Source organism: Rattus norvegicus, chromosome Y (assembly GCF_036323735.1).
Source record: "Rattus norvegicus strain BN/NHsdMcwi chromosome Y, GRCr8, whole genome shotgun sequence".
Taxonomy (NCBI): domain Eukaryota; kingdom Metazoa; phylum Chordata; class Mammalia; order Rodentia; family Muridae; genus Rattus; species Rattus norvegicus.
Window position 1 is genome coordinate 28,314,763 of NC_086040.1, and position 72,089 is coordinate 28,386,851.

At 38.2% G+C, this 72,089-nt stretch overlaps 1 long non-coding RNA gene across 3 annotated transcripts; it reads right to left on the minus strand.

Annotated features, from left to right (window-relative positions):
- Positions 1 to 4,321: 4,321 nt before the first annotated feature.
- On the minus strand, positions 4,322 to 25,598 carry LOC134484521 (uncharacterized). 3 transcript variants are annotated; one of them, XR_010061970.1, is made up of 3 exons: positions 25,434 to 25,598; positions 12,907 to 13,119; positions 4,322 to 4,426 (listed from the first exon to the last, which is right to left on the minus strand). It is a non-coding gene; the product is annotated as an uncharacterized LOC134484521 (long non-coding RNA). The 3 variants fall into 3 exon arrangements; XR_010061968.1 differs by lacking the exon at positions 12,907 to 13,119 and adding an exon at positions 16,913 to 17,026 and having other exon boundaries at positions 25,434 to 25,595; XR_010061969.1 differs by lacking the exon at positions 25,434 to 25,598 and adding an exon at positions 13,239 to 13,408.
- Between the last annotated feature and the right edge of the window lie 46,491 nt (positions 25,599 to 72,089).

Here is a 72,089-nt window from a genome sequence, read left to right on the forward strand (position 1 = left end):
GACACACAGAAGGGCTATTGGCCATACCCTGTGGTAAAACTACCCATTGTAGTCGTTGATCAAGTTCTTCATGATTGCATGATGGAACAGTAAAAGCAAATCTTTCACTATCTCTTGGACAAAGAGGTATGGAGAAAAAGCAATCTTTTATATCAATCACTACAACAGGCCAACAGTCTGGCAGAGAGGATAAAAGAGGAAGCCCGAGTTGCACTGGGGCCCATGATTTGCATCTGTTCATTAATAACTTGTAAATCATGCAACAGTCTCCATTTCCCTGACTTCTTTTTAAACACAAAAATTGGGGTATTCCAAGGTAATACTGATGGTTTTATAAGCTTGGCACCCAGCTTTAGTTGTAGCAAACTTCTCAGAAGAAAGCAGCCACTGAGGAACCCAAACCGGCTCCTCTGTTTTCCAGGTAATGGGAACCCTTCTTCAGTGGCCCCATGGAAAAACCCAGGACCTGATTCCTTTCCCTCTGTTGGGCAGTTATAGGGTTAGTCGTACCCTGCAGGTGTTTCCCTATTCCAATACCAGGAAAATAGCCAATATGTTTCATAATCTTTAGTGAAGTTTCAGAATACTCAGTGGTCAATTTGAAACCCATATCTTTCAGCAAATATCTCCCCCAAAGGGAAATGGGCAAATCCAACCCATAGGGTTGCATAACTCCTGAATGCCCTTCCTGATCTTTCCAACTCAGTTGTCTTGCCCTCATATCAGGAGCTTTTGTCTAATGGAGACCTTGTAATGTTTGAGATGAGGCCTGTACTGGTCTTCCAGAGGGCCAATCTTTCTTAGCTATTATACTTCTATCGGCCCCTTTATCCAACACTCCTAGGATCCTTTTACCATCTACCCTTAGCTCCATTACTGGGCGTTGGTTTAAACCCAAGGCTAAAAATGTAAGGTCGGGGACTGTGGAATGGAAACCATTCTCTCCTCTCCCTCTAGAGTGGGCTACAAATCTTTCATGAAGTCTAGGCAAAAGTAATATTTGGGGTATTCTGTCCCCAGGGGAAATGGTACCAATACCTTTCAGTGATTCTACCATGATCTTGACTACCCCAGTTTAATCTGGGTAAATAACTCCTGGATGGACATGTAGTCCTTTTAAATATGTAGATGATCTCCCTATAAGTAACCCTACTGGCCCAGGTTCAAGGGGTCCTTTAAAATCAGATTCTATCAACTAGACCCCCATTCAAGGCGTTAGTACAGGTCTGCTGGTGGAGCAGAGGTCCAGTCCTGTGGAGCACTTAGTGGCTCACCTTGTCCTCTCGGATGGCGAAGGGACGGCCATATCTCGTGACTCTGTTATACATCCTGATTCTCCACTGGCCCATATATTTGTAGGTCCTGGTGTCCTGGAACCGGCTGTCCATTTTTTGGACCTGCTCCACCAAAACCCGAGCTAAGAGGCTGCCCATTGATGTCTTTTACCGAGTGGCACTCATGAGCCCAATGGTTCCCCTTTTTGGACTTGTGGCACAGACCTTGTTGCCTTGGGCGTTGGCCAATTCCTGTACTGAATAGACTTCTCCTTTCTCAACATTGCCTTTTTAGGTGCACCTGTTGATCACACTTAACACACACTCCTGAACTTCCTCCTTTTCTCTGTGTCTTCTGCATAACAGCATCCACAAGTCCAGCATTAGACAAGGTCACCCTATTTCTCTACAGACCTTCATCCAAGCTTCAAGTCCCTTATTCTTGTAAGGAATGATAGCAGCTCGACATTCCTTTGTGCACTGTTCATAGGCCAACTGTTTAATCAACGCCATAGCCGTATCGGGGTCGCCAAAGACTCTCCCCGCTGCTTCCACTAATCAGGCTACAAAGTCAGAGAATGGCTCCATAGGTCGTTGAAGGATCTTGATTAGGTTTCCACTCACTTCTCCCTTATTAGGTAAGGATTTCCATGCCTTTGTTGTAACTTCTTAATCTGCTGGTAAACCTGTCCTGGATACCCTGTCTGAGCATTGGCAAAGCGTCCCTGACCCAGCAGCATATCTCTATCCCAGACAGACTGGCTGCCCCTCGCCCTGCTGCCAAGTTAGAGTCAGCATGTTCATTGGGAAACTCAATAAGACAAGTTCTCCAATACAAATACTGTCCCAGTCTAAGACAGGCCCTAGTAAGTTTAATCCAATCACTAGGAGTCATGCAAAATCTGTGTCAGACCTCAACCTAAGCTATGGTAAATGAGGCCATAATGCCATAAGTGTTACTGATTCCTTCAGGGACTTGATCACCTTAAAGTCTAAAGGCTCATGATACCTTTGTTGATTAGCATCCACATAAACAGGATAGGCCAGATTCACTTCTGTGCGGACTGGCTCCCACACTTCTGGACAGAATGGACTACCTGGTTGTTGCATGCCCAATGTCTCGCAAGAAGAAGCCGTGGCAACAGGATTCCTCTGCGAACAAGCCTTTATTGTACAGCTCTCTTGAACAGGGACAGTGGGACCTCAAGCAGCAAGAGTGCTCACCTTATATAGACAGCAGCAGAGGCTATGCTAATTGTCCTTCAGGGATTGGTGGAGCATGAATTACCTCATTAGCATTGTGCTGCTCCCTCATTAGCATATTACTAGCCAATTGATGCCGGGTGAAAACCCTGCACATGTACAGTGCCGTTTTTAACCACAGGAGGACCCCCTGCACCTGAAACTTTATTTTCTCCCTCTACAACTTTGCAGGGAGGAGGAGCTAAGGGGACCCTCCTACGGAGTTCGTCCACCATTTTAGACTTTTTCCTTTTTTTCTTCTTAATCTGTTTCATCTGTTTCTTCCTCTATATCTGTCTTTTCTGAGTCTGTCTCCTTTGTACTTCCCTGGTTTTCTGTACTTTCCTCTTGAAGCATTTCATGGGCAGCTTTCCCCTTCTCTATAGTTGCCTGACAACATTTTTGATCCTCAGGACAACTATGCAGTAAATGCCACACTGGATGGACCCCAGGTCTTAGAGTCCCCTGTTCCAATGCAAAATCAAGGTCTTTCCCTATTTTTTCCCAACTTGCCACAGTAAGGTTACCAGAGTCTGAGAACCAGGGAGCAAAGACATGGCATTCACACAAAAATCTCTCTATGGTGCTCCTTTTTATTTTTAGTTCCTTATGTTCAAACAGCTCTTGAAGAGCCAGAAAAATTGGATGAGACTGTGAGGTCCTCAGGATCAAAACTTTCTAGGCTGCTGTGACTTCTTAAGCATCTTCCTAATTTCAGTTTGTTTCTACCGAGAACTTACTTTTTAACTACCCTGAGAATTTATAACCACTTATTTCCCACGGTCCTTATGGTCCCACCTTACCTTGGGAAATTTCCAGCGATGCCCCGACTGCAAGAAGTTCTGATATCAGGAGGTCCCTTTACGGGTCACCACTTGCCGTGTCCACCCTCGACCAGCATGGAAGACACGAATAGTGAAGATCTTCTTCGACGAGTTTTACTCAGGAACGTTGATACAATTTTCTGACCACAGGGAACCCCCAAACCAAACTTAAATAGATAGTGCTGGCCAATCCTAGCAAGCCAAATGGGTCATGCAGATAGGCTTTCAAAATGCAGAATCTGGCAGGCCAGGTGGCATAGCCAAATAAGGAATAGTTTACTAAAAGGAGAGCTCACCATTGGGAGGGTGGAAGGCAGAAACTAGCACCAACTTAGAGTCCTGGCACGTCGCAGCTGCCTACAGTTGCTTTTCAAGGAATTTACAATAAGAAATTCAAATACAATATTCATTCAATAAAAGGTCTGTAGGGAAAATACTAGACTTTGGGAAACAGAGAAAACCTAGAAAATTGAACTGTATGTCACAGGAAAAAATCTGTGACATACAGAATAATAATATTCTCTAGAAGAATCTCCAACACTCCATGTTCCTACATCTTTATTACCCATGCCAAGCCCCTGAACAAGTTTCTCCATTCAGAACATGAAACCACTAGTGAAGCAGAGAGAAATCTCTAGAATTAGACAGATGGAGTACATAAAGTTTTCCACTGTGTCACAGGAGACATACTTTGAAAGTGGTTACTGTTTGACATGTAATTCAGAGAAATTGGGGAGTGATAATAAAGAGGATGAAGAGATAGGAAATGGGTAGAAGGATGCTGGCCTTCTATCTTGGTATAAAAAAACAAGGAAGAAATATGTGGTCCTTTGTAAAACTCAGAGAGCCCTTGGTAGGGGTTGAGTGGGATGGCTGAAGAGATAGCCTTGATCTGAGCTTCTATATAAGGGAATAAGGAACTGTGAGGCTCTTAGAAGCTTGTAGACTTCCCTGTTCTTATGGTTCCTGGAAGTCAAAGGGTTTATATCATTTATTTCTTTATTCCAAAAGCCAAGTGTTGTGAAGGGCACAGTTGTTTTCCTGAGAACTCATGACCTTTACACTTTTTCGCAAGAAGAAAAGGTCCTAAGGAAGAAGGGAAAAACAAGTATTGTGTCACTAACTAAAGGTAAACACATACATGCTTTGTATACCTATCATGCACTTTGTGTCTGACACTGATATTTGGGAGAGAGAAGTGCTTCTAGTTGGGACTTCAATAACTCAGTCATTCCACTAGTATTACTCTACCACTTCAGATTTCTGAGTCAATATTTGTGATGGCTTTGCAGCTTTCTTTTCTTTTATATCATTCATTTTTTTATATTTAAACAAAATTTATTGCTTTTTAATTAGATGTTTCTATATATACATTTAAAATATTATTTCCTTTCCCAGTTTCCTGTGCATAAGGTCCCTACCTGTTCCATATCCATCTTCTCTAACCAAACTTTCTGCGCATGACATTGCCTTGAACAGGGAGACAAATTAGAGGGGACAAGGGCTTCTCTTTTCAATGTTGCCCAAAAAGGCCATCCTCTGCAGCATATGCATTTGTAGCTATAGACTACTCCATGTACTTTCTCTGATTATTGGTCTAGTTATAAAAATCTCTGGTTCATTGGCATCATTGTTCTTATGTGGTTTAAAGCACGTTCAGTTCTTCTAATCCTTTTTTTTTTTTTTAAATTTAACCACATGTCTGTTTTCAGTTCACTGGTTTGCTACTAGCATTCACTTCTGTATTTGACATGCTGTATCTGTGTCTCCAGTAAATATCTATATCCAGTTCCTTGCAGAATGCACTTCCTACCTTCATCAATCTTATCTAGTTTTTTTTTTTTTTTTTTTGGTCTGATGTATACATATATACTTTTGGTGGCTCTTACACCTATGAAGTTAATTGGAAAGTTAACATGGATTCTGACCAACTAGGTCAAGAATATAGAATTCAAAAATGACAATTTCAAAGAGACTCCCCCTGTTTTTATGAACCTATTGAAGTAGACTTTATTTTTTCTCTTTTATTCAGAGCTGGGGAAGGAACCGAGGGTCTTGCGCTTGCTAGGCAAGCGCTCTCCATTGAGGTAAATCCCAAACCTGAAGTAGACGTTTAACTGGTCCTCAGGTCATTCTTTTCCCTGCACATCATCCAGTATCTTACGTTTGGCCTGAAGAAAGAATCATGGTAAATCATCCTAAACCCTCAATTCTGGCCATGGGAACACTGGACGCTAGAGAGCGTAGTACTGATATCAAATGGGACAAGAAACAGAATTCAATAGTCAATGTTTTCTTTGTTCTCCTGATGTCTGGTAATTTTTTGATAAAATAAGAATTTGGGAGATTACATTTGAAGTAGGTACACAGAATTTACACTATTATACTTACTCTATATCAGGGCCCCATATGTGACAATATCATTGCAGAAAATGGTACTTGAAAACAGAATTTTTGAGATCAATTTCTGAGAAAAATTTATAAAGTCACCTAACAAGGAATTTACAATAAGAAATTGAAATACAATATTCGTTCAATTATACATCTGTAGGGAAAATACTGGTCATTGTGATACAGAGAAAACCTAGAAAATTTAACTGTGTGTCACAGGAATGAACCGGGGATAAAAATATTATCTAGGAACATCTCCTACACTCCATGTTCCTAAATCGTTTTCACCCATGCCAAGCCCCACAGCATGTAACCACTAGTCAAGCACAGAGAATTCTCTAGCTTTAGAGAGAAGGTGTATATAAAGGTTTCCACTGTGTCATAGGAGACATACCTATAAAGTGCAAACTTGAATCTGGTCAATGTAAGGTAAGGTGTTCATCAGGTAGGCCATGACAGTTTTCAGTGACATCATTGTTAGGCATTCCCTGAAAACTCTCTTCTAACCTGGAGAGCACTAGATTCTTCTGTGATGTCACAAGTGTTGTTGTGACTGCAACTTCCTCTGAGATATTCTTTCAGTACTTCTAGGGTTTACTAATAGGCCTCTACTTCAGAGCACATTTGGGAGTGATAACAAAGACGATGAAGAGAATAGAAGTAGGGAGAAAAAAGCTGATCTTCTTTCCTGGTATAAAAAACAAGGAAGAAATATGTGGTCCTTTGGAAAGTTCAGTGAGTCCTTTGTAGGGTTTGAGTGATATCGCTGAAGAGATAGCATTGATCTGAGTCTTCCACATAAGGGAATCAGGAGCTGGGAGACTCTCAGAAGCATTTGCACGTCTCTGTTCTTATCTGGACTTCTCTGTTCTTATGGTTCCTTGAAATAAGAGAGTTTATATCATTAATTTCTTTATACCAAAAGCCAAGTGTTGTGAAGGGCACAGTTGTTTTCCTGAGAACTCATGACCCTTACTCTTTTTTTCAAGAAGAAAAGGTCCTAAGGAAGAAGGGAAAAACAAGTATTGTATCCCTAGTTCTGAATTAACTCCTCCACACTTTGGATACCTATAGTACAGTTTGTCTCTCACACTGATATCTGGGGTAGAGAAGTATTTGTAGTTGAGACTTCATCATCTCAGTCTTTCCACTAGTATTACTCTGAATAACACTTCAGATTTCTGTGTCAAGATGTCTTTTTACTTGGCAGCTTTCTTTCTTTCATATCATTCTTTTTTTTATTTTTTACCAAAATTTATTGTTTTATAACTGGATGTTTCTATATTTACTTTTAAAATATTATTTCCTTTCCCAGTTTCCTGCCCATAAGGTTCCTACCCGTTCCATTTCCTTCTTTTCAAACCAGCCTTTCTGCCGCAATGCATTCCCTTGAACTGGGAGACAAAGTAGGGAATACAAGAGCTTCTCTTTCCAATGTTGCCCAAAAAGGCCATTTTCTGCCACATATGCATTTGGAGCCATAGGTTAGTCCATGTACTTTCTTTGTAAATCTGTCTATTATAAGAAAGCGCTGGTCACTGGCATTGTTATTCTTCTCGGGTTGAAAGCACCTTCAGCTCTTTGAATCCTTTTTCAAAATTTACCAACAAGAGGTCTGTTTTCAGTTAACTGGTATGTCCCAGCATTCACTTTTGTATTTGACAGGCTGTATCTGTATCTCTCAGTAAATATTTATACCTGGTTCCTTGCAGAATGAACTTCTTACCTTCATCAATCTTATCTAGTTTGGTTGGCTGATGAGTACAAATATAATTTTGGTGGCTCTTACACCTATTTTGTCAAGTGGAATGTTTACATGGATTTTGCTGAACTATGTGAAGAATGTAGAATTAAGGAATGACAATGCAAATAGATTCAGTCCTGTTTTTATGAACCTATTGAAGTAGACGTATAACTGGTCCGCAAGCCATTCTTCTTCCTGCCCATCATCTGGTATCTTACATTTGGTTTTAAGAAAGAATCTTGGTAAAACATCCTAAACCCTCAGTTCTGGCTATGAGAAAACTGGAAGCTAGATAGTGTAGTACTGATATCAAATGGGATTAGATAACCAAATACAATAGTCCATGTTGTTTTTGATTTCCTGATGTCTGGTAATTTTTTTGTTAAAATAAGTATTTGTGAGTTTATCATTTGAAGTAGTTTTACAGTATTTATGCTGTTATACTCACTATATAGCTGGGCCCACTTTGTGACAAAAATCATTGCAGAAAATGGAATTAGAAAACAGAATTATTGAGTACACATTAAGGAAAATTTACAAAACCCCCTATCAAGGAATTAACCATAAGGAATTGAAATACAATATTCATTAAATTAAAGGTCTGTAGGGAAAATACTGGCCTTTGGGAAACAGAGAAAACACAGAAAATTGAACTTTATATCAACGGAATGAAACTGGGAATAAAAATATTATCTAGAGGGGCTGAGGATTTAGCTCAGTGGTAGAGCGCTTACCTAGGAAGCGCAAGGCCCTGGGTTCGATCCCCAGCTCCGAAAAAAAGAACCAAAAAAAAATATTATCTAGAATTATCTCCTACACTCCATGTTCCTAAATCTTTTCTACCCTGTCTAATTTTCTCCATTCAGAGCATGTAACCACTTGTGAAGCAGAGAGAAGTCTCTAGCTTTAGAGAGATGTGTTAGGTATAGGTTTCAACTGTGTAACGGGAGACATACTTGGAAAGTGAAAATTCGAATCTAGTCAATGTAAGTAAAGGTGTTCAGCAGGTAGTCCACAGCAGTTCTCAGTGCCATAATCATTAGGACCTCCCTGAAAACTCTCTTGTAACCTTGAGCGTCCTAGCTTCTGTGATGTCACAACTATTGTCGTGACTGCAACTGCCTCTCAGTTATTCCTTCACCAATAGGTTTTACTAATATTCTCTAATTCAGAGCAAATTGTGGTGTGGTAACAAAGAAGAAGAAGTGTTTGGAAATGGGGAGAAGGAAGCGGGCCTTCTGTCTTGGTATAAAAAATAAGGAAGAAAAATGTGGTCCTTTGGAAAGTTCAGTGAGTCCTTTGTAGGGCTTGAGTGATATCGCTGAAAAGATAGCCTTAATCTGAGCCTTATAAATAAGGGAATCATGAGCTTGGAGACTCTCAGAAACAACAGGACTTTCCTGTTCTTATGGTTCCTGAGGGATTATATCGTTCATTTCTTTATTCCAAAAACCAAGTGTTGTGAAAGGCACAGTTGTTTTAATGAGAGCTAAGGACCTTTACTCTTTTTGTCAAGAAGAAAAGGTCCTAAGGAGAAGGGAAAAACAAATATTCTGTCCCTAACTCAAGTTAATCATCTCCTCTGTGCTTTGGACACCTATAGTGCAGTTTGTGTCTGACACTGATTATTGGGAGAGAATATTCTTCTAGTTGAGACTTCATCATCTCAGTCTTTCCACTAGTATTACAATGACTATGACTTTAAATTTCTGAGCCAATAATTGTTATGACTTTGCACATTTATTTTCTTTTATATCATTCATTTTTTTTATATTTTAGCAAAATTAATTCCTTTTAACTAGATTTTTAAGTAGATATAAACATTTAAAATACTATTTCAATTTCCAGTTTCCTGATCATATGTTCCCTACGCATTCCATTTCCTTCTTCTTTTTTTTTTTTGTTCTTTTTTTCTGAGCTGGGGACCGAACCCAGGGCCTTGCGCTTCCTAGGCAAGCGCTCTACCATTGAGCTAAATCCCCAACCCCTTCCTTCTTCTCTAAACAGCCTTTCTGGCTCGTGACATTCCCTTGAATTGGAAGAAAAACTAGGAAGGACAAGTGCCTCTCTTTTCAATGTTGCCCAAAAATGACATCCTCAGCCACTTATTCATGTGGAGCCATAGGTCAGTACATGTACTTTCTTTTTATATTTGTCTAGTACAATAAAGCTCTGTATCATTGGCATAGTTGTTCTTATGGTGTTGAAAGCACCCTCAACTCTTCTAATCCTTTTTTAAGATTTAGCAACAATATGTCCGTTTTCAGTGCACTGGTTTACTACCACAATTCACTTCTGTATTTGACATGCTGTATCTGTGCCTCTCAGTAAATATCTATATCTGGTGCCTGGCAGAAAGCACTTCTTACCTTCATCAATCTTACCTAGTTTTGTTGGCTGATGTATACATATATACTTTTGGTGGCTCCTACACCTAAATGTTTAAGTGGAAAATTATCATGGATTCTGGCCAAATATGTCAATAGTGTAAAATTCACAAATGACAATTTCAAATAGACTCTCTCCTGTTTTTATTAACCTATTGAAGAATATGTTTAACTGGTCCTCAAGACATTTTTCTCCCTGTCCTTAGTCCAGTATCTTACTTTTGGCCTTAAGAAAGAATGATGATAAATCATCCTACCCTTATGTCTGGGCATGCAAACACTGGAAACTAGATAGAGTATACAGGAATGACCTGTGAATAAAAATATTGTCTATAAGAACTTCCTACACTCTGGACTTTTCTGTTCTTATGGTTCCTGGAAGACAGTGGGTTTATATCATTCATTTCTTTATTCCAAAAGCCAAGTGTTTGAAGGGCATATTTGTTTTCCTGATAAGTCATGACCTTTATACTTTGTCAAGAAGAAAAGGTCCTAAGGAAGAAGGGAAAAACAAGTATCGTATGCTTAGCTCCAAGTAAACTCATGCTTTGGATATTTATAGAGCACTTTGTGTCTGACACTGATATTTGGGAGAGAGAAGTGCTTCTAGTTTAGACTTGATCATCTCAGTCTGTCCACTAGTATTACTCAGACTACCACTTCAATTTCCTAGGAAATACATGTGATTACTTGGCATATTTCTTTTCTTTTATGTCATTCATATTTTTTAAAGAATTTTATTGCTTTTTTTAAACTGGTTGTTTTCTATATTTACATTTAAAATATTAATTCCTTTCCCAGTTTATTCCCTTAAGATCCCTACATGTTCCCTTTTCTTACTTCTATAACCAGACTTTCTGTCCATTGACACTCCCTTGAACTGGGAGACAAATTAGGGAGGACCAAGGGCATCATCACCATTTTTGCCCAAAAAGGCCATCCTCTGCCACATATGAATTTGGAGCCATAGATCAGTCCATGTACGTTCTTTGTTTATTGGTCTGGTATCCGAAGGCTCTGGTTTATTGGCATTGTTGTTCTTATGGGGTTGAAATCACCTTCAGCTCTTCTAACCTTTTTCAATATTTACCTACAAGAGTTCTGTTTTCAGTTCACTGGTTTGCTACTAGCATTCACTTCTGTATTTGACATGCTGTATCTGTGTCTCTCAGTAAATATCTTTATCCAGTTCCTGGAAGAATGCACTTATTAGCTTTATCAATCTTATCTAGTTTTGGTGGCTGATGTATATAAATAATTTTGGAGGCTTCTACACTTACGTTGTTAGGCGGAATGTTAACAAGGATTCTCCCCAACTATGTCAAGAATGTAGAATTCACAGATGACAATGTAAATAGACTCCCTCCTGTTTTTATGAACCTATTGAAGTAGACATTTAACTGGTCCTCAAGCCATTCTTCTCCCCTGCCCATCATCTGGTAGATTACATTTGGCCTTAAGAAAGAATCATGGTAAAACATCCTAAACACTCAAGTCTGGCCATGGGAACACTAGAAGATAGATAGGGTAGTACTGATATCAAATGGGAGTAGAGAACCGAATTAAAAAATCCATGTTATACTTTGCTTTCCTGATGTCTGGTAATTTTTTTGGTAAAAAAAAAAGGATTTGGGAATTCATCATTTGAAATAGGTACACAGTAGTTACAGTGTTGTACTCATTCTATAGCTGGGCCCCCTTTGTGACCAAAATCATTGCAGAAAATTTAATTGGAAAACAGAATTTTTGATTACACAATGAGGAACATTTACAAAGTCCCCTATCAAGGAATTTACAGTAAGAAATTGAAATACAATATTCATTCAATTAAAGGTTGTAGAGAAAATACTGGCATTTGGGAAAGAAAGAAAACACAGAAAATTGAACTTTATGTCACAGGAATGAACCTGGGAATAAAAATATTATCTAGAAGTATTTCCTACACTCCATGTTCCTAAATCGTTTCTACCCATGCTAAGCCCCTGGCTAACTTTCTACATTCAGAGCATGTAACGACTAGAGAAGCAGAAAGAAGTCTCTACTTTAGAGTGATGTAGTACATACAGGTTTCCACTGTGTTTCCTGCGACATACCTGGGAAAGGCACTCTTGAATCTGGTCAATGTAAGGAAGTGTTCAGCATGTAGATCACGGTAGTGCTCAGTGACATTATCATTAGAACCTGCCTGAAAACTCTCTTATAATCTGGTGACCCCTAGCTCCTTCTGTTGTCATGACTGCAACTGCCTCTCAGATTTTCCATCAATACCTCTAAGGTTTACTATTTGGCCTAATTCAGAGACAATTTGGAAGTGAGAAAAAAGAGGATGAAGGATATGAAATGGAGAGAAGGAAGCTGGCCTTCTGTCTTGGTATAAAAAAACAGGGAAAATTATGTGGTGCTTGGGAAAGTTTAGTATGTCCTTGTTAGGTGTTGAGGGGTAACTCTGAAGAGATAGCCTTTATCTTCGCCTTCCACATAAGGGAATTAGGAGCCGGGAGCCTCTCAGAAGCATCTGGACTTCCCTTTTCTTTTGCTTTCTGGAAGTCAGAGAGTTTATATCATTCATTCCTTTATTCCAAAGTCAAGTGTTGTGAATGGCACAGTTGTATCCCTGACAGGTCATGGACTTTATACTTTTTCTCAAAAAGAGAAAGTTACTTAGGAAGATGGGAAGGACAAGCATTATGTCCGCAGCTCAGAGTAAACTCTTCAATGTCTTGGATACCTATAGTGCAGTTTCTGTCTGATACTTCTATCTGGGAGAGAGAAGTGCTCTAGTTCAGATATCATCATCTTAGTCTTACCACTTGTATTACTCTGACTATCATTGTAGATTTCCAAGTCAACAGGTATAATTAGTTGGCAGTTTACTTTTATTTTATGTCTTTCATTTTTTAGCAAATTTTATTGCTTTTTTTAACTGGATGTTTCTATATTTTCATTTAAAATGTTATTTCCTTTCCCAGTTTCCTGCCTAAAAGATCATTTACTCGTTACCCTGCCCTTCTGCTATAACCCTCCTTATTACCCCTTGACATTACCTTGAACTTGGAGTCAAACCTAGGGAGGACCAAGGACTTCTCCTTCCATTGGTGCCCACCAAGTCTATTCTCTTCCACATATGCAGTTGGAGCCATAGCTCTGTCCATGTACATTCTTTGAATATTGTTCTAGTATCAGAAAGCTCTGGTTCATTGGCATTGTTGTTCTTGTAGTGTTAAAGCCCTTCAGCTCTTGTAATCTTTTTTTAAAATCTAAAAACAAGAAGTCCATTTCCAGTTTACTGGTATGCCACTAGCATTCACTTCTGTATTTGTATAATCTAGCTGTGTCTCTCAGGAAATATCTATATCTGACAGAATGCATTTCTTACCTCCATCAATCTTGTGTAGTTTCGGTGGCTGATGTATATATATGTACTTTTGTTGGCTCCTACAGCTATAATTTTAGCTGGAATTTTAACATGAATTCTGCGCATCTAGGTCAAGACTGTAGAATCAACAAATGGCAACACCAATTAGACTCCATCCTGTTCTTTTGAAACTACTTATATTGAGGCTTCACTGGTCCTCAAGTCATTCCTTTCGCTTTCCATCCTCCTATATCTTATGTTTGACTTTAATAATGAATCATGGTAAAATATCCAAAACCCTCAAGTATGGCAATGAAACACAGGAAGGTAGATATTGCGGAACTGATATCAAGTGGGACTAGAGAAACGAATTAAATAGTCCATGTGGTACTTTCCTTTATTGATGTCTGGTAATTTTTGGATAAAATAAGGATTTGGGAGTGTGTCATTGAAGTATGTATACAGTATTTACACTGTTATGCTCATTCTATAATTGGGCCACCTCTGTTGCCAAAAATCATTGCAGAAATGGAATTGGAAAAAAGAATTTTTGAGTACACATTCAGGAATATTATAAAGTCCCCTATCATGGAATGTACAATAAGAAAATATAATATAATATTCATTCCATTACAGGACTATAGGGAAAATCCTAGTGTTTGGGAAACAGATAAATCTGAGAAAATTGAACTAGACCTGGGAATAAAATTATTATCCACATTCATTTCCTCCACTCTAGGTTCCTAAATCTTTTCTACCCATGCCAAGTCCCTAGCTATCTTTCACCATTCAGAGCATGTAATCATTAAGGAAGCCAAGAGAATTCCCTAGCTTTAGAGATCAAGTATGTAAAGTTTTCCACTGTGTCACAGGAGACACTCCTGTGAAGTGCACCCTTGAATCTACTCAATGTTAGTAAAGCAGTTCAGCAGGTAGTCCATGGCAATTCTCAGTGATATCATCATTAGGCCCTCCCTGAAAAATCTCTTACATCCTGGAGAGCCCTAGCTTCTTCTGTGATGTCACAAGTATTGTCGTGTCTTCAACTGCACCTCAGAAATTCCTTCAGTACCTCTAGGATTTAGCAATTAGCCTTCTGTTCAGAGTAAACAGCCATTTGGGAGGGAGAACAAAGAGGATGAAGATATCAGAGATGGGGAGAAGGAAGCTGGCCTTCTGTCTTGGTATAAAAGTAAAGAAGAAATATGTGGATCTTGGGAAAACCCCCTGGGAAGATGGTTTAATTCTTTTGTTCTATGGGTTCACCAAGCTCATGGAGAAGATGCTGAACATCCTAAAGACCTTTTGCCAGATGGCAAAGTTTCTAGATACCCCTTATTAGATTTTGATGGTCCTGGGGATTGTATGGCTGATGGTAAATGTTTACCAGAATGAGTGCTAGAGCCAGATTGATGTTAAGATGCTTTAGAAGACATGGAAATTTTTTTATATACTTGGGCTAATGGCACAAGGTCTACATTATTTTTTTTCGATGTGGACTGCCCTTCAGACCTTTGTAAATATAAAAAAAAAGGTTTTGTATCTTTGAAGTCTAATTTGCACAGTGACAAATCACTTTGAGCATGGAGAACAATTTCTGGAGCACTAGAGAGGGGTGAAGAAATTCCCTGAAACCTAGGGCAGATGGTGAACATGCCTTTTCAGTTGAAGGAAGAGTTACTGGAGCATCTTGGGACAATATGGAATGTCCGTCATGCCCTTGTAAGGATTGGCAACTTTCCACAATTCTTTAGTCTTTTTTGAAAATTCCATGTCCCTTTGGGCAGATGGAGAAGGTGTGAGACGCACCTGAGTAGTAGTTCTAGCTTTTGGTGTCTCTTCGGCAGCAGAAGATGGCACAAGATCCCTTTTGGCAGAAGGGGGAAGGTTGAAACTGTCTCCCTTAGAGGAGAAATTTCTAAAGACTCCATCAAAAGGATAAAATCTTAACCCTTTGTTTCTAGAAACTCGATGCCTGTGGTCCAATTTGGTATACGGAGAATGTCAAGTATTTCTCCACAGAGTGGACATGTGAAATAAATCTAATTGGGTAGATGGGGATAGTTGTAAAGCATGCTGTTCAGATGCAGTAGATCCTACGACATCCTTCTCACATGAGGAAGGTCTTAATGTATCCTGTATATATGTGGAAATCCTGACTGTGATGTCAGAATGGGGGGAATGTATTAGAGCTACCTCTGAGATGTGACCTCTCCTACAGAAACAGGGGCATATGTGAGAGGTCTGAGACTCTCATGAGCAGATAAAGAGGTTCTAGACATCGTTGTGTAACTGTGTAAGTTCCAAGAAAAATTCCCTCTGCAGGAAAAATGGAAAGAGACTTTCATATTGAAGTATTGAAGTGTCAGGTTCCCTACCCTGCTTGATAGGCAAAACAGGTTCCAAGGCCCCTTCAGGAGATAAGGTAAAATTGAAAGGCTTTTAGGTATTTGGCAGGTGTTCTGGGTCAGTTTGTGGGTATAAAGAAGGACTGGAAACCCTTTGTGCATATTTGGAAGAGTGTGTAGCATCTTCTGTAGTTGGGGAAGATGGCTGATCTTGAGGAGATTAAGAAGTTCCTATAGTCATCTGTGAAGTTTGCGGAGGTCATATCCATTCTTTCCACAAATGGAATCCAAGGAATCCCTTTCCTCAGATTTCAAGGATGCTACAGACACTGGTGTTTGCATATCATGTTCCCCTACTGCTCGTTCATATATGGTTGGATCCATAACCTTCTCTACATATGCAATGTGTCCTAGAAAATCTTTTGTACACGTGTTGCGTCCACAAGCCATTTCTAAATATGTGGCTGTGGGTAGAACTCCTTTTGTAGATGTTTCTTGTCCTGCAGTCTCTTTTTGAGATAGAGTACTACTCAGAGAATCATGCTCAGTTTTGGGAAATTCTAGCATCTCTGATGTACATGTGGAAAATTTTGGAGCCCCTCTTTTCAGGACAGAATGACATAGAGTCCCCTGAGGAGGAAGGGTATGTTTTATCTTCTCTGTACATTGTATCAATATGGAGTCTGCATGACTCATTGACAATGTGTTATGATAAACTTGTCTTTTTTGGTCCTGATGACAAGTCAGGAGGGTCCTTTTTGGTGGTAGAGGATATTTGAATATTTCTCTGTTTTATAGGGACATTGGAAGTACTGGGGGTGATGGTGAGGGTGCTAGATCATATTTTTTATGTGAAGAAGGCACAAGAGTTCCTTAGGTGGACTCACCATTTTCTAACATATCTTGTGTGGGTGTGGAACTCTCAAGAGCCCCTTCAAAAACTGGCAGTCATTCTTGATCTAATGGTGTACATGCAGAAAGTTTTGTCACTCCTCTTCTGTTGTGTGTGTTATGAGGTTGGCTTGAGAATTTGTGACTGTATTTTGCCCCCCTTGGATCATAAGTGATGATTTAAGTCCTTTTTTAATAGTAGAGGTCTTTGAAGTTCCTCTTGGATTAATAGTGACTTCAGAAATCCCCGTTGTCAGCAGAATCAATTTTCAACTCACTTTACCCGAAGCAGATTGCATAAGGCACTTTGGTGGAGATGGGGGACATCTTTGAGTGTCTTTGTGAGTGGACAAAGCTCTCTGCCAAGTTTTGGCAGTTGGCGAAGGTATTAAAGTCTCATGCAGAGAGTGGGCAGGACTTAATCCATTTGTGGAATATGGAAATCATTGAGATTACCTTTAAGAGAAGAAGATGTGCAGACCATTTTGTTTGATGGGGCTTGTTGTACCTCCCCTCGACCAGAGGGGTCTTCTCCAACACATTTGGAGGAGAATTGGAAAGACTGGAGACCTGCAGGATAGGGAATGAACATTTGAAACTCCTTTGGAAACTCTGTGAGACAGAAGAGTGGACAATACTGAGATCTCAGGGAAGGAGAGACTGCCACCTCCGCCCACTTGTTCCCACAGGCCTAGCCCAAGAGGAAAGTGCATAGTGCATCTGGACACATGTATATAGGAGCAGTCAAGCTGCAGGAGCCCTGCAGTCCAAACTGCAACTGGATCTGAACTGGTCCTAACAGCATCCTACTCCCAAATCTCGTGTGGTGTGGTCAGACTGAGACCATCAGAGGGACTGAAACCCCTGAGAATTCTGCTCACATTCCTGACTTAAAAAAAAAATCACCCAGCTCCATCTGGGCCTCCTGTGCATAGGGACATAGGAGCAGTAGGGGCTGGACGTTTCTTCGTGCCTCTCATAAAGAACTGAAAGTCAGCCTGATTGATTCAGATTGGCTGTAAGCAAATAATTTTCTGTGCCTTGGAAAGGGTTTAAAATATCTTCATTAACTTTTGATATGAAATTAGTTAGGACTTTGAGAAAAGGGGGCAGAGAGGCCCTAGAACGTATGTATTTAATTTTTTTTTTTTTTTTTTGCTTTCTAGAGTCTAACTTCTTAAGTTGTTTGTACATTTTGAATATTACCCACTATCAGATAAAGGATTGGTAAAAATATTTTCCCAATCTGTTGGTTACAGCTTTGCCCAAATGATGGTGTCTTTTACCTTACAGAAGCTTTCGTGTTTTATTAGGTCCTATTTGTCAATTTGTGATCTTAGAGCCTACATCATTGGTGTTTTGTTCAGGAAACTTTCCCTGTGCCCATGTGTTCAAGACTCATCCCAACCTTTTCTTCTATTAGTTTGAATGATTCTGGTTTGATGTGTAGGTCCTTGATTCACTTGTACTGAAGCTTTGTACATGGTCATAAAAATGGTATAATTTGCATTCTTTTACAAGCTGACTTTTAGTTGAACCAGCACTAATTGGAAAATGCTATGTATCTTCCTTTGGAAGGTTCTATCTCCTTTGCCAAATATCAAATTATAGGTGTGTGGGTTCATTTCTGGGTCTTCAATTCTATTCCACTAGTCCATCCATCTGTCTCTTTACAAATACCAAGCAGTTTTTATCACTATTGCTCTGTAAAACTGCTTGAGTTAAGGAGTGATGATTCCTCCAGAAATTCTTTTATTGTTGAGGATAGTTATAGCTGTCCTGGCATTTTCTTATTCCAAATGAATTTGCAAATTGCTATTTCTATCTTTATTAAAGAATTCAGTTGGATTTTTGATGGATATTGCATTGCATTGAATGTGTACATTGCTATTGGGAAAATAGTCATCTTCCCTATATTAATCGTGTCAATCCATGAGCAAGGAAGCTCTTTCTATCTTCTGAGATCTTTCTCAATTTCTTTCTTCAGATACTTTAACTTCTTGTCATACAGATAATTCACCTGCTTGGTTAATCTCACACCAAGATATTTTACATTATTTGGGACTATTGTGAAGTGTGTGGTTTCATTATTTTCTTTCTTAGCCTGTTTATCCATTGAGGAGAGGAAGGGTCCTGGTATGTTTGGGTTAATTTTATACCCTGATACATTATTGAAGTTGTTTATCAGGTTAAGAAGTTCTCTGGTTAAACTTTTGGGGTCAATAAGTGTATACACCTCATCTGGCAAGGAAGACACAACATTGTCGGATTCTTCTCTACAGCCTTTATGGCAATACCACCTCTTTGGTGATACAGGGACCTCTAACGGCAAAAGCACTTGCCTTCTATACACAACAGGCTGTGGCTATGCTAATTGTCCTTCAGGATTGGCGGAGAATGAATCACCCCACTATCACCCCTGCTACTTTTCCTTCAGATATTGGCGGCGCATGAATTCCTCATTAGCTTATTACCATCCCGTCAAACTGATGCCAGGGGCAAAACCCGCACATGTGCAGTATCTTTGGTCACAAGAGGAGGGCGCCGGATCACCTAATTACCCTACAGCCACCCTGGCAAGGAGACAAGCCTGTGCATATGCAATAAATCGTTTACTTCCAGACGGGACTGGATTTCGGCACCATTTATGCTATACCTCAACGCTCCCTACACTGAAGTGTTGTTGAATTTTGTCAAATGCTTTCTCAGCATCTAATGAAATGACCATGTGTCCTTATCTTTGAGTTTGTTTATATGTTACATAGCTTTGACGGTTTTCTGTATATGGAAACATCTCTGCATCCCTGATCATGATGGATGATTGTTTTTTAGATTCGGTTCACAAGAATTATATTGAGTATTTTTGTGTCAATATTCATAGAGGAAATTGGTCTGAAGTTCTTTTTCTTTGTTGGATCTTTGTGTGGTTTAGGCAGTTAACATGATCTACCTGTGTCTCTCAGGAAATATCTATATCTGGTTGCTAGCAGAATTTACTTTTTAGATACATCAATCTTATCTAGTTTTGGTGGCAGAGGTATATATATATATATATATATATATATATATATATATATATATATATATATATATATATACATGTATATACTTTTGATGGCTCCTACAGCTATGTGGTTAGATGGAAGTGTAACATGGATTCTGCGCAACTAGTTCAAGAATGTAGAGTTGAGAATTGACACAAATAGAATCCCTCTTGTCTTATGTTTCTACTGAAATTGAGGTTATACTGGTCCTCAAGCCATTCTTATTTCTACCCATCTACTCTTATCTTATGTTTGGCCTTCAGAGACAATGATGGTAAAACATCCGACCCTCCAGTCTAGCAATGGGGACACAGGAAGATAGATAGTGTAGTACTGATTCCAAATAGTGCTAAAAACGTGATTTCTATAGTCATTTTGTCCTTTGCTTTGATGAAAATGGAATTAGAAACAATTTTTGAGTACACATACAGGAATATTAAAGTCTCTTTTCAAGGAATGTACAATGAGAAAGTGAAATACAATATTCATTCAATTAAGGTCTGTAGGCAAAATACTGGACTTTGGGAAATAGAGAAAACCTGGGATACTGAACTGTAAGTCGCAGGAATGTACCTGGGAATAAAATATTATCTCGAAGAGTTTCCTCCACTCTATGTTCCTAAATCTTTTCTTGCCATGCTAAGCACCTGACTAACTTTGTTCATTCAGAGCATGTACCCACTAATGAAGCAAAGGGAAGTCTCTACCTTTAGAGAGATTAGTATGTAAAGGTTTCCACTGTGTCACAGGAGAAACTTCTGGAAATGGCACCCTCAAATATGGTCATTGCAAGGGAAGCTGTTTAGTAGGTAGGCTATGGCAATTCTCAGTGACATCATCATTAGTCCTCCCTGAAAAATCTCTTGTATCCTGGAGAGCCCAAGCTTCTTCTGTGATGTCACAAGTGTTGTCATGACTGCAACTGCCTCTCAGATTCTCCTTCAGTACCTCTAGGGTTTACAAATTGGCAACTAATCGGGGGTAAACAGCCATTTGGGAGGGAGAACACAAAGGATGAAGTGACCAGACATGGGGAGTAGGAAGCTAGCCTTCTGTCTTGGTATAAAAAAAGGAAGGAATACGTGGTCAATGGGTAAGCTCTTTAAGTATTGTGTAGGGGTTGAGTAGGTTCACTGAAGAGATAACATTTATCTGAGCTTCACACTTATGGGAATCAGGAGCTGGGAGCCTCTCAGAAGCATCTGGACTTTCCTGCTTGTTATTTTTCTTGGGAGTCAGACAGTTTATGTATTTCATTTCTTTATCCCAAATGTCAGGTTTTGGTAGGGCACTCTAGTTTTTCCAAGGAGCTCATAGCTTTTATCCTTTTGCTAAGAAGGAAAGGTCCTAAAGAAGAAAGTAAAGCAAGTATTGTGTCCTCAGCACAGAGTAAACTCCTGCATGCATTGGATTCTAATAATGCAGTTCGTGTCTGACACGGAGATGTGGGAAGGAGAAGTGCTTTTAGATGAAACTTAATCATATCAGTCTTTCCACTTGTATTACTCTGAATACCATTCCATGACAGTGACCCCTTAAAATACTGAATCAATTGGTGTGATTAGCTGGCAGATTTATTTTCTTTTATTTCTATCATTTTTTTTTAGTTTTTAAACAAATTTTATTGCTTTTTTAATTGGATATTTCTAAATTTACATTTAAAATATTATTTCTTTTCCCAGTTTTCAGACTATATGATTCCTTACCGGTCCCCTTACCCTTTTCCTATAACCACCCTTACTGCCCCTGGACATTTACTTTACCGGGAGCCAAACCTAGGCAGGACCAAAGGTTCTCTTTCCATTGTTGTCCAACAAGGCCATCCTCTACAACATATGTAGTTGGAGACATAAGTATGTTCATGTACATTTTTTGAACATTGGTCTACTACCAGAAAGCTCTGCTTCATTAGCATTCTTGTTCTTAAGGGGTGGAAAGCACATTCACCTCTTCTAATCCTTTCTCAAAATCTACCAACAAGAAGTCCATTTTCAGTTCACTTTTTGTCCACTAGGGTTCATGTTGTGGTTTGCCCTGAAGTTATCTGTGTTTGATACTAATTCCAATGCCCCAAGGTCAGCTGCATAGTCCTGTACTCAGGACTCAGGTTACTTCACCAGAACCACCTGCCTATTGAATTTGTGAAGTATATGTGAGTGGCAGGAACAGGATAGAAGGAAGGTTGTCATGGGAGGAGAAGGAAGAATGGGCGGGAGAGAAGTTTGAAAGAAGAGGAGAAGACTAGAGGAAAAAGGAGAGAAAGGAAGATGACAGAGTGAGAAGCCATGGTAAGTGAATTTAAGATTTTGCTCTGTGTATTTACATGTTATTATTAATGTTCCTAAGGGATGGATGGTACCCAGATTTGTATGTTTAGGTGGGCAATTATATCTATTCTACTAGATCAAAGATTATTGTGTTGTGTGTTTTTTTATGTGAGGGTTTGTGTATAGGAAAGTGTGTGGTGGCAAAAAACCCTGTGCAGCCGAGGAGTGGGAATGTGTTTCCTCCAAGATATCTAGCAGAGAATTTCAGACATATTGGTGCCAGAGTTAGCAGGGTAACAGGAAATTTTACTTTTTTATTTTCATATTTTTACAAAACACATTCTTTTCTGTATATAATATGCTCTAGCTGTGTCTCTCAAGAAATATTGGGGTTGGGGATTTAGCTCAGTGGTAGAGAGCTTGCCTAGGAAGCGCAAGGCCCTGGGTTCGGTCCCCAGCTCCAAAAAAAAAAAAAAAAAAAAAAGAAAAAAGAAATATCTATATCTGTTGCCTGGCAGAATGCACTTCTTAGCGTCATCAATCTTATCTAATCTTATCTTATATATATATCCTTTGCGTGGCTCCTGCCGCTACGTGGATAAGTAGAATTTTCACATGGATTGTGCTTAACTAAGTCAAGAATGTAGAATCCACAAAGGACAATGTCAAATAGACTCCCTCCTTTTCTTATGAACATATTGAAGTTGAGGTTTCCCTGGACCTCAAGCCATTCCTCTCCCTGTCCTTCTTGTATCTTATTATTCCAGAAGAATGAATAATTGTAGAACAACCGCAAACCTCAAGTCTGGCCACGGGAACACAGTAAGGTAGATAATGCAGAACTGATATCAAATGGGACTAGAGAATCGAATTCTATAATCCATGTTGTCCTTTGCTTGACTGATCCCTGATAATTTTGGGATAAATTAAGGATTTGGGAGTTTATCATTTCAAGTAGGTACACAATATTTACACTCTTATACTCATTCTATAGCTAGGCCACATTTGTTGCCAAAATCATTCCAGAAAATGGAATTGGAAAAAAAAAAGTTTTGAGTACACATTCAGCAATATTTATAAAGTCCCATATCGAGGAATGTACAATACGAAAGTGAAATAAAATATACATTCAATTGAAGGTCTGTAGGGAAAATACTGGCCTTTGGGAAACGGAGAAAACCTACAAAATTGAACTGTATTTCACAAAATGTACCTGGTTATAAAATTAATATCCAGAAGAATCTCCTCCACTCCATGTTACAAGATCTTTTCTACCAATTCCAGGACCTTGACTAAATTTTCCCGTTCAGAGCATGTATCCACTAATAAAGCAAAGGGAAATCTCTAGCTTTAGAGAGATGGAGTAAATGTTTCCAGTGAATCATAGGAGACAAACCAGGAAAGGGCACCCTCAACTCTGGTAAATGTAAAGAAAACTATTTAGCAGGGAGACAATGGCAGTTTTCAGTGACATCATCATTAGGCCCTGCCTGAAAAATCTCTTGTAACCTGGAGAGCTTTGTCTTCTTCTGTGATGTCACAAGTGTTGTCATGACTGCATCTGCTTCTCAGGTATTTCTTCAGTACCTCTAGAGTTTAGTAAATGGCATCCATTTCAGAGTAAACAGCCATTTGGGAGTGAGAACAAAGAAGATGAAGAGATCAGATATGGAGATAAGGAAGCTTCCCTTCTGTTTTGCTCTAAAAAAAGGAAGAAATATGTGTGCTTCTGAAAGCTCAGTGACTCCTTGGTACGGGTTGAGTGATATTTCTGAACAGATAGCACTGATCTGAGTCTTCCACAAATGGGAATCAGGATTTGGGGTCCTCTCAGAAGCATCTGGACTTCCCTGTTCTTATGGGTCCTGGAAATCAGAGAGTTTATATCATTCATATATATCAAAAGCCAAGTGATGGGAAGGGCACAGTTGTTTTCCTGAGAGCATATGGCCTTAATTCTTTTTGACAAGAAGAGAAAGGACCTAAGGAAGAAAGGAAGGACAAGTATTGTGTCCCTAGCTCAGAGTAAACTCCTCCATGCTTTAGATATCTATTGTGCAGTTTGTGTCTGATACAGATATCTGGGAGAGAGAAGTGTTTCTAGTTGAGTCTTCACCATCCTAGTCTTTCCACTATTATATCTGTAACTACCATACCCTGACAGTGATCCATTAGATTTCTGAGTCAACATCTGTGTTTGTGTTTAGCTGTCAGTTTTCTTTTCATTTATTTCTTATATTTTTTTTTATTTTTACAAATTTTATTTGTTTTTTTAAACAAATAAATATGTACATTTACATTTAAAATATTATTTCTTTCAAGAGTTTACTACCATAAGATACCTAACTGGTCCCTCTCCTGTTCTTCTATAAACTACCTTACTGTCCTTTCACATTTATTTTAACTGTGAGTCAAACCAAGGGAAGGACCAAGGCCTTCTACTTCCATTGGTGCCCAAAAAGCCATCCTCTGCTACATATGCAGTTGGATTCATAGGTCTGTCCAAGTACAGATTTTGAATATTGGTTTAGTACCAGAAAGCTCTGGTTCATTAGCATTTTTTTTCTTTCGGTGTTGAAAGCTCCTTCAGCTCTTGTTATTCGTTCTCAGAATCTACCAACAAGAGGTCCATTTCAGTTCACCTGTTTGCCACTAGCATTCTATTCTTTATTTGAAATGCTCTAGCTGTTTCTCTCAGGACATATGTATATCAGTTTGCTGGCCAATAGCAATAGCACTACTTAGCTTCATCACTCTTATCTAGTTTTGGTGTCTGAAAAGAAAAAAAAAAAATATATATATATATATATATATATATATATATATATATATATATATATATATATGGTGGTTAGGTGGAATGTCAACATGGATTCTGTGCAACTATGTAAAGAATGTAGAAATTGTAGAAATTACTAATGTCAATGTCTAATAGATTCACTCCTATACTTATGAAGGTATTGAAGTTGAGGTTTCACTGTCCCTCAGGCCTTCCTTTTCCTGCCCATACCCCTGTTTCTTTTATTTGGCCTTTAAAAGAATCATGGTAACACATCTAAAACTTTCAAGGCTGGCCATGGGACCACAGGAAGGTACATAATGTAGTACAGTTATCAAATTTGATTAGAGAACCGAAATGTATAGTCCATGTGGTCCTTTGCTTTATTGATGTATGGATATCTTTGGATAAAATAAGGATTTGGGAGTTTATCATTTGAAGTAAGTACACAGTATTCACACTATTATACTCACTCTATAGCCGGGCCACATTTGTTTCCAATATCATAGCAGAAAATGGAATTGGAAAACAGTAATTTAGAGTACACATTCAGAAATATTTATAAAGTCCCCTATCAAGGAATGTACAATAAGAAAGTGAAATACAATATTCATTCACCTAAAGGTCTATAGCGAAAATACTGGCCATTATAAAACAGAGAAAACCTAGAAAATGGAACTGTATGTCACAGGAATGGACATGGGAATAAAAATATTATCCAGAAGAATCTCCTACACTCCCAAGTTCCTACATCATTACTACCCATGTCAGGACCCTGACTAACTTTCTCCATTCAGAGCATGTAACCACTGTCGAAGCAAAGAGAAGACCCTAGCTTTAGAGAATTGGAGTACATAAAGGTTTCCCCTATGTCACGGGAGACATACCTGGAAAGGCACTCTTGAAACTGGTCAATGTAAAGAAAGCTGTTTACAGGTAGGCCATGGCAGTTCTCAGAGACATTCATCATTAGGCCCTCCATGAAAAATCTCTTGTATCCTGGAGAGCCCTAGCTTCTCCTGTGATGTCACAAGTGTCTGCAAATGCCTCTTGGATATTCCTTCAGTGCCTATAAGGTTTACTAATTCTCCTGTATTTCAGAGGAAATATCAATTTGGGAGTGAGAACAAAGAATATGAAAAGCTCAGAGATGGGGAGAACAAAGATGGTCTTCTTTCTTGGTATAAAACAAAGGAAGAAATATGTTGACCCCGGGAAATCTCACTGACTCTTTGCTAGGAGTTGAGTAGGTACGTTGAAGAAATACAATTGATCTGACCCTTCCACACATGGGTTCAAGGGCTCGGAACCTGTCAAAACTAACTGGACTTCTCTCCTTCTAATGGTTCCTTTAAGTCAGAGAGTTTATATCATTAATATATTTATCCAAAAAGCCAGGTGTAGGGGAGGGCACTGTCCTTTTCCTTACAGCTCATGCCTTTTATTTTTTTGCCCAAATGAAAAGGGTCCTAAGGAAGAAGTGAAAGACAATTAATGTGTCCTCAGCTCAGAGGAATCTCCTTGATTATTTGAATACCTATAGTGCAGTTTGTGTTTGATACTGGGATTTGGGAGTGAGATGTGTTTATAGTTCATCATATCAGTCTTTTCGCTAGGATTACTCTGACAGCCATTGCCTGATTGTGACCCTTTAGATTTCTCATTCAATATGTATGATTCGATGGCAGTTTTCTTATTTTTAACTTAGTTAATATTTATTATTTTTAGCAAGATTTTTTTTGCTTTTTTAATTTGATTTTCCATATTTACATTTCAAATATTTTCCTTTCCCAGATTGCTTTCCATGAGATCCCTAACCGGTCCCCATGCCCTTCTTGTATAATCCCTCTTATTGCTCTTTGACATTCCATTGAATTGGTAATAATACCTAGTTTAGACCAAGGGCATCTCATTCCATTGGTGACCAACAAGACCATTCTCTGCTACATATGAAGTGGGAGCCATAGGTCTATCCATGTACAATCTTTGAATATTTGTATACTACCAGAAAACTCTGGTTTGATGGCATGTTTTTCCTTATAGGATTAAAAGCTCCTTCAGCTCTTGTAACCCTTCTCAAAATCTACCAACAAGAGATCGGTTTTCAGTTCACTGGTTGGCCACTACCATTCACTTCTGTATTTGACATGCTCTAACTGTGTCTCTCAGGATAGACCTATATCCGTTTCTTCTAATCATGCAATAATAAGATTCATCCATCTTATCTAGTTTTGCTGGCTAATATATCTATCTCTATCTCTATCTATATCCATATCTATAATCTGTATATCTATATATCTGTATATCTATATATCTATATATCTGTATATCTATATATCTATAAATCTATATCCGTATATCTATATATCTATATATCTATATGTCTATAAATCATATATATATATCATCTATATACACACACAGACACACAAACACACACACACACACATATATATATATATATATATATATATATATGATATAGCTATGAATTTAGATGGCATTTTAACATGGATTCTGGGATACAAGATCAAGAAGGTAGATTCCACAAATGACAGTGCCAAATAGATTCTCTCCTGTTCTTATGAACCTAATGAAGCTGAGGTTTCACTGGACCACACTCTATTCCTCATCCTGCACATCCTCTTGAATCTTATGTTTGGCCTGAGGAAAGAATCAGGGTAAAACATCCAAAACCCTCAAGTCTCGTCATGGGAATCCAGTAAGGTAGATAATGCAGAACTGATATCAAATGGGACAAGAGAACCGAATATTATAGTCCATGCTGTCCTTTGCTTTAATGATGTCTGGTAATGTTTGGATAAAATAAGGATTTGGGAGTTTATCATTTGAGGAAGGTACACAGTATTTACACTGTTATACTCACTCTATTGCTGTGCCCCCTTTGTAGACAAAATCATTGCAAAAAATTTAATTGGAAAACTGAATTTTTGAGTACACATTCAGGAATATATATAACGTCCCCTCTCAAGGAATGCAGACAAAATAATTAATACAATATTTATTCATTTGAAGGTCTGTAGGGAAAATACTTGCTTGGAGATACAGAGAAAACCTAGGGAATTGAAGTGTATGTCACAGGAATGGACCTGGGAATAAAATTATTATCCAGAAGAATCTCCTCCACTCCATGTTCCTAGATCTTTTCTTCCCATGCTAAGCCCCTAACTAACTTTCTCCATTCAGAGAATGTAACCACTAATGAAACAATCGAAGTACTTAGCATTGGAGAGATGTAGTATGTAAAGGTTTCCACTGTGTCACAGGAGACACTCATGGAAAGGACACCCTAGAAATTGGTCAATGTAAGGAAAGCTGTTTAGCATGTAGGCCATGGAAGTTCTCAGTGACATCATCATTCGGTCCTGCCTGAAATATTCTTGTATCCTGGATAGCCCTAGCAGGTTCTGTGATGTTTGTAGAGTTGTCCTCAAAGCGACTGCCTCTCAGATATTCCTTCAGTAACTCTAGGGTTTACTAATTGGCCTCTAATTCAGAGTAAACAGCCATTTGGGAGGGAGAAGAAAGAGGGTCAAGAGAATAGAGATGGGGAGAAGGAAGCTGGCATTATATCTTGGCATAAAGAAAAGAAAAACTATGTGGTTCTTGGGAAAACACCCTGGGAAGATGGCTTTTGTTCTTTTGTTCTATGGGTTAACCAAGCTAATGGAGAAGTTGCTGAACATCTTAAAGACCTTTGGGCAGATGACAAATATTCTAGATACTCCTTTTTTAGATCTTGATGATCCTGGGGATTCTATGGCTGATGGTAAATGTTTCCCAGGAAGAGTGCTAGAAACAGATTGATTTTTTTGATGCTTTAGAAGACATGGAATTTTTCTGATACACTTGGGCTAATGGCACAAGGTATAAATGAGTTTTTTTCGATGTGGAGTTTCCATCAGAACTTTGGAAGTATAACAAACGTTTTTGTATTTTTGAAGTCTAATTTTCACAATGACAAATTACTTTGAGGACGGAGAACAGTTTCTGTAACCCTAGAGGGGGGTGATGAAATTCCCTGAAATCCTAGGGCAGACAGTGAACATGCCTTTTTGTTAGAAGGAGGAGGTACTTGAGCATTTTGGGACAATATGGAATATCTAGCATGCCCTTGTAAGGATTGGCAACTTTCCACAATTCCTTCATCATTTTTGGAAAATTACAAGGCCCTTTGGACATATGGAGAATTTGTGCGACTCTCCTGAGGAATAGTTGTACCTTTTGGTTTCTCTTTGGCAGCATAAGATGGCAAAGGATACCTTTTGGCAGAAGGGGTAAGGTTGAAACTGTCTTCGTTCGAGGAGAAATTTCTCAAGACTCCATCAGAAGGGTCAAATCTTAACCCTTTGTTTCTAGAAACTGGATTCCTGAGGTCCATTTTGGTAGAGGGAGAATGGTGACCATTTCTCCCCAGAGTGGACATGTGAAATAAATCTACTTGGGTAGATGGGGATAGTTGTAAAGCAAGCTGTTGAGATGCAGTAGATCCTAAGACATCCTTCTCAGATGAGGAAGGTCTTAATGTACCGTGTATACGTGTAGAAATACTGACTGTGACGTCAGAATGTGGTATAGGTATTAGAGCGACCTCAGAAGATGTGACCTCTCCTAGACCATCATGGACATATGTGAGAGGGCTGAGCGCCTCATGAGCAGATAATGATGTTTCTAGATATTGTTGTGTAATTGAGAAAGTTCCAAAAAAAATTTCTTCTGCTGGAGAAGTGGAAACAGACTTTCGTGTAGAAGTGTCAGGTTCCATAGCCTGCTTGATAGGCAAAACAGGTTCCAAGGCCCCTTCAGAATATAAGGTAAAATCCAAAGTCTTTGATGTATTTTGCAGATGTTCTGGGCCAGCTTGTGGGTATAAAGAAGGACTGGAAACCCCTTGTTCATATTTGAAAGAGTGTGTAGCATCTTCTGTATTTGGGGAAGATGGCTGATCTTGAGGAGATAAGGAAGGTCCTATAGCCCCCTGTGAAGTTTGCAGAGGTTGTATGCATTCTTTTGCCCAAATGGAAAAGAAGGAATCCCTTTCCTCAGTTATCAAGGATGCTGCAGACACTGGTGTTTGCATATCATGTTCCCCCACTCCTCGTTAACATATGGTTGAATCCATAACCTTCTCTAAGATAGAAAATGTCCTACAACATCTTTTTTTTTATTTTGTCACATCCACAAGTCATTTCTAAAGATGTGGCTGTGGGTAGATATCCTTTTGTAGATGTTTCTTGTCCCACAATCTCTTTATGAGGTAGAGTACTACTCAGAAAATCCTGCTCAGTTTTGGGAAATTCTAGCATCTCTGATGTATATGTGGAAAATTTTGGAGCCTCTCCTTTCAGGACAGAATGACCTAGAGTTCTCTGACGAGGTAGGGGGTGTTTTATCTTCTCTGTACATTGTATAAATATGGACAGTGCATGGCTCATTGACTCTGTGTTTAGATAAACTTGTCTCGTTTTGGGCCTGATGACAAGTCAAGAGGGTCCTTTTAAATTTTAGAGGATATTTGAGTAATGTTCTGTATAGGGACATTGGATGTACTGGGGGAGATGGAGAGTGTGCTAATCATATTTTTTATGTACAGAATGCACAAGAGTCCCTTGGGTGGACTCAGAATTTTCTACCACATCTTCCTTGGGTATAGAACTCTCAAGAGCCCCTTCTGAAGCTGGCAATGGTCCTTGATCTAAAGGTGTACATGCAGAAAATTTTGTCTCTGCCAGGGCTGGTATGTGTGTTATGAGGTTCACTTGGGGATTTGTGACTGTATTTTGTCCCCCTTGGAACATAAGTGATGATTTAAGCACATTTTTTAATAGTGGAGGACTTGGAAGGTCCTCTAGGTTTAATAGGGAAGTTCTGAAATCCCCTTTGTCAGCAGAATCAGGTTTCAAACTCATTTTACCCAAAGCAGATTGCATAACGCACTTTGGTGGAGATGGGGGACACATTTGACTGTCTTTGTGAGTGGACATAGCTCTCTGCCCTGCTATGGCAGCTGGTGAAGGTAATACAGTTTCGTGTGGAGAGGGGGCAGGACTTAATCCATTTGTGGATTATGAGAAATCACTGAGATTACCTTTAAGATAGGAAGTTTTGCAATCCTCTTTGTATTATGGGGCCTGTTGTACCTCCCCTTGACCAGAGTTGTCTTCTTCACCACATTTGGAGGATAAGTGCAAAGACTGGAGACCTGTAGGATAGGGAATGAACATTTGAAACTCCTTTGGGAACTCTGTGGGACAAAGAAATGATCACTAGCCTGAAGATGCAGAAATGAATGCACACACCTATGGTCACTTTGTCTTTGACAAAGGTGCTAAAATTATGAAATGGAAAAAAGACAGAATTTTCAAGAAATTATGGTTCAACTGGATTTCAGGACATAGAAGAATCAATTATGTAAATAAGCTCCTGGGGGGGAAATAAATGATCATCTTTATAGATGCTGATAAAATATTTTGAAAAATCAATATTTCTTCATGTTAATTGTCTTGGAAAATATTAGGAATTCAATGCCCATACTTAAACATAGTAATAGAAAATACATAAAAAAAGTTGCCAACAACAAACTTACTGAAGAGAGACTTGAAGCACTACCACAAATATCACGAACTAGAAAATTTTGCCCAATATCTACTTACCCCATCAATATAGTACTGGAAGTCTTATCCACAAAAATTAGACAAAAACATGTAGGAAAACGGAAAAATTTAGAAAGCAAGAACTTAAAATATCATGATTTAAGATGATGTGATTTTATATTTTAGACCCCAAAATTCCACCAGGGTACTCGTTCATCTGATAAACAACTTCAGCAAAGTGGCTGGATGTAAACTTAACTCAAACAAATCAATAGCATTCTATTTCAAGGATAAACAGTTTGAGGAGAAAATAAGGAAATGGCAGCCTTCAAAATAGTCACAAATAATAAAAAATACCTCATCTTGACTCTAAACAAGCAAGTGAAAGCTCTGTAGGACAGGAATTTCAAGTCTCTGAAGAAAAATTTTGAAGAAGATCTCAGAAGATGGAAAAATTCCCATGCTCTTGCATGTGCAGGGTTAATATTATAAAAGTGGCCATCTTGCCAAAAGTTATCAACAGATTCAAGGCAATCACCATCAAAATTCCAACTCAATTCTTCACAGAGTTAGAAGGAGCAATTTGAAAATTCAGTTGGAATAACAAGAACCCCATGATAGAGAAAAAGTTCTTCAACAATATAAGAACTTCTGGGGTAATCACTGTTGATGACTTCAAGCTGTATTACAGAACAATAATGATAAAAATTGAACGGAATGGTAAAGGGACAGTCAGGTAGATCAATGTAATATAATTGAAGGCCCAGAAATGAAGGCACACACCTATGGCCACTTGATATTTGACAATGAACCGAAACCAACCAATGGAACGATAAAATTGTCCACAAACGGTTCACATTCGACTGGAGGTTAGCATGTAGAAGAATGGAAATCAAACGATTCTTATCACCCTGTACAAAGATCAAGTCGAAGTGGATCAAGTATCTCCACAAGAAACATATAATCTAAAACTAATAGAAGAAAAAGTGGGGAAATTTACTGAACATAACACCAATGTCTTTGCTCCAATATGAGAATTGACAAATGGGACTTCATAAAGCTTTTGAAAATCATAGGGCACTGGAATTTGGAAAAAGGTAATAAAATAGGTTAAGAAAAGATCTTTGCCAAGCTTCCATCTGATAGAGGGCTAAAATCTATCTATAAAAGTCTCAAGGAGTTAGACTCCAGAATATCAAATAGTCCTTTCAAAAATGGTGAATAGCACTAAACAAATAATTCTCTACTGAGGAATATCAACATCCTTAGCCATCAGGTAAATGCAAATCAACAAATTCTGAGGTTACACAGCACACCACTCAGAATGGTAAGATAAGAAATTCACAACAGATTCTGAAAAGGAGGTGGAGAAAGAGGAACTCTCCTCCTTTTTTGGTCAGATTGCAAGTTGGTATATCCATTCTGGAAATCAGTCTTGTATTTTTACAAGCTGGCAATACTGAGACCTCAGGGAAGGAAAGATTGACACTTCTGCCCACCTGTGCCCACATCCCTAGCCCAAGAAGAAACTGCATAATGCCTCTGGACACATGAATATAGGAGCAGTTAAGCTGAAGGAGCCCTGTAATCCAAACTGCACCTACTACCAATTCTCATGTGGGGTGGGGAAGACTTAGACTGTCTGAGAGGCAGAAACTCCTGAGAACTCTGCTCACATTCCTGACTCAAAAAAAAGAAAAAAGAAAAAAAAAAAAAACACCTAGCTCCATCTGGGCATCCTGCGCATAGGGACCTACGTGCAGTAGGGGCAGGACCTTTCTCGCTGAGGCTCTCATAGTGAGCTGAAAGTCAGCCTGAGAAGCCACTTCAGGCCTCAGACCAGAAGTGAATCCAACTTTTTTCCTCTAAGTGACCTGAGTGTTGGACTCAGGACAAGCAAAGAAACAACATCTCTGGTACCAGGCACTTCCAGTTACTAGCAAGCTCCTGAACCTTGCTGATCCCAGGCCAGAGCTCCCTGCTCCTAAACACTGTGGGAGAGAGATGAACACCCAGGAGTGTGGGCAATACTGAGCCTAGAAGGCACAGAGACTGCCATGTCTGCCCACCCATACTCTCATCTCTGGCCCTAGAAAAAAACTCCATAGTGCCTCTGGACCCAGGAATATAGGAGGAGTAAAACTGGAGGAGCCGTTCTAGACTGTGAACTGGTCAAACACCTCCCTGCTCACAAATCCTGAGGATGGGTGAACTAGATCTTCAGAGGAGCAGAAACTCCTGGGAAACCAGAGGAGACTACTTTCTGCCCAGATTCCTGACTAAAGAGGAAAACACCTTGGGCCTTCTGTGTCATCTACCCCCACAGAAGAACCTAGGAGAAGTATGGGAAGTTCTTTCTGGCTCCTGCCCACAGGGAGAGATGAAAGCCAGTACACAGGAGCAATTGGACGCATGTGAGCAGAATACTTTGTTCCCATGACTGGGGAAAAAAAAACAAGTAAAACAGGTCTACAGCAGTCCTGACACATGAACCTACAGGACGGTCAAGCCACTGACAGAAAAAGCAAGACAAGCAAATTCCAAAGACAACCTGATGGCTAGAGGGAAGCACAGGAAATCAAACAACATAAATCAAGACTACTTGGGTTCATCAGAGCCCAAATCTCCCACCAAAGCAAACACTGGATATCTAAACACACCAGAAAAGCAAGATCTAGATTTAAGTTCACATTTTATAATGACGATGGAGGATTTTACGAAGGTCATAAATAACTCCCTTAAGAGAATACAGGATAACAGAAAATACAGAAGTAAACAGGTGGAATCCCAAAAAGAAGGAACACAAATACCTTAAAGAACTACTGGAAAAACAACAAAAAAGGAGAAGGAAATGAATAAAAGCATCCAGGAGTTAAAAATGGAAATAGAAACAATAAAGAAATCACAAAGGAAGACAACCCTGGAGTTGGAAAACCTAGGAAAGAGACCAGGAGTCATAGATGTGAGAATCACCAACAGGATAAAAGAGATAGAAGACATAATCTAGTGAGCAGAAGTTTCCATAGAAAACATTGAGACAACTGTGAAAGATAATGTAAAACAGAAAAAGCTCCTAGCCCAAAACATATAGGAAATCCAGGACACAATGAGAAGATCAAACCTAAAGATAACAGGTACAGAAGAGAGTGAAGACTGCCAACGTCAATGGACAGTAATACCTCCAAAAAAATTAAGGAAGAAATCTTCCCTAATCTAAAGAAAGAAATGCCCATAAACATACACAAAGCCTACAGAACTCCAAATAGATTGGACCAGAAAATGATATCCTCCCATCCCATAATAGTCAAAACACCAAATGCACAAAACAAATAAAAATATTAAAGGCAGTAAGGGGAAGATTAAATTACATATAAAGGCAAATCTATAAGAATTACACCAGAATTCTCACCAGAGACTATGAAAGCCAGAAGATCCTGGACAGATGACATAAAGACACTAAGAGAACACAAACGACAGCCCAGGCAACTGTATCCAGCAAAACTCTCAATTAAAATAGATGAAGAAACCAAGATATTCAATGACAAAACCAAATTTACACAATATTTTTCTGCATATCCAGTAATACAAAGGACACTCACTGGCATGCCCCAACACATAGAGGCAAGTAAAATCATAGATAAAGCAAGAATTAATTTTCACAACAAATCAAAGAGAACCACACAATCCTAAAGTAACCACCATTTTTGTAATTAAGAGAAAGTGGCCATCACTATTCATTAATATCTCTCAACTTCAATGGACTCAATTCCCCACAGAAAAGACACAGACTGACAAACTGGATACACAATGAGGATCCAGCATTTTGAACTACAGGAAGCACACTTCAGAGACAAAGACAGACACTTCCTCAGCATAAAAGGCTGGAAAAATAAATTCCAAGCAAATGGTCTGAAGAATCAAGCTTGAGTAGCCATTCTAAAATCATATAGAATCGACTTTCAACCAAAAGAGATCAAAAAGCTTAAGGAAGGACATCTCATATTCATCAAAGCAAAAATCCACCAAGATGAACTAGAAATTATAAATATCTATGCTCCAAATACATGAAAGAAACCTTACTAAACCTCAAAAAAAACATATTGCACCGAAAATAATAATCCAGGAGATTTAATCTCACTACTCCCATCACTAGACAGATAACAGAAACAGAAATTAAACAGAGACATATACAGACTAACAGAAGTTATAAACCAAATGGACTTAACAGATATTTTACAATATTCTATCATAAAACAAAAGGACAACTTCTTCTCACCACTTCATGGCACTTTCTCCAAAATTGATCATATAATCAGTCATAAAGCAAGCCTCAAAGGATACAGAAAAATAGAAATAATCCAATGCACCCTATCAGACCTCCATGGGCTAAGGCTCTTCTTCAATAACAATTAGGAAAGAACTACTCACATAAACATGGAAGTTGAACAATGCTCTACTCAATGATAACTTTGTCAAGGAAGAAATGAAGAAAGAAACTAAAGATTTCATAGAATGTAATGAAAATGAAGGTACAATATACCCAAATTTTTGAGATAAAATGAAAGCTGTGCTAAAAGGAAAACTCATAGCTGTGAGTGTCTGCATAAAGAAACAGGAGAGAGCATATGTCACCAGCTTGAGAGCACACCTAAAATCTCTAGAACAAAAAGAAGCAAATACACCCAGGAATAGTAGAAGGCAGGAAATAATCAAACTTATGGCTAAAATCAACCAAGTAGAACAAAATGGACTATACAAAGAATGAACAGAACCAAAAGCTGGTTCTTTGAGAAAATCAACAGGATACATAAACCCTTAGCCAGACTAACAAGAGGGCACACAGAGTGTGTCCAAATTAACAAAAAAAGAATTGAAAAGGGAGACATAAAAACAGAATCAGAGAAAATTAAAAAAGTCATCAGATCATCCTACAAAAGCCTATAATCAACAAAACTTGAACATTTGGAGAAAAATGACAATATTCTAGAGTAATGCCAGGTACCAAAGCTAAGTCAGGAACAGAAAAAAATGTTTAAACAACCAATAACTGCTAAGGAAATACAACCAATCATTAAAAACCTCCCTAACAAAAAGAGTCAAGGATCAGATGGGTTTTGTGCAAAAATCTATCCAGAATTCATAGAAATTTTCATAGCAATACTGTCCAAACTATTCCACAAAATTGAAACAGATGGAGCACTACTGAATTCCTTTTGTGAAGCCACAATTACTCTAATTCCTAAGCCACAAAATGACCCAACAAAAAAAGAGAACTTCAGTCCATTTTCCCTTATGAATATCGATGCAAAAATACTCGATAAAAGACTTGCAAAAAAAGTCAAAGAACACATCAAAACAATCATCCCTCATGATCAAGTCGGTTTTATCCCAGGCATGCAGGGATGGTTTTGTATGTGGAAATCTTCAACCTAATCCATTATATAATCACACTCAAAGATAAAAACCCAATGATCCTTTCATTAGATGCTGAGAATGCATTTGACAAAATTCAACACCCATCATGACAAAAGACCTGGAAAGTACAGGAATTTAAGGCCCATACCTAAACATATACAGCTAATTCATAGCTAACATTAAACTAAGTAGAGAGAAACTTAAAACAATCACACTGAAATCAGGGACTAGACAAGGCTGCCCACTCTCTCACAACTTATTCAATATAGTTCTAGACATCTTAGCCAGAGCAAGTAGACACTGAAGGGGGTCAAAGGGATATAGACCGGAAAAAAAGAAGTCAAAATAGTACTGTTTGTAGTTGATATGATAGTATACTTAGTGACCTCAAAAAGTCCACAAGAGAATTAATAAGCCTGATAAACAATTTCAGCAAAGTGGCTGGGTATAAAAATAACTCTGCAGAAAAGCTAAGCAAGCAGAGAAAGAAACTAGGGATATGACACCCTTCACAATACCCCCCAAATAATATAAAATATCTCAGGGTTACTTTATACAAGCAAGTAAAAGATATAAGCATATGAGCAGAACCTCAAGTCTCTGAACAAACTGAAGCATACTTCAGAAGGTGGAAAGATCTCCCATGTCCATGGACTGGCAGAAATAATACAGTAAAAATGACCATTATACCAAAAGCAACCTACAGATTCTTTCCAATCCCCATCAAAATTCCAATCCAATTCTTCATAGAGTTAGAGAGAAAAGTTAATAAATTCATCTGGAAAAAGAAAAAACACAGAATAGCTAAAACTGTCCTCAAAAATAAAATTACTTCCCTGGGAACCACTATCCATGAACTCGAGCAGTATTACAGAGCAACAGTGATAAAAACTGTATGGCATTAAAACAGAGGTAGGCAAATAAACCAGTGGAATAGAATTGAAGACCCAAAAATCAACCCATACACCCATGGTCACTTATTTTGTGAGAAAGGAGCCAAAACCATCAATGGAAAAAAAAAGATAGCATGTTTATAGAGTGGTGCTGATTCAACTGGGGGTCAGCATGTAGAAGAATGCAGATCGAACCAGTGTTACTACACTGTAGAAAGCTTAAGTCCATCTGGATTAAAGACATCCATTTCATCACAGATACACTCAAACCAATAGAAGAAAACGTGGGGAAGCATCTCGAACACATGGGTACTGAATATAATTTCCTGAACAAAACACCAAAGACTCATGCTTAAGATCAAGAATTGACAAATGCGATCTCATAAAACTGCAAAGCTTCTGTAGGGCATAGGACACTGCTGTTAGGACAAAACGGCAACCAACAGATTGGAAAAAAGATCTTTACCTATCCTACAACAGATAGAGGACTTACATCCAAAATATACAAAGAAACCATGAAGTTAGACTGTATGAGAAAAATAACCCTATTGAAAAATGGGGTTCAGAGCAAAACAAAGAATTCACAGCTGAAGAATATCGAATGGCAGGGAAATACCTAAAGAAATGTATAATCTTTAGTCATAAGGGAAATGCAAATCAAAACAACCCTCAGATTTCACCTCACACCACTCAGAATGGATATGATCAAAAACTCAGGTGACTGCAAATGTTGCGAGGATGTGTAAAGAGATGAACACACCTCTATTGTTGGTGGGATTGGAGACTGGAACAACAATTCTGGAAATCAGTGTGGAGTTTCCTCAGAAAATTGGACATTGAGATATCTGAAGACCCAGCTACACCTTTCTTGGCCATATACCCAAAAGATGCCCCAACATTTAACAAAGACACATGCTCGACTATGTTCATAGCAGCCTTATTTATAATAGCCAGAAGCTGGAAAGAAATCAAATGCTCATCAACAGAGGAATGGACACAGATATATGGTACATCCTCACAATGGAGTGTCATTAAGAGATACCAAGTTAATATCAATGGAGAAAATAAAACTTTACTGGCTCTTTATCTGATGTATGGATCATATCTTTTAGACACAAAATACCTTATGCTTCATAAATAAAGTAATGCAATTAAATACGCTATATATTTGAATAAATGCTTAAAATAATGGCACAGTAATTATCAAAAATTACATGAAAAATACAAAACCCACAAATCATTGCTGAAGTACAATTACAAATAACAGTGTTTGTATAGTGTTGCTGGAACAAAGAACCCTGGTATAAGTTTGTTGGGTCTAAAATTTAATATAGTTATTAAAGAAATTAATATAAACCTGAAAATTGAAATTATTTGTGATCCAATAGTACCACTTATGGAATATCTACCTGAAGGAATCTGTCTACCCCAGTTTTAATTCCATGAATGTCTTTACCTTCTAGCTCTTCACAATATCCATGTTACAAAATTGGAAAAATAAATTATATAGGCACTAGACCTTTATTTAACCAACAAAAGAGCAAAATTATATCATTGGCATGGATATTGATGAAAATAGATATCATTGTGCCAGTTGAAAATTCAGAAGTATGAAGACAATTATCTAAATCTTATTAAAGTGGCCAACTGCTGTTTGTTTGACTTTGAGGCCTCTTCTATAGAAGGAAAGTCAGATGTCATGTTATAATCATGGTCACATTTTTCCCATGGTTCACATGGCCATAGAGAGGATTCTACTATTCCTGTTTTGCTAAATATCCATGTTGTCAAACTGCCTTCCAATTCTTATTGTTTTTGTCCATACATTACTGCTTTTATGAGCTGTGGTCAGAGAAATGAGTAGGTGTACTGTGCAGCAATTACTGTAGTTTGTGTAACTGGTATAAGTGCTCAGAAAGTGAGAAGAAGGGAGCTGAGTATAAGGCTAGGGAAACATTGCAGAAAAGGAGAAGGCAGAATTTGAGGAACGAGAAGATGAAATTGTCCCATCTAGACATGACACAGTTATTGGACCTATGGGCTCACTGCATCTACAGTCATATGACAAAGTCCTGTACATAATTAAGACAATGGATTAGGGAAGATCCAAGCAGGCAGTACTCAGTGAACCAATGGATTATAAAGAAAATAAAACAGGAAAACATAAAGAACATGAAGCTGAAAAGGGAATGTATTCAGAGAGTGTAGAACCAAGTTAAGGATCGGTGTGATCAAGGTACATTGTATACATGTGTGAGGAATAAATAAAAATTCTAAAATAAAAAAAAATTCTGAAAATATATTAATGATTTCTATATCCTATGGAAGTCATTTTTCTCAAAAATAGAATAGAGTATCCTAACTTTTTGTAAGTTGCAGAAAATTCAGTGAAAAAATTTAGTTACCTTAGTTCAGTGAATGCTGTCTGCATTATGGAAATATCAAACTGAGGCTCATTAATCTGTACAGTTAACTTATATCACCTGTTCAAATAAAATAAAATGAAACACTGCATAATGATCCACCAAAACCAAACTGCACACTAGAGATTGAAATCCAAATCGAAAAATGTCCTGTTCTTAACCTCAACAATTTTACTCTTTGAAACTCCAAATTCTTATGAATATAAAAGTTCTAACCTGATACTCAGCATATATTATGGTGTCTCTGTGACTTATGTGGTAAGACTTTTAGGGTGGCACATTGCCATCAATTATGTCATTCATTTTTAAAATCCTAGGACAACAAGATCTAAAATCCATGGGCTTTGGTTCTGACAGCCAGGGATTGCACTCTGTACATTATCACTTTATATTAATTAGCTAAACTATTAAAGGCAATTTGCTGCCTCACAAAATTATATTGATTCATTGCTATGGTTATGACAAGGGTTTCTTTTAAAAATAGAAATAAATTTCTCATGACAAATTTTACTTTCTCTTCTGGTGTTTTGTGGGGTTTTGATGAGCTTAAACCTCTCCTTCCCAACATAGCACTGACAATAGATTATTTCTCACTGTAGATCCTAGTCACACTAAAGAAAGGAAAAACACTGAATATAGTATGTGCTTTGTACTCTGTCCCAACAGATCGTTTTTGACCTCTTCTTCATCATCTTCACCACTACACTACCACCACCACCACTACCACCACCACCACCACCACCAACACCAACACCACCACCACCATCATCAACATCATCAACACCATCATTATCTAATTTACATGAAATTGAATTTGGAATTTTGATACACCAAAGAATGAAATGAGAAGTATTGTGCTTGAATAAGATATATTAATGAATATTAAGTCCTGTACAGTCATTTTAATGTTATAAAGATATTGCAAAAGTTGCTTCAGATGATTGAATGAAATGCAAGTGCCCTATACAACAGGGTTTGGGAGTCCCTTAGTGAGAGAATGGTACTTTACAGCAAGGCCTTCATTATCAGATTTTGACTCAACAAATCTGACAACGAAGTGAAATTGTCACAGAAATAGGATAGTGCCTCTCTAGAAACAGCTTTTATCCACTAATATGCATTTACTTCTATTTCTTAATTGTCATGTTGATATGGGCTTAGGATACATTATGTTCTATTTATTAATGATATTTTAGTATTACTTGGTTTAATTTTGAAAATTTAAAAGGAACATACCTATGCCATGATTGTATCCCATAGAACTTTTAATTTGATCTTGAAGAGATTCATGAAAACTGAAGTATCGAAAATGTATACCTTCCCATTCAAAACTTGTAACATCCATCATGTGAAACTCCCACTGAACCTCTGTGGATTGATGTCTCTGAAAGCATTTAAAGACTCTCCTACTGCATTACTGCAACTCTACAGAAGCTTCACCTCCATATTGGCCGTTCCAGATTGGCTGTAAATAAATCATTTGCTGTGTCTTCGAAAGGGTTTTAAATATTTTCATTAACTTTTGATGTGGAGCTACTTAGGACTTTGAGAAAAGGGGACAGACAGGCCCTAGAAAGTATGTTTTTAAAATTATTTTCTTAAAATTAGACTTTCTCTTGCAATATTTTTGAATTATGATTTCCCTTCCCTCTACTACCCCATTCTTCTATGCCTCTCTAGTCATCTGTTTCTACATTCTTCTGACTCTCAGTAGAAAACAGTCATCTATGGGATAAAAATAAAATGAAAGTTAATGAACTGGAGTAGAACAAAACAAGCAGATAGAAAAGAGCCAATGCATGCTACAAGAATCAGATACAGACACAGAGACCCAGACTTCCATTCACATACTCATGAATTCCATGGAAACATAAAACCAGGAAAAAATATATACACAAAACATACAGAGAAAAAATTAATAAATAAATAAACAAATAACAAAAGGAAAAAAAAACATTCTGAAGAAAAAGTCCTAACAAGGATTTTCCAAAGATAATATTGAGTTCCCTTAGTGCTTTATATGCAGTCTACCCTTAAAATTAGTTTGGTTACCCAGTGAAATTGCCTTGGAGAAAACTAAGTTTTCATTTTCTAATGATAACCCATTGAAGATAACTTCCAGTTTAGAGAGAAGGTGAGATGCAGGGCTTGGCTTCTTTCAAGGGCTAATTAATAATTAAGGACATCTGTGAGATGCTGTCCTCTGAGCATGATACATTTGTGGCACTCAGGAACTCACAATAGTTACATCTATCTGAAAAGACTCTATACAATATTGATACTGCCTATTCAAAGGAACTAAGCGCAGTGCTGGAAATAGAAAATGATGTAGCTACGGGTGTCTTACCAGGTGTTACATGTATAGCTTCATGCACATGTTCACAGAAGAGGCTCAGTTTATATCCAGGGGGTCATGAAGCAAAAAAGATAAAAGACATGCACGTTCTATGGGATTTGGTGTAAAGAGAGTATGTTGATTGGGAAAGATATTAGATTGAGAGTGTAGAGGGCTTCCATACATGTGTTGTGCAAGTGTGGAATTGTCAAAGAATAACTTGCTTTCTTAAAACTTTCAAATGTAACCACTAAGAACGGTTTGGCAGACATTCTTTCAAATCTACTCTATTTGTTTTTAAAATTGGGTCTCATAGTGTAGCTCAAATTGAACTAGAACTCCCAGTGTTCTATCTACTGCTTCCCATGCTCTTGTAGCAGGTTTACTCTACATTGACAAAATTATAGAATATGTGTAAATCTTCTGTTTATGAAGTTTGATTACATAATGCAATATTCTGTCATGTGTTTTTCTTTTAACAATATATCTTGAATACATGTGCATGGGGAATTTCTTCATGGAACATCATCCATTTGATAAATGGTAGTATACTCATTTGTTTAAATAATAACCTCATGGTGGCTTTCATATTATTTTCATTTTCATTAACTAAAGTTAGCTACAGAAAATCAGCATGGACACTGACTCAGGCACTGTGCTCAGTGGTGATTATTTACATTATATTTTGTATAAATTACAAAACACGTTGTTGGAATGATGTCAAGGCTGTTAAGTAATGTAATATTTGTATAAATACTGCCAATTTCCATCTCAGAGACTATAATAAATACATATAGTAATCAATTTTATGTGAAAGAACCCATATTATACCATTCAAAATTAAATGAGACATATATTTTAAAAGGGTATCAGTCTATGACTTCTGTCATATTTTGAATAGGGGAAGTATTGACGAAGTTGAAGCAGAGGGCAACCTCTATAGGAAGACCACCAGTCTCAAATAACCCGGACCTCTGAGATCTACCAGACACTGAGCCACCAACCAGGCAGCATACCCAAGCTGGTCTGATGCCCTGACACATGTATAGCAGAGGACTGACTGGTCTGGCCTAATCCTTGAGAGACTTGAGGCCACAGGGATTATGGTGTCTGGCAGGATTTGGGGAAAATCCTCTTGGAGTCAGGGAAGGAAGAGGTGGAATGGGATAAAGAATTCTGGGAGGAGACCAGGAGAGTGTACAATGGAAAGAATGTAAATAAATAAAATAATTTATAAATAGATTCACTTATAAATTCAAATGCTAGATTCTTTTTAACATCTACATTGCAATTCAATCATGAAGTTTAGCGTTTTATGCTTACTGAACTGTGTAAGCTTTAATCCTTAACTTCCTCTTCATACTATTTGCGAATTTTCTTTTTTATTACATTGCATCAATTCTGTTTGCATATGTAGAAGGCTTACTCTTTATAATTTGTGCAGAAAATAGATTTATGAATCTTTTTATATTAATGATCTGTTATGTGTGAATGTCTATGTATAGATTTGTGCATATGAACACAGGTACATGGGGAGACCAGGAGCTGCTTTTGTAGATGGTCACAAGTGGCTTCATGGGTGTTGGAAACCGAACGTGTTTGCTATTAAGAACAGTAAGTACTCTTAACCACTAAGCTAATACTACAGTACTCACTCCATAATAAAATCAACCTATTTATAATTTTCTGATGTATTTCAGGGTATCATTGAACTTGAGACATCTTGCCACGTTTTAAGTGCTATGACTACATACAAGCATTATTTTTTCCAGCTTTCTTTTCTTTATCATCTTAAGATGTGTTGGATTAAATATGTTAATATTATGCACTAAATTCTTCAAATGTTTACTTACAAAACCTTGGGTTAGTGTCTGTTTCTTTCCTCTGCAATGACTATATTAATTTTACACCTTGCAGTTCTCTCTTTACACAGTCCATCTGATGTGTTTTTGCTTTCATATAGAATGAAGTAAGAGCTTTTTAGTTGTTCTTTGAATAGTTAATGTACTAAGAAAATGTTTTGAATTTTCTATTTGAAGGGCAATACATTAATTTTTAAAATATTCCTAGAGTTTTGTTTTTTTCTTAGTATTATTGTTCTCATTAGTCTCATTATTAATATTCTGTGTAAGCTTTTATGTGTTCTGGTCATATAGTGAATATAGAAGTCTCCCAAACATATATGAGTAGGTATCTAATTTAGGTTCTTGGCTTTTCATGCCATGAAATTTTATCTGCTAAACCACCTCACTGGAACACACTCTAACACTTTAAGGTGACATATAGCTCCAGGCTGCTTTTATATATACAATGTTTTCATGATTTGGCTTTTAATAAATATTTTTGATTATTCTAATATATTTTATTTTCCATGTCCACTTGGTAACTCTAGTATGCTTATTTTAATATTTAATTATTTTAATCATAATTATGCATTTGATACCTAGATAATGTAAAATTATCTTAGATACAATTGAATACATGCAATTAGTTACCTAAAGCATGAAGCTTGGTACATAATTTTGTTCATTATTACTATGCATTTGCATAAAACAGGATATTTCAAAGTCACAATCCTGATGCCAATTTTACACAGTATGACAGCTAATAACTATCTGTGATTTTTAATCACTTAAAAGGATTTAGGATTATATTGTTAAATCTTATTTCCCCAACATCAAGTAAATAGATTTTATTTTGCTTCAATTAAGTAAATGTGCTATAGCAGGAAAATTTAATTTCCTTTTATTAGTTAAGACTAAATTTAACTTTTACATCCTCCTGCCTATCAGAAAGTCAATATTCTATTACAGGAAGATGTGCCAGGCACTGGTCGAATTTCTAGTATAACCTGTAATTACAATCATCAGTCTTGTCAGTTTTAAGTGATTGTTCACAACATGCCTGGAGAACACAATGATCAACATGGCAGAATATCCACGATGGCAGGGCAGTGGCATAAATAGCTTGGTAATAGCAAAAAAACTCTAATTTTGCTTAAGTCCTGTTCAATGAACATGGATGGTACTGGTAATTTACCCATGTGTAGAAGGCTATTGAAGCTGTGGTTATGGGGTAGAATGAAAAGCCCCTTACTTACTTAAGCAAGTATCTTACCTAACAACAATCAAAGCCATGTGTCCTTATATACAGAATTAATTACAGTCTCTGCAACAAAGATCACAGGAAAAACCCCAGCCATTCAAACTGCAGGTTAGCAATTTCAAGTCCAGTCTCAATGGCTCTATCTACAAAATGTCACTTGATTCAAGGCTGAGAAACATTACAGAGGAGGGTGCGAGAAGATTGTAAAAGACTAAAGAGTACTACGAGATGGGTTCTCAAAGTAACACCAGAAATTACACTCATAATGTCTCACTAACATGACTGCCTACACAACAGCTGAGGAAGAGAGGGAATGGGGAAGAATTAAAGTTTAGTTTTCTTTCTGTTTCAACTCCTCCTCCTCCTCCTCCTCCTCCTCCTCCTCCTCCTCCTCCTCCTTCTTCTTCTTCCTCTTCCTCTTCCTCTTCCCTCTCTCTCTCTCTCTCTCTCTCTCTCTCTCTCTCTCTCTCTCTCTCTCTCTCTCTCTCTCTCTCTCTCCCTTATTGGACTTAACCTTTGTACATGGTCATAAGAATGGGATATTTTTCAGTTCCCAGCTCCGAAAAAAAGAACCAAAAAAAAAAAAGAATAGGATATTTTCCCTTCTTCTACACGCTGGCTTCCAGTAGAATAAGCCCTATTTTTGAAAAATGCTATGTTTCTTCCTTTGATGATTTTATCTCCTTTACCAAAGATCAACTGATAGGTGTGTGGGTTCATTTCTGGGTCTTCAATTCTATTCCATTGTCGATCTCTCTGTCTCTGTACCAACACCGTGCACTTTTTATCACTGTTGCTCTGTAATACTTGTTGAATTCTGGGTTGAAGATTTCCCCAGAAGTTCTATTATTGTTGAAGATAGTTTTCACTTTCCTGGCTTTTTCTTAATCCAAATGAATTTTAACATTGTTTCTTCTATCTCTATTAAAGAATTCAGTTGGATTTTTGATGGAGATTGCATTGAATGTGTAGTTTGCTTTTGGCACAATGGTCACCTTTACTATATTACTACTGTCAATCCATGAGCATGGAAGCTCTTTCTATCTTCTGAGACCTTCTTCAATTTCTTTCTTCAGATACTTGAACTTCTTGCATACAGATCATTCACTATCTTGGTTAAATTCACACCAAGATATTTTATATTATTTTGGACTATTGTGAAGTTTGTGAAATCACTATTTTCTTTCTCAGCCTGTCTATGGATACATTGAGGAGAGGAAGGCTCCTGGTATGTTTGAGTTAATTTTATACCCTGACATTTTTCTGAAGTTGTTTATCAGGTTAAAAAGTTCTCTGGTGGAACTTTTGGGATCACTTAATTATACTATCATATCATGTGCCAATAGTGATATTTTGATTTCTCCCCTTTCCAATTTGTATCCCATTGTCTTCCATTTGCTGTCTGATTGCTCTGGCTTTGACATGAAGAACTGTATTGAATAAGTGGGGACAGAGTGGGCAGACTTGTCTTGTCCTTTATTTTAGTGAGATTGCTTCAAGTTTCTCTCCATTTAGTTTGATCTTAGCTGGAGGATTTCTGTATATTTCTTTCACTATGTTAAGATACGGACATTCAATTCCTGATCTTTCCACGACTTTTATCCTGAATTGCTGTTGAATTTTGTCAAATGCTTTCTCAGTATCTAATGAAATGACCATATGTCCCTATCTTTGAGTTTGTTTACATGTTGGATCACATTGATTGTTATCTGTATATTCAAACATTGCTGCATCCCTGATCATGACGGATGAATATTTTGATGTTTTTTTAGATTTGGTTTGCAAGTATTTTATTGAGTATTTTTGCATCAATATTCATAAGGGAAATTGATCTGAAGTTCTCTTTCTTTTTTTGGTCTTTGTGTGGTTTAGGTATTAGACTAATTGTGGCTACATAGAAGCAATTTGATAGTGCTCTGTTTTAATTTTGTGGATTAGTTTGGACAGTATTTTTACAAGGTCTTCTATGAAGGTTTATTAAAATCCTGTACTGAACCCAACTGGAACTGGGATCTTTTTGGTTGGGAGACCTTTAATAAATTCTTTTATTTCTTTAGGATTAATGGGGTTGTTTAGATGGTTTATTTGTTCCTAATTTAATGTTGGTACCTGGTATCAGTCTACAAAATTGTCCATTGCCTCCATATTTTCCAATTTTCTTGAATATAGGCTTTTATAGTGAAATCTCATGATTTTTGCAATTTCTTCAAATTCTGTTTTTATGTCTCCCCTTTCATTTCTGATTTTGTTAATTTGGATACAGTCTCTGTGACCACGGGTTTGTCTGGGTAAGGGTTTATATATCTTGTTGTTTTTCTCATAGAAACGGATTCTGGTGTTGTTGATTATTTGTAAAGTCCTTTTTGTTTCTACTTGATTCATTTCATCTCTGAGTTTGATTATTTCCTGCCTTCTACACCTCTTGGGTTTACTTATTTCTTTTTGTTCTAGAGCTTTAGGTGTGCGGTCAAGCTGCTGATATATGCTCTCTCCTGTTTCTTCTCCCAAGCATTCAGAGCTATAAGTTTTCCTCTTAATACTGCTTTCATTGTGTCACATATGTTTGGGAATGTTGTATCTTCATTTTCATTAAGTTCTAAGAAGTCTTTAATTTATGTCTTTATTTCTTCCTTGAACACATTGTCATAGAGTAGAGCATGGTTCAAATTCCATGTATACATGAGCTTTCTATCATTATTGTTTTTGTTCAAGACCAGTCTTAGTGTATGGTGATCTTACAGAATGCATGGGACTATTTCTATCTTCCTGTATATATTGAGACCTGTTTAGTGACCGATTATATGGTTAATTTTTGAGAAGGTTCATTGAGGTTCTGAAAATAATGTATATATTTTTATATTTAGGATGGAATATTCTATAAATATCTGTTAAATAAATTTGGTTCATAACTTCTGTTAGTTTCTCTACATCTCTGTCCAAATTCTGTTTCCATGATCTCTCCAGTGATGAGAGTGGGGTGTTGAAATCTCCTACTATTATCTATTATCTATAAATGCAATGTATGCTATGTACTTTAGTAAGGTTTTTTTTTTTTTAATGAATGCAGGTGCCCTTTCATTTGAAGATACATAGGATGGAGAGTTCATCTTGGTGGATATATCCTATGATGACTATGAAGTCATCATCCTCTTTATCCTCCTTAGAAAGGCATTTCCTTCCATATCTTTTTTTAAAGACTTTTGGTTGAAATTCAATTTTATTTGATATTATAATCCAACTTCAGCTTGCTTGTTCAGGCAATTTTCTTGAAATTTGTTTTCCATGCATGTACTCTGAGGTAGTATCCGTCTTTGTCTCTGAGGTGTGTTTCCTGCCTACAGCTAAATGCTTCATACTCTTTCTGTATCCATTCTGTGAGTCTGTGCCTTTTCATTGCGGACTTGAGTCCATTGATGTGGAGAGATATTTATTGTTCTAATTAGAGGTAGAATTATGTTTGTTTGTCTCTCTTTTCATTTCATTGCAAGGAAATTATATTCTTGTTTTTGGTATGATGTATTTTCTCTCCTTGTGTTGGTGTTTTCCATGTATTTTCTTTTGTACGCCTGGATTTGCTGAAAGACATTTCATAAATTTGGGTTTTTCATGGAATATCTTGGTTTCTCTGTCTATGTTACTTGAAAGTTTTACTGGATACAATAACCTGGTCTGGCAATTTTGCTCTCTTAGGGTCTATTTGACATCTGTCCAGGATATTCTCACTTTCATAGTCTCTGGTGAGAAGTCTGGTGTAATACTTATAGGTCTGAGTATATATGTCACTTCGACCTTTTTCCCTTACTGCTTTTAATATTCTTTCTTTGTTTTGCACATTTGGTGTTTTGATTATTATGTGATGGGAGGAATTTCTCTTCTGTTCCAATCTCTTTGGAATTCTGTGTGCTTCTTGTTTGTTTTGGGGCATCACTTTCTATAGGTCAGGGAAGTTTTCTTTTTTAATTTTGTTGAAGATATTTACTGGCCCATTAAGTTGGGAGTCATATCTTTCTTCTATACCTATTAAACTCAGGTTTAACTTTTCATTTCCGTCTGGATTTCCTTTAAGTTTTGGGCCAGGAACTTTTTGTTTTTACATTATCTTCATAAGTTGTGTCGATGTTTTCTATGGAATCTCCTGCCCCTGAGATTCCTCTTCTATCTCTTGCATTCTGTTGGTGATTCTTGTATCTCCGGATCCTTGTCTCTTCCTTTGTTTTTCTATGTCCATCTTTGTCAACTTTTTGCTTTCTTTATTATTTCTATTTCTATTTTCAAATCGTCCACCTGCTTGGTCATGTTTCCTGTAATTGTTTCATGGATGTTTGTGCTTCCTCTCAAAGGGCTTCTACTTGTTCACTTGTGTTTTCCTGGATTTTTCTAATGCAATTCTTTAGGTATATCTCAAATTCCTCCGTCACTATCAACAAATGTGATTTGAAATCTAAATCTTGCTTTTCTGGTGAGTTTATATATTCAGTGTTTTCTTTGGTGGGATAACTGGGCTCTGCTGATGCCAAGTAGTATTGGTTTTGTTTCTTAGGTTTCTACGCTTGGCCCTAGTCATTGAGTTGTCTTTGGTGTTCTGTTCTCATGTGTGTAAGCAGCTGTCACCCCTATGGGATTTGGGTACAGGGAACTGTTTGCCCATTCAGCGCAGTCCTCGCTGCAGACCAGAATCCTGTGTACCAGTGGCAGACGGTTCCTATATCACAGTGTCCAGAAGCACTGTTCAATTTCTCCTTGCATCAGGGATCTGTGCTGAGGTGCGGAGATGTGTCAATATGTCCTGCAGCCTCAGGATTTCCCACGAATCATTTTTGTTGGACAAATTTAAATGTAAATATAACATTCTAGTTCTTGAGTTGATTTTCTGAAAATTTAAATGTGAGAGGAAAGGCCACACTCTCTACTTAAAGAGATGCCTATACAAATACAGAACCTACTAATGAAAAGGAAGTTTCTTTATAAATATTTCAGATTTAAAAAAGTATTCATTTTCTGTGTTTTTTACTTCTTTTTGTTTGTTTGTTTTAATTTAATATTGAGAAATATTTACAGTACATCAAAATAAGTGTGAAATGCATCACAATAGACTCCTTTGCATTCCACAATTTTTCTACAATTTCAGAGTACACTGAGATGTCAAGTATGTACAACAGACCTCCTGCTTCATAAATGTCAGAGCTTTAAGTATGTCTCATATTCTCTACACTTAGATTTTTATGAATGGATGCAGATCTAATTAATAGATCTAATAAACTGGTATACCTGATTATGTCTCCTGCCCCCATGAGAAATTATGTATTGCTTTGTTTTTTTGTTGTTGTTGTTGTTTGGGGAGCTGGGTTTTTTATTATTCCCAATAGAAAATTAATCTAGTAATGAATTAGTGAATAGAAACGAAAATTATGTACGATGATGAGAAATTCCCCAAAACAGAGTGTAAGCAAACGTAAATCTGAAATGTGTGTGGGTAGACATGCACACATGCTCATGACCCATGTAGCTGACAAACATTCAATACCAGATCAACATAAGTGATTTGGGAAATTAACTTATTTCACACACAAGCAAACTCATTGGGAATACATTGTTTTCTCAGACATGTCTTTAAGTGACCAAATGGTGAAATGGGATGTCAACAAATACTGTTACCCTGCATTGTTGTTTATACAAACATTTTAATACATGTACAATCTCCATGTGCTCTTTTTCTATTCTGTTTCTCTGTGTCTGTGTTTCTGCATGAATATATAGGCACACATATGTATGTGGCATACATGTGAGTATGTGTGCATGTGTGTGTGTGTGTGTGTGTGTGTCTAATATAGTATTTATAAACATAGGTAACATGTGTATTTATAATTTGGAAATACTGAAGCTCACATTTGATTTGTGGATCAACCATGCGACTGATCTACTCACATATCTTTGAAATTCCATTATATCAAGTAAACAGAGATAGAACCTAATAGGCTGGTGGTATCTCCTATTCTAACCTTGTCAGGAAAAAGTATTTTTTGGCAAGAAAACCCAATCTTCAGCAAAGACATATACACCCAACAAAACAGGAAAGGTTATATCATTTGAAGGGAAAAGATATCAGACTGGGAGAAAAATGAGTTAGCCACTTCTCCAATACTTGAGAGACATGAGATTAAACTTCAGAAGTTATAATGGGAAGGGACAGGCAGAATCCCAAAGGAGCCAAAATAAGCTAAACACTGGAGCTTCTCATTACATGAGAGCTCATTGATTGGTAAGGATGGTAAACATAATGATAAGAACTTTGCAGTCCATACTCAGTCTCCATATAAGGCTACAATGTGAACAAGATGAAAAGTAGTCGCCAGCGCAGTGCTTAAAGCTACTTTACAAGTGACAGTGTGAAAACAGAATGTGCCTGTAGAAAGAAGAGAGGGTGGTATATGAATACAGAAAAGGCTGTGCTGGAATTGAACATCTTTCCATGTAGGTTACCAAGCAAGCACACAGCAGCTGCCATATGCAAAAGTGAGAAAAGAGGAATGAACTGTATAGATACTATGTGTACAGAAATACAGGCAATTTGGTGGAATTCTAAGATGTTGAGATGAAAGGATAGGACGAAATTTCTATCAAGCCAGGCACCATGTCTTTTTGAATACTCACATTCAAAAGACTGAGGGAGAGGAATAAGGAATCAGGTTAGCCTGGAATACATATTAAGACAACACCTCATTTTTTCTCTTTTTTAAATTAAATCAATAGTCTGATTGATAGAATAACATGAACAATATTAAGAAAACAGAAATTTAATGCCTATGCAGTGATAGTTTCACTAAGAAAACATGTTCTATAAAGAGACAGAAACTTTTAAGTTACAGATAACAGCTGCCATAGTGAAAAATCCAGCATGAAGGGCTATGGTCCTGTTTGGTTGATCCTTCTTCTCTTTCATGGCTCAGATGCACCTCAGACCATGTCAATATTTTGCAGACATCTAGATGTTCCCTGGCTTTAAATTTATGTATGTAAACCTGTAAACATTTTTTATCAAATGATTATTTGATTTTACATTATTTTCAAAAATAAAGGGTCTTGTGGAAATTATACCTTTACTGTGTGGGTTTCAATATTCATAAGAGCAATCAGAGAATAATCGGGGCCCAACACACACACACACGGTGGTTGGAGAGACTATACCTGTGGCAAAACGAAAGCGTAGAAATGACTGGGTTGATCTGTTTTTCTGCATAACATTTATAACTAGTTAGTGATTAGAATGGGTAAAAAATTGAGATACAGTCAAGGTTTTCTTTCCTTAATTTGAATGATTGTTTATACAGCATGTGAATCTGAACTCAGACCCATGGTAAACCTTCTGCCTGAGCTTCATTAGTGCCAAGACTACAAGTTTGCACCATCTTTGTAAATATTTGGACACTTTGCTCAATGCTTAGCACATTTTGGAAAATCCCCTGGTGTTAAGAAAGAAAGTATTAGATATGAAAATCTGTGAGAATAAATCATTTCTAAGTTTGATTTTTGTGACTACAGAGAAAGACTTTGACTCCGATGTAAGTGAGTGTCTAAAACTGTTAAAAAATCATTATCTCTCATCTGCAAGAATCCTTCTAATGGCTTACTGCTCTGTCTTCCAGGAGATGAGTGTCAATTGTGTCAATTGCTCTTTGTGGCAGGAAAAGGGATTGTTTTAAAAATGCTTTGCAATTACCAAGAACTTTGAGGTTTCTGGAGAATGCTTCCTCCTGTTAACCTTCATTCTGCTCTCATAGCATTAGCTATCTACATAAATCCATCTCTACACACCCCCATGCACTTCTTTCTGGCGAACTTATGTATCCTGGAAGTTGGTTACACTGGTTCTGTCATACCCAAGATATGGAGAGCCTTGTAAGTGAGATCTGAGGAGTCACTCAGGAGGGATGTGCCACACTTTTTCTTCACACTTTCAGGTATAACTGAGTGCTGCTTTGGCAGCCATGGCCTTTGACCACTGTATGGCCCTAATTAAATATTCAACACAAATGAGTCGAGAGGTATATTCCCATTTGGCAATTTTTCATCGGGAATAGGTTGCCTTGTAGGGTTGGGACAAAACTACTTGAGACCCACATGTAACCACCTACAAGTAGGTGATAAATTCTTGGTCATCTTCCATACCACAGTGATATCCATGCTGAACCCCATTGTCTATAGGTAATGAACCAAGAAGTCAAGGCAGACCTGAAAGAACTCTGGGTTGGAAGGAAGGTCTGATAATAAATAGGTAATTAAGGATCCCAAAGTGCTCTTTCAAAAAGGTGAAAAGTGTGTGAAAGAAAGAAAACAAAACCACTATGCTCTTTCTTGCTGGCTTCAAACAAACTTTAAGAAACATAACTTTGTTTTACAGTGTTCTCTTTATTCACCACCATGCTTAATTGCAATTAATTGTAAAGCATGCTTGCTACTAAATTACTTTAGTAAATTAGTCCAGTATTTAAACGTTTTCATCTGGGCAGAGTTTAAACCACAAACTAATATCTCAGGGGCCTTGAAAATTCCCTATATCCATTCTTAGCTCTTTGGAAATTTTCCAGAAATTGTTTGTAAATGATCTCAGCTCATTATGCTACAATTCCATATTCCTCGGTACATGTAAATTCATTGCATTGGACTGGAACTGCTAAGTAGTTCTCAGGAGAGTGAATTGTTAGCCTCTGCTTTGTGTACCATTTGGTCAGTCCATACTTCAGTTCTGGGCACCCAGGGCCTACGATTTTGGAACATGAGTAGTCTTTCCTCCCCTTTTTGATTTCTAATAGGGCGGTGTAAAAGAATTTCAACCAGGTGATTCTCAACATCAATATCATAGTTTCAGATAAACACACACACACACACACACACACACACACACACAGATGAACAAACACACACGTACAAACACACAGATACACACACACATAAACACAAAGATACACACACACTAACACACACAGACACATGAAAAATTGCTCTTTACTTCAAGTTTACTTAATGACTTACACACACACACAAACACACAAGCACCTGCTTCTTACATTCAAGTTTACTTAGTTACACACACACACACACACACATATCTGCTTCCTACCTTCAAGTAGACTTAGTTATTTTCATAGTTATTTGTTTATATATTTACTGTACCTACTGCACACTGCCCCCCTCAGTCACAATCTTTCTCCTAGCCCTTTCTCCTCTGATCAGGAGTGGACCCCATGGGTATCTCCTCACCTTGGATATCTAGTCTCTGTTATCACATCCTCTGCTACAGAGGCCAGATACAGCAGCCTAGATGGATAGGGGTGTGGAGGTAGAAGTCATATCCAGAAAGTGGCAGAGAGCTGGGGTAAGAGATGCCCATGAATCAATGAGTGTTTCCTTAGCTGAGACTCACAGCCTCACTGATATGGACCTGAAGAAGCCATCTCCTGTAGCCAGAGAGCAAACCAAATGGAGTGAGAGAGACACCAACTTTTGACACAAAATTTATTCTGACCACAAGAAATGAAAGGTCCGTGCATAGAGCAGAGAGTGTGGAATGATTGACCAATGGTTAGTGCAGATTAAGACCCACCCCGTGGATGAGCACTGATCCCTGACATTATTAATGAAACTCTGATATGCTTGGAGAAAGGAATCTAAGATGGCTTCCCTCTGAGAGACTCCACTAAACTGCTGACTCATACAGAAGCAGACATCAACTAGCAAAACCATGGGTAGAGCTTGGGACTCTGATGGAAGAATAGAATGAAAAGGATTATGGCCTCTAAGGACATAGGCACTACAGAGTCTTCATGTGGGTACCGAACAACTAGAATTGGGCTTTCCCGAAACATGTTGACCATAGATGGGACATCTGTGTCTTTTTTCTTTTTTTTTTCTTTTTATTGCATATTTTTTTTTATTAACTTGAGTATTTCTTATATACAGTTCGAGTGTTATTCCCTTTCCCGTTTTCCGGGCAATAATCCCCCTCCCCCCTCCCCTTCCTTATGGGTGTTCCCCTCCCAACCCTCCCCCCATTGCCGCCCTCCCCCCATAGTCTAGTTCACTGGGGGTTCAGTCTTAGCAGGACCCAGGGCTTCCCCTTCCACTGGTGCTCTTACTAGGATATTCATTGCTACCTATGGGGTCAGAGTCCAGGGTCAGTCCATGTATAGTCTTTAGGTAGTGGCTTAGTCCCTGGAAGCTCTGGTTGCTTGGCATTGTTGTACTTTTGGGGTCTCCAGCCCCTTCAAGCTCTTCCAGTTCTTTCTCTGATTCCTTCAATAGGGGACCTATTCTCAGTTCAGTGGTTTGCTGCTGGCATTCGCCTCTGTATTTGCTGTATTCTGGCTGTGTCTCTCAGGAGAGATCTACATCCGGCTCCTGTCGGTCTGCACTTCTTTGCTTCATCCATCTTGTCTAATTGGGTGGCTGTATATGTATGGGCCACATGCGGGGCAGGCTCTAAATGGGTGTTCCTTAAGTCTCTGTTTTAATCTTTGCCTCTCCCTTCCCTGCCAAGGGTATTCTTTTTCCTCATTTAAAGAAGGAGTGAAGCATTCACATTTTGATCATCCATCTTGAGTTTCGTTTGTTCTAGGGATCTAGGGTAATTCAAGCATTTGGGCTAATAGCCACTTATCAATGAGTGCATACCATGTATGTCTTTCTGTGAATGGGTTAGCTCACTCAGGATGATATTTTCCAGTTCCAACCATTTGCCTACGAATTTCATAAACTCGTTGTTTTTGATAGCTGAGTAATATTCCATTGTGTAGATGTACCACATTTTCTGTATCCATTCCTCTGTTGAAGGGCATCTGGGTTCTTTCCATTTTCTGGCTATTATAAATAAGGCTGCGATGAACATAGTGGAGCATGTGTCTCTTTTATATGTTGAGGCATCTTTTGGGTATATGCCCAAGAGAGGTATAGCTGGATCCTCAGGCAGTTCAATGTCCAATTTTCTGAGGAACCTCCAGACTGATTTCCAGAATGGTTTTACCAGTCTGCAATCCCACCAACAATGGAGGAGTGTTCCTCTTTCTCCACATCCTCGCCAGCATCTGCTGTCACCTGAGTTTTTGAACTTAGCCAATCGCACTGGTGTGAGGTGAAATCTCAGGGTTGTTTTGATTTGCATTTCCCTTATGACTAAAGATGTTGAACATTTCTTTAGGTGTTTCTCAGCCATTCGGCATTCCTCAGCTGTGAATTCTTTGTTTAGCTCTGAACCCCATTTTTTAATAGGGTTATTTGTTTTCCTGCGGTCTAACTTCTTGAGTTCTTTGTATATTTTGGATATAAGGCCTCTATCTGTTGTAGGATTGGTAAAGATGTTTTCCCAATCTGTTGGTTGCCGTTTTGTCCTAACCACAGTGTCCCTTGCCTTACAGAAGCTTTGCAGTTTTATGAGATCCCATATGTCGATTCTTGATCTTAGAGCATAAGCCATTGGTGTTTTGTTCAGGAAATTTTTTCCAGTGCCCATGTGTTCCAGATGCTTCCCTAGTTTTTCTTCTATTAGTTTGAGTGTGTCTGGTTTGATGTGGAGGTCCTTGATCCACTTGTACTTAAGCTTTGTACAGGGTGATAAGCATGGATCGATCTGCATTCTTCTACATGTTGCCCGCCAGTTGAACCAGCACCATTTGCTGAAAATGCTATCTTTTTTCCATTGGATGGTTTTGGCTCCTTTGTCAAAAGTCAAGTGACCATAGGTGTGTGGGTTCATTTCTGGGTCTTCAATTCTATTCCATTGGTCTATCTGTCTGTCTCTGTACCAATACCATGCAGTTTTTAACACTATTGCTCTGTAATACTGCTTGAGTTCAGGGATAGTGATTCCCCCTGAAGTCCTTTTATTGTTGAGGATAGCTTTAGCTATCCTGGGTTTTTTGTTATTCCAGATGAATTTGCAAATTGTTCTGTCTAACTCTTTGAAGAATTGGATTGGTATTTTGATGGGGATTGCATTGAATCTGTAGATTGCTTTTGGTAAAATGGCCATTTTTACTATATTAATCCTGCCAATCCATGAGCATGGGAGATCTTTCCATCTTCTGAGGTCTTCTTCAATTTCTTTCTTCAGAGTCTTGAAGTTCTTATTGTACAGATCTTTTACTTGCTTGGTTAAAGTCACACCGAGGTACTTTATATTATTTGGGTCTATTATGAAGGGTGTCGTTTCCCTAATTTCTTTCTCGGCTTTTTTCTCTTTTGTATAGAGGAAGGCAACTGATTTTTTTGAGTTAATTTTATACCCAGCCACTTTGCTGAAGTTGTTTATCAGCTTTAGTAGTTCTCTGGTGGAACTTTTGGGATCACTTAAATATACTATCATGTCATCTGCAAATAGTGATATTTTGACCTCTTCTTTTCCGATCTGTATCCCTTTGATCTCCTTTTGTTGTCTGATTGCTCTGGCTAGAACTTCAAGAACTATATTGAATAAGTAGGGAGAGAGTGGGCAGCCTTGTCTAGTCCCTGATTTTAGTGGGATTGCTTCAAGTTTCTCTCCATTTAGTTTAATGTTAGCAACTGGTTTGCTGTATATGGCTTTTACTATGTTTAGGTATGGGCCTTGAATTCCTATTCTTTCCAGGACTTTTATCATGAAGGGGTGTTGAATTTTGTCAAATGCTTTCTCAGCATCTAATGAAATGATCATGTGGTTCTGTTCTTTCAGTTTGTTTATATAATGGATCACGTTGATGGTTTTCCATATATTAAACCATCCCTGCATGCCTGGGATGAAGCCTACTTGATCATGGTGGATGATTGTTTTGATGTGCTCTTGAATTCGGTTTGCCAGAATTTTATTGAGTATTTTTGCGTCGATATTCATAAGGGAAATTGGTCTGAAGTTCTCTTTCTTTGTTGTGTCTTTGTGTGGTTTAGGTATAAGAGTAATTGTGGCTTCGTAGAAGGAATTCGGTAGGGCTCCATCTGTTTCAATTTTGTGGAATAGTTTGGATAATATTGGTATGAGGTCTTCTATGAAGGTTTGATAGAATTCTGCACTAAACCCGTCTGGACCTGGGCTCTTTTTGGTTGGGAGACCTTTAATGACTGCTTCTATTTCCTTAGGAGTTATGGGGTTGTTTAACTGGTTTATCTGTTCCTGATTTAACTTCGATACCTGGTATCTGTCTAGGAAATTGTCCATTTCCTGAAGATTTTCAAATTTTGTTGAATATAGGTTTTTATAGTAAGATCTGATGATTTTTTGAATTTCCTCTGAATCTGTAGTTATGTCTCCCTTTTCATTTCTGATTTTGTTAATTTGGACGCACTCTCTGTGTCCTCTCGTTAGTCTGGCTAAGGGTTTATCTATCTTGTTGATTTTCTCAAAGAACCAACTTTTGGTTCTGTTGATTCTTTCTATGGTCCTTTTTGTTTCTACTTGGTTGATTTCAGCTCTGAGTTTGATTATTTCCTGCCTTCAACTCCTCCTGGGTGTATTTGCTTCTTTTTGTTCTAGAGCTTTTACGTGTGCTGTCAAGCTGCTGACATATGCTCTTTCCTGATTCTTTCTGCAGGCACTCAGCGCTATGAGTTTTCCTCTTAGCACAGCTTTCATTGTGTCCCATAAGTTTGGGTATGTTGTACTTTCATTTTCATTAAATTCTAAAAAGTTTTTAATTTCTTTTTTTATTTCTTCCTTGACCAGGTTATCATTGAGTAGAGCATTGTTCAATTTCCAAGTATATGTGGACATTCTTCCTTGATTGTTATTGAAGACCAGTTTTAGGCCGTGGTGGTCCGATAGCACGCATGGGATAATTTCTATCTTTCTATACCTGTTGAGGCCCGTTTTTTGACAAATTATATGGTCAATTTTGAAGAAAGTACCATGAGGAGCTGAGAAGAAGGTATATCCTTTTGCTTTAGGATAGAATGTTCTATAAATATCCGTTAAGTCCATTTGGCTCATGACTTCTCTTAGTCTGTCGACATCACTGTTTAATTTCTGTTTCCATGATCTGTCCATTGATGAGAGTGGGGTGTTGAAATCTCCCACTATTATTGTGTGAGGTGCAATGTGTGTTTTGAGCTTTAGTAAGGTTTCTTTTACGTATGTAGGTGCCCTTGTATTTGGGGCATAGATATTTAGGATTGAGAGTTCATCTTGGTGGATTTTTCCTTTGATGAATATGAAGTGTCCTTCATTATCTTTTTTGATGACTTTTAGCTGGAAACTGATTTTATTTGATATTAGAATGGCTACTCCAGCTTGCTACTTCTGACCATTTGCTTGGAAAGTTGTTTTCCAGCCTTTCACTCTGAGGTAGTGTCTGTCTTTGTCTCTGAGGTGTGTTTCCAGTAGGCAGCAGAATGCAGGGTCTTCGTTGGGTATCCAGTTTGTTAATCTATGTTTTTTTATTGGGGAGTTGAGGCCATTGATGTTGAGAGATATTAAGGAATAGTGATTATTGCTTCCTGTTATATTCATATTTGGATGTGAGGTTATGTTTGTGTGCTTTTCTTCTCTTTATTTTGTTGCCAAGACGATTAGTTTCTTGCTTCTTCTAGGGTATAGCCTGCCTCCTTATGTTGGGCTTTACCCTTTATTATCCTTTCTAGTGCTGGATTTGGAGAAAGATATTGTGTAAATTTGGTTTTGTCATGGAATATCTTGGTTTCTCCATATATGTTAATTGAGAGTTTTGCAGGATACAGTAATCTGGGCTTGCACCTGTGTTCTCTTAGGGTCTGTATGACATCAGTCCAGGATCTTCTGGCCTTCATAGTTTCTGGCGAAAAGTCTGGTGTGATTCTGATAGGTCTGCCTTTATATGTTACTTGACCTTTTTCCCTTACTGCTTTTAATATTCTTTCTTTATTTTGTGCGTTTGGGGTTTTGAATATTATGTGACGGGAGGTGTTTCTTTTCTGGTCCAATCTATTTGGAGTCCTTAGGCTTCTTGTATGCCTTTGGGTATATCTTTTTTAAGTTAGGGAAGTTTTCTTCTATGATTTTGTTAAAGATATTAACTGGTCCTTTGAGCTGTGAGTCTTCACTCTCTTCTATACCTATTATCCTTAGGTTTGATCTTCTCATTGAGTCCTGGATTTCCTGTATGTTTTGGACCAGTAGCTTTTTCTGGTTTACATTAACTTTGACAGTTGAGTCAATGATTTTTAGGGAATCTTCTGCTCCTGAGATTCTCTCTTCCATCTCTTGTATTCTGTTGGTGAAGCTTGTATCTACAGCTGCTTGTCTCCTCTTTTGTTTTTCTATATCCAGGGTTGTTTCTATGTGTTCTTTCTTGATTTCTTCTATTTCCATTTGTAATTCCTTCAACTGTTTGATTGTGTTTTCCTGGAATTCTTTCAGGGATTTTTGTGTCTCCTCTCTAAGGGTTTCTACTTGTTTATATATGTTTTCCTGGAATTCTTTCAGACATTTTTGTGATTCCTCTCTGTAGGCTTCTACTTGCTCTCTAAGGGAGTTCTTCACGTCTTTCTTGAAGTCCTCCAGCATCATTATCAAATATGATTTTGAAACTAGTTCTTGCTTTTCTGGTGTGTTTGGATATTCCATTTTTAGTTTGGTGGGAGAATTGGGCTCCGATGATGCCATGTAGTCTTGGTTTCTGTTGCTTGGGTTCCTGCGCTTGCCTCTCGCCATCAGATTATCTCTAGTGTTACTTTGTTCTGCTATTTCTGACAGTGGCTAGACTGTCCTATAAGCCTGTGCATCAGGAGTGCTGTAGACCTGTTTTCCTGTTTCCTTTCAGCTAGTTATGGGGACAGAGTGTTCTGCTTTCGGGCGTGTAGTTTTTCCTCTCTACACGTCTTCAGCTGTTCCTGTGGGCCTGTGTCTTGAGTTCACCAGCAGGTGACTTGCAGGGGAAAAGTTGGTCCTACATGAGGTTCCGAGGCTCAAGTGTGCTCGTGGGGTACTGCCTAAGTCCTCTCTGCGGCGGCAGCAACCGAGCAGATCTGCGCCGCTCTTTCTGGGAGCCTCCGTGCACCAGGGTTACAGATGGCGTTTGGTGTTTTCCTCTGGCATCTGGATGTGCGCAGAGTGCAGTCTCTTCTGGTTTCCCAGGCGTGTCTGCCTCTCTGTAGGTTTAGCTCTCCCTCCCACAGGATTTGGGTGCAGAGAACTGAAACTTCCTTTTCATAAGTAGTTTCTGTATTTGTATAGGTAGCTCTCTAGCTAGAGAGTAAGGCCTTTCCTCTGCCAGTTAAATATCCAGAAAATCACCTCAAGAACCAGAATGATATATTTACATTTAAATTTGTGCAATAAAAATTATTCGCAGGAAATCTTGAGGCTGCAGGACAGGTTCACACATCGGCCCACCCCAGCCCACATCCCTGATGCAAGGAGAAATTGAACAGTGCTTCTGGACACTGGGATATAGGAACAGTCAGCTACCTGTACCCACGGTTCTAGTCTGTACCGAGGACTGCACTGAATGGCAAAACAGTTCCCTGTATCCAAATCCCATAGGGGTGAGAGTTGGACCCTCAAGAGTGTGGATTTCCTGAAAAGTCAGAGGAGAATACCCACCTTCCCACCGTACAGTCCCAAGAGTGTTTCCCACAGTCCAACTTTGGCCATGGAGGGCAAGGTCATACAGAAACAACCAGGGTCATGATCATTTGATTCCTGCCTGCAGCTAGAGCTGGACGAATGTCTCCAGGAGTGCCTACACCCATGAGAACAGAACACCTGTTCACAGGAGAGTCTAAAAGAAAACAGGAAAAAAGTTCTACAACAGTGCTGACACAGAGGACTACAGCAGGGTCAAGTCACTCTCAGAAGCAGCATGACAAGCAAATACCAGAGACAACCCAATGAAGAGGGTCAAGCATAGAAACCTAAGAAACAAAAACCAATACTACGTGGCATCAGCAGAGCCCAGTTTTCCCACCAAAGAAAATACTGGATATTTAAACACACCAGAAAAGCAAGATTTAGATTTAAAATCACAGTCATTGATAATGATGGAGGACTTTGAGAGAAACCTAAAGAATTCCCTTAGAAAAATGCAGGAAAACACAAGTGAACAAGTAGAAGCCCTTCGAGAGGAAACACAAACATCCATGAAAGAATTACAGGAAACATGACCAAACAAGTAGACGACTTGAAAATAGAAATAGAAATAATAAAGAAAGCAAAAAGTTGACAAAGAAGGAGAGAGAAAAACCAAGGAAGAGACAAGGAGCTGTAGATACAAGAATCACCAACAAAAGGCAAGAGATAGAAGAGAGAATCTCAGGGACAGGAGATTCCATAGAAATCATCGACACAACTGATGAAGATAATGGAAAACAAAAAGTTCCTGGCCCAAAACATACAGGAAATCCAGGACAAAAGGAAAAGTTCAAACCTGAGGCTAATAGGTATAGAAGAAGAGATGACTCCCAACTTAAAGGGCCAGTAAATATCTTCAACAACATTAAAAAAGAAAACTTCCCTATCCTAAAAAATTGATGCCCATGAACAAACAAGAAGCCCACAGAACTCCAAATAGATTGGAGCAGAAGAGAAATTCCTCCCATCACATAATAGTCAAAACACCAAATGTGCAAGACAAAGAAAGAATATAAAAAGCAGTAAGGAAAAAGTCCAAGTGATATATATATATATATATATATATATATATATATATATATGTATTCAGATCTATAAGAATTACACCAGACTTCTCACCAGAGACTATGAAACTGAGAATACCCTGGACAGATGTCAAATAGACCCTAAGAGAGCACAATTCCCAGACCTGGTTACTGTATCCAGTAAAACTTTCAAGTAATAGAGACAAAGAAACCAAGATATTCCATGAAAAAACCAAATTTATGAAATCACTTTCAGCAAATCCAGGCCTACAAAAGATAATAAATGGAAAACACCAACACAAGGAGAGAAAATACATCATACCGAAAACAAGAATATAATTTCCTTGCAATGAAATGAAAAGAGGTAATCAAACATAATTCTACCTCTAACTAGAAAAATAAATAACTCTCAACATCAATGAACTGAATTCCCCAATGAAAAGTCACCGACTCACAGAAGGGATACATAAAGAGTATCGAGCATTTTGCTGTAGGCAGTAAACACACCTCAGAGACAAAGACGAATACTACCTAAGAGTACATGGCTGGAAAACAAATTTCCAAGAAAATTGCCTGAAGAAGCAAGCTGAAGTTGGATTATAATGTCAAATAAAATTGAACTTCAAACAAAAGTCTTTAAAAAGGTAAGGATGGACATGGCTTTCTAAGGAGGATAAGAAGGATGATGACTTCATAGTCATCAAAGGAAAAATCCACCAAGATGAACTCTCAATCATATATATCTATACTCCAAATGAAAGGGCACCTGCATTCATAAAAGAAACCTTACTAAATTACAAAGCATACATTGCACTTCACATGATACATAATAGTAGGAGATTTCAACACCCCACCCTCATCACTGGAGAGATCATGGAAATAGGAATTTGAAAGAGATGTAGAGAAACTAAATGAATTTATGAACCAGATTTATTTAACAGATATTTATAGAACATTCCATCCTAAAAATAAAATGATATACATTATTTTCAGAACCTCCTGAAACCTTCTCCAAAATTAACCATACAATCAGTCACTAAACAGGCCTCAACATATGCAGGAAGATAGATATAATCCCATGCATTATATCAGACCACCACACACAAAGACTGGTCTTCAATACTAATAATAATGACAGAAAGCTCACGTATACATGGAAGTTGAACAATGCTCTACTTTATGACAACTTGGTCAAGGAAGAAATAAAGAAAGTAATTAAAGACACCTTAGAACTTAATGAAAATGAAGGTACAACATTCCCAAACATATGTGACACAATGAAAGCAGTACTAAGAGAATAACTTATAGGTCTGAATGCTTGGGAGAAGAAACAGGAGAGAGCATATATCAGCAGCGTGACAGCACACGTAAAATCTCTAGAAGAAAAAGAAATAAGTGAACCCAAGAGGTGTAGAAGGTAGGAAATAATCAAACTCAGAGCTGAAATGAACCAAGTAGAAACAAAAAGGAGTTTACAAAGAATCAACAACAACAGAAGCTGTTTCTTTGAGAAAAACAACAAGATATATAAACCCTTAGCAGACTAACCAGAGCTCACAGAGACAGTATCCAAATTAAGAAAATCAGGAATGAAAAGGGATACATAACAACAGAATCTGAAGAAATTCCAAAAATCAGGAGATTCCAATATAAAAGTCTATATACAAGAAAACTGGAAAATATGGAGGAAATGGACAATTTTCTAGACAGATACCAGGTAGCCACGTTAAATCGGGGTCAAATAAACTATCTCAACACTCCATAAATCCTAAAGAAATAGAAGCAGTTATTAAAGGTCTCCCAAACAAAACCCTGTTCCGCATGTGTTCAGGGCAGAATTTTATTAAACCTTCATAGAAGACTTCATGCAAGTACTGTGCAAACTAGTACACAAAACTAGCTGAAACGGAGTACTACCAAATTGCTTCTATGAAGCCAAATTACTCTTTTATCTACACTTCACAAAGACCCAACAAAGAAAGAGAACTTCAGACCAATTTCCATTATGAATATTGACTCAAAAATACTCAATAAAATTCTTGCAAACCGAATCTAATAAACAATCATCCATCATGATCAGGGATGCAGGGATGTTTTAATATACAAAAAACCATCAATGTTATCCAACGTGTAAACAAACTCAAAGATAAGGACACATGGTCTTTTCATTAGATGCTGAGAAAGCATTTGACAAAATTCAACAGAGTAGGGAGCAGCGCGAAAAACAAAGATGGCGATGACATCCAGTCCTGCCTTGTAGTAAATGACTTAACGCACATGCGCAGGCTTGTCCCCTTGCCAGGGTGGCTGTAGAATAATGAGGTGATCTGGCGCCCCCCTGTGGCTAATAAAAGTACTGCGCTTACACAGGTTTTGCACCTGTTGTCAGTTCGACGGGATGGTAATAAGCTAATGAGGGATTCATGCTCCGCCAATCCCTGAACGACAAGTAGCAAGGGTGATAGTGGGGTGATTGGTGCTCCACCAATCTCTGAAGGACAATTTGCATAGCCACAGCCTGTTGTGTTTATAAAGCCAGCACTCTTGCTGCTCGAGGTCCCCATATCACCAAAGAGGTGGTCCTGCAATAAAGGCTGTTGTGAGAATCCGACTGTGTTGCGTATTCCTTGCGGTCTGATGTGGCCGTGGCAACTGGTGGCCCATGCGGACACCTGCGGACATTCTTGTGGATTCAGAACTCTTCAGTTTCAGGATGGCAACATTGGTAAATTCCCGGATAAGAGATGATACGTTTCTCTGGAAAAAAAAAAAGAAAAAAGAAAATAAAGAAGATGAAAGCCTTGGTATAGAGGCCGAAAGGTTTCTGAAGAAGAAAGCCTTGGTATAGAGGTTGAAAACTTTGTGAAGACGAAAGTCTTGGTATAGAGGCAGAAATGTTTGTGGACTGTGGCAGCTGTAAGTAATTTATCCGCAGCTGTAAGTAATCTATCCGCAGGTGTTGCAGAAGCTTCAGATGTTCAGGGTAATATTAATAGTCAGTTGAAAACGGGAATTTTGCTGCTGTTTCAAAGGGTTGATTTGCTCCAGGAACAAGTGGATATTGTGATGGGTGTGAGTCTGAGTTTTAAGGTTATATTATTACTCTGGGAAAGAGGAAAAGATTCAAGGTTTTCTGGTTTCAGACTAAGGAACACAGTATTATGGGAGAAAGATTTTTTCTTTGTGTTTTTAAAAGGTGTGATTAGGCTCTGGAAACCTCACAGAGTCATACTGATCAGATTTGATAGAGGTCGAACGCCTGAAAAATTTATTCAGGAGAATAAAACAAAAAGATATCTCGATTCTAAACTTGTGTCTTCAGAATTGTACAGAGTGTGCCTACTTGGATTCCTGGTCTCAAGAACTTTCAGCTGGGACCAGTCAGGACACATCAGCTACAGCAATCATTTCATTTTTTCTACCTCCTACCCCAGGACATCTCAACCACCATGTACAGCTTGATGGAGTTAATGTAATTGGGTTGTGAGTGGAAAAATTCCTATTGGAATCTGGGTCCCTTTGGTGGAACACCATCTAGTTCTTTTCCTCTGTGTCTATTGTCTGTCCTTGGTGCACCAAGCTGTCCATGTATGTCAATTTATATCTGGGTTTTGCATCTTGTTGCTTGAATGTTTTGTGTTTCATGTTTAAAAGAAAAGGTTAAAATTTTAAATGCTGGTTGATTCACCCATTGATGTAGCTTTAACTCCTTTCAAGGAAGGAACCAATAAATAAAATTTCAATTGGCTTTTGGAGCCTGCATCAGTAGCTAGAAGCCTAAGTCAGCTGGGAAAGCTCCCCAGGGGCTGGCTAAATGTTTATACTAGTCGATCCTAAAGAAACCAGGAGCTTCACAGCTTCTAAGGTAATAAAACTGATGGCTGTATCTCTTAGAAAATCTTTGTGATTATTAGACGCAACAGGTGACAAGGTGTTTCTCTTAAAATTACTGCTAGAAAAAGTAAAAATGGTGACTGATTTAAATATTAAAGGTATGTGTAGCCACTTCAATTTTGTTTCTGTTTGGTTTTAAATGTATAAATATTCTCTACAAGCCTTGGGTATGGACTATTGACTTTTAAGTTTTTGGATGTGTTAAAAAAATGTAACATTGTTAACAGAAAGTTGACATCAAACTGGTAAATTTGGAAGGAGTCATCATAGACAACACGTGGCATGAGGCAATCTAGGGAAACAGGTATAAATTGGGATGATATTTTTATGGAAATCTTATCCTAGAAACCAGGCTTCTAAAAGATTTTAAGGCAAAGTCTCTTTGTTGCAGTATTGGAGACCGCACCATCATGCGTTCATATGTAGGAATTGGCAGTCAAACCTTGTAGTATGAAGGATATACTCGGTGTTTTGGAGACTGGATTTGGGGATGATGAGACTGATCTCGAGGAAGAGGCTGCTCAGTTTAAGGGGGAGAGATATGATCCAGACTGGCTGCATGCTACTGCCTCATGGCAACGAGGCAGACAATTAGGCAAGAAAGCGCTTATACCAAAAGCACCTCCATATAACCCTCAATATGATTTTGGATTTATCCCCATATTTCTCCTAATACGACCCTTTAATATTACGCTTCTGCTGTTGCACAGCTTGCTATGTTAGGCGTTAAATCTTGTATTCAGCATTTTGGTATTTTACCCAAGAGAATTATTATAGCATTTACAACTGCTCAGATAGAAACAATGTTTGCCTTGATAGAAGATTGGGCCATATTATTCTGTAGTTTTGAAGGAAAGAGAGTTTGAAAATATCATTATCCTAACGATCCTTGGCTATAATTTTTTTTTTTTTTGAGTTTGGGACCGAACTCAGGGCCTTGCACTTACTAGGCAAGAGCTCTACCGCTGAGCTAAATCCCCAACCCCACTACAAATTTTTCATTGAACATCCAGTGATTTTTCCAAAGGTCACTGCATCATAGCCTTTGTCTGGAGTGTTAAATATATATACAGATTGCTCCAAAACAGGTGATTTCGAGATCTAGGGAAGCTGTTTTGTCTTTCCACAGAATCAAGGAAATCCAATTTGGGTATCTGAATACTTGATTCGAAGATTGCCTTCTTCTCTTCCTGAAGATGAAACTATGAGCCCTACTATAACTGGGAATGGTAATCCAGGTTGTTTTACTCACCTTGTGGGACTTTTGCCAGATCCTGGACAGTACACATGCCAGTTCATAGCAATTCAATTGTTTTGCCAACCTTTTTCTCTACCTCCTGTTTGCTTGATGTTCCCTGTATAGTGCCAAATGGAGAAATGCCCCAACGGTATGCCGCCACTATCTTCTCTGTGTCGCATACCTTATGTTTTACTGTTAAGAACATAGTTCCCTGCCCTGTGTATGGTGTGTAGAGCCACATTTCAACATTCAATATAATATAAGCTCTAATGTGAGCAATGTACCCATTTGGCATCTGGCCTCCTATTAGCTATTCAAAGGATAGATTTAGTTCAAGAACAAATTGAAGCACTGTGTCATATGACACAGCTGTCTTGTGTTTCCTCCCTTAGAGGTTTATGCATTACTCCTTTGCAAGCTAACTTTTCTCAGCCTTCTCAACAGAGCAAAGCAATCTTGAATTATATGAAAGGGAACTATTCCATGAAAGCAGAGCAACTATCAAGACAATTGCTGATGTAGATTGCTGCCTTAACAGCGCTAGGTTGGACCCTATCACAGATGAAGATTTTACCTCATGGATTATCAATGCTTTCTCCCTTTTTTAAGCGTGGACTGGCATGTTTGCCTGGGGAGCTATTTTCCTCCTTCGATGGGGAGTATGTCTCTGGCTTATTGGCCATTTAAAAAGACAACATTCAAGAAACAAAGCGGTTGTTTCCCAGGCTATGTTCGTCTTTGAAAATGGTGCTTCTCCCAACATAGGGCTGGCCTCTTTAAAAGATTAAGAGTTCGCCCTAGATTATTTTTGTCACTGTCCATCCTTGTATCCAGCGATGGTCAACATTCCTCGAGTTCGGACCAACCTAAGACACGAGGTCCGGTGGTGGTATGGTTACACAACGATGAGTATGGCCGAGTGATCATCAGGAGAGACCTAAGACAGGAGCAATAAAAAGATTGGCGTGACATCCAGATCTAGACCAGTCACTTTATTAAACAAAAAAGGGGGAGAAGTGGTGAGCAGCATGGTAAAAGAAAGATGGTGCCGACATCCAGTCCCATGTGGTAGTAAAGACTTATCGCAGATGCACAAGCTTGTCCTCTTGCCAGTGCAGCCTTAGGATAATGAGGTGATCCGGAGCCCTCCTGTGGTGAACATTGGTACTGCGTACTGCACATGCGTGGAATTTGAACCTGGCATCAGTTGTATGGGACAGTTATGTGGTAATGAGGGACTCATGCTCCACCAATCCATGAAGGAAAATTAGCAGGAGTGATAGTGGGGTGATTCGTGCTGCACCAATCCCTGAAGGACAATTAGCATAGGCACAGCCTGTTGTGTATATAAGGCGAGAGCTTTTGCTGCTCGAGGTCCCTGTATCAGCAAAGAGATGGTCCTGCAATAAAGTCTGTTGAGAAGAATCTGACCATGTTGTGTATTCCTTGCCGGCCGAGGTTAATGTTATACTTCAGTATAAAAGTCTTAGAAAGATCAGGAATTGAAGACCCATTTCTAAACATAGTGAAAGAAACATACAGCAAACCTCTAGATAACAAACTAAATGGAGAGTAACTTGAAGCAATCTCACTAAAATCAGGGACTAGACAAGGCTGCCCAACTCTCTCCCTACTAATTCAAAACAGGATCCCATGTCATAGCCAGAGAAACCAGACAACAAAAGGAGGTCAAAGGGATACAAATTGGAAGGGAAGATATCAAAATATCACTATTTGCAGATGATATGATAGCATAATGAAGTGACCCCAAAAGTTCCACCAGAGAAGTGCTTAACCTGATAAATAACTTCAGCAAAGTGTCAGGGTATAAAATTAACTCATGCATACCAGTAGCCTTTCTCTCCTCAATGGATAAACAGGTTGAGATAGAAAATAATGACATCACAAACTTCACAATAGTCCCAAATTGAAGTGCCTGTCTCTACCAGCAAGGAAGAGGCGACACCCTTGGATTCTTCTTTAACAGCCTTTATTGCAGGAACAACTCATTGTTGATTCCGAGGACCCCGGAGAACAAAGGCACTTGCCTTAAGTACAATACAGACAGTGACTCTAAACTTGTCCTCTGGGGATTGGTGGTATGGACATATCTTATTAACATGCTTATCATCTTTGGCCTTGTAAAATGCCAGAAGAAAGCTAAAGACATGGCTTAATGGTTGTATACCACAAATGACCACTAGATGTCAGTGCCATCTTTAGTTGCTTCCAACATCTCCCTCTTTTATGTTTTTTTTAAAAATGAATCCATTAGGTGGAGGTAGTGGTCTGGGAGAGATCAGACATGCCTATCAGAGTGCCCAGCTCAGCCATGGCAAACCACTTTTGCAGTTAGGACTTCACCCCAATGGCTAGAGATGACTTATGTACAGCACACTGTTCTGGGCTATACGTGTGTGTTAAATTTTAGGGGAGAAACTGGGCAGAGGGGCATTAGACCAGCGCAAATGTTCAAATGGGGTGTGGCCACATCTGTCTATGACTGGTCTAGATCCCGGTGTCATGTCAATATATGTCATTGCTCCTGTCTTAGGTCGTTCCTCTACAAAACTAAGCCTTACCCTTTACTGGAATTACCCTATCACCATCGGGCTCCTGTCTTAGGTTGGTCCGAGCCCAAGGAATGTTGCCTGTTTCTGGATACAATGACTTCACATGACAGAGACAAAATACGATCTAGGGCGAACTCTTAATTTTTCAAATAGGCCAGCCATACACTGGGAGAAGCACCATTTTCAATGGAAGCCATACCCTAGGAAAACAATCACTTTGTGTCTGGCATGCTCTCATGGTAAACGGCAATAAATCCATAGACATGCTCCTCATCCCAAGAGGACAATGGCTCCCGAGGGAAACATGCCAGCCCAATCTTTAAAAAAGGAGAAAGCATTGGTAATTCACGAGGTGAAATCCCCAAACGTGATGGGTTCCATTCTAGTGTTGTTAAGGACATCAATCTGCATCAGCAATTGTCTCGATAATTGTTCCACTTTCATGGACCAGTTTCCTTTAAGATAATTTGTGATTCCTTTGCTCTGTTGAGAATACTGAGAAAGGTTAGCTTGCAAAGGAGTAATACTTAATCCTCTAAGGGAGGAAACAAAGGACAGCTGTGTCATATGATATAATGCCTCAATTTGTTCTTGAATCAAATCCATCCATTGGTTAGCTAATAGAAAGCCAGATGCCAAGTGGGCATTAAATTCTTCTTGTATCTCCAATGCCACTGCAGTTCTTTCCACAGTCTGATTGATAGTCTCAGCTGTCTGTACCTTATTAGTCATAGCAATCGCAGCTGTTGTTGCTGTAGTGGCTGATAGCACAATGACTGACATTATAGCTGCCATAATACCAAAATTTCTTTAGGTTCTTAGTAAATAAAGTATGGGAAAATTATCTGGAATTGTTTCTAGAGGGATAGGCACAAAAGAAGGAATATTGACCATCACTGTGGTATCATTGGTGCCATCCCAGCATTCAGCTAAATAACAGACTACATTAGAGTTATACAATTTAAAGCATTATCGTTTATATTAAAGCTTATCAGAAAAAAGAAAGGTGGTCTCACACATACTGAAGCACCAATGGTAGTATCATTCGCTAAAAGGCCATTAATCTTTACATTTACTAAACTTGTTTTGTTACTGGTCTAGTGGCTGAAATAGTATACAATGCAAAATCTTCACCTAATAATCAAGCAAAAGGAATTAAAGATGTGTATGCTCCCTGCTCATTTGATAATACCCATTGATATCAGGGCCAAAAATTATGCTTGCCAGGTTTATGTCTTTCTCAATCGTACTGAACATTGCCAAGAGGAGGGGAAAATTCAAATCCCGGTAGGAACTGTTTTGATCTATGGAATGAACTCTGACATGGGGTAAATTTAGGTGGAAAGGCTTGATAAGGGGGGCAAGTAGGTAGGACTCTACAACAGGTAGAGTCATCCAGTGTGTGAATACTTTGCCCCGGGGGTGATGAAAAACTACAATTATGCATCATAATCATGGTTGT